The 72,089-nt window shown below is 39.7% G+C and overlaps 1 pseudogene; it reads left to right on the top strand.

The window, feature by feature from the left end:
- Positions 1-36,443: 36,443 nt before the first annotated feature.
- On the top strand, positions 36,444-39,452 carry LOC145099731 (uncharacterized; annotated as a pseudogene).
- The last annotated feature ends 32,637 nt before the right edge of the window (positions 39,453-72,089 follow it).

Genomic DNA, 72,089 nt, shown 5'->3' with positions numbered 1-72,089 from the left:
TGGCCGCGCTACTAAGGTGGATGCTCCAGTGGTGATGAGCTGCACATTTCAGTTGACTACCGAGGAGGATCGGGCAGCGCCAGACATTGTGGCTGGTATGTGTTTCATCTTTCATGCTTGATATTGATTAGTATTGCTTATGTGTATATATGTGCTCATGTATAGGGACCTTTTTGGTCAATGGTATGTCGGCTCATGTTCTATTTGACTCGGGTGCTACCCGATCGTTTGTATCTCTTACGCTTAGCAAGATGTTTCGGGATGTGCCGGGGATTTTGGATTCCCCACTTGAGGTTGAGATTGTAGATGACCGCATTATGAGTTCCGCGAGGGTGTATCGGGACAGTGTCCTGGATGTTCTTGGGGAGAGGTTTTGTGTTGATCTAGTCCCGATACCGTTGCGAGTGTTGAAGGTGATCATCGGGATGGACTGGTTGGAGGCCAATGGGCCCATGACAGACTGCAAGCGCCAGTTGGTGAGGGTTCAAACCCCAAGTGGGAGAGAACTGGTTATTCATGGAGAGAGGGCCTTGCAGGGGCCAGCCCTCTATTCAGCTGCGAGGGTTAGGAAACTTCTTCAGTAGGATTGTGCGGGATTTTTAGCAAATATCTTGGATACGTGGGCTGAGACCTCGACGGATTTGGGCATTGTACCTGTTGTACAGGAGTTTCATGATGTCATTAACGAGGATTTACCTGGAGTGCCTACAGAGAGTCAAGTGGAGTTTCGCATTGACTTAGTGTCGGGTTCCGCTCCGATAGCCAAGGCACCATACACAACTTCAGGAGCTGCTAGACCGATGGTTTATCCGTTCGAGCAGTCACCGTGGGGAGCATCGATCCTAGTCGTGAAAAAGAAGGATGGGTCACATAGGATGTGTATTGATTATCGAGAGCTAAACAAAATAACGATGAAAAACCGTTATCCGTTACCGAGGTTCGATGATTTGTTCGATCAGCTGCAGGGTGCGTCTTGGTTTTCCAAGATTGATTTTCGGTCGGGGTACCATCAGATGAGGATTCGGGATGAGGATATACCGAAGACAACTTTCAGGACTCGGTATGAGCACTATGAGTTTGCGGTGATTCCATCTAGGCTTACCAACACCCTAACAACATTCATGGATCTCATGAACATGGTGTTTAGGCCGATGTTGGATCGTCTGTGATCGTGTTTATCGATGATATTTTGGTCTATTCTATGACCAAGGAGCAACATCTGTGGGAGGTATTGGAGACATTGAGGATGGAAAGGCTTTATGCTAAGTTCTCAAAGTGTGATTTATGGTTGAGAGAGGTGAAGTTTTTGAGGGACATCATCAACCAAGAGGGTATTTCTGTTGATCCAGCCAAGATTGAGGCAGTCATGCGGTGGGAAGTGTCGAAGAAGGCATCAGAGATACGTAGCTTCTTGGGCCTAGCAGGGTGCTATCGGAGATTCATCCAGGATTTCTCCAAGATTGCGGTCTATTTGACCCGCTTGACCAAGAAGAATGTGACATTTTGATGGGGCCCGGATCAGCAATTGGCTTTCGAAACCTGAAGACAGAGGTTATGTGATGCTCTGATTTTAGCACTGCCCGATGGGTTGGATGATTTGGTGGTGTACTATGATGCATCTATCATAGGGTTAGGCACTGTACTGATATAGAGAGGGCATGTGATCACGCATGCCAGGAGGCAGTTGAAGCTCTACGAGGGGAATTATCCTACTCACGACCTAGATTTGGGGCAGTGGTGTTTGCCCTCAAGATTTGGAAGAACTATTTGTATGGAGTTCGGTGCACCATCTTCACTGATCACAAAAGTTTGAAGCATTTGATTGATCAGTAGAACCTGAACATGCGGCAGAGGAGGTGGTTGGATGTACTAAAAGATTATGATTGCGAGATCTTGTATTACCCAGGAAAGGCAAATGTGGTGGCCGATGCCTTGATCCACAAGACATCAAGTACTCCGATTAGGGATGTCTGATTGAGGATGATAGTGGTCTCTCCATTGTTAGATATTATTAAGAAGGCTCAAGTGGAGGGTTTGAAAAAGAGAACTGGAAGATAGAGCGGATTCGGGGCTAGTTTTCCTTGTTTGTACGGGATGGTCGGGGAATCTTGACACGGTGTGGCCAAGTGTGGGTGCCAGTGACTGGGGCAGTGAGACAAAATATTTTGGAGGAGGCACTTAATTCCAAGTTCTCTATACATCCGGGAGATACAAAAATGTATAGAGATCTGAGGTTGAGGTACTGGTAGCCCTGCATGAAGCGGGAGATCGCCTGGTTTGTGGAGCGGTGCTTGACCTGCAGGAAGGTCAAGGCCGAACATCAGTGACCTCATGGCAAGGTTCAACAACTACCCATTCCTATGTGGAAGTCGGAAGAGATCACTATGGAATTCATCACGAAGTTACCAAGGACAGCAAGGGGTGTGGATGCCATATAGGTTATTATGGACAGATTGATGAAGAGTGCCCATTTTATTCCGATCTCTGACAGCATCTCTACAGAGAAATTCGCAAATATTTATGTATGAGAGGTGGTGGTTAGGCGTGGGGTACCGGTGTCAGTGATCTCTGACTCGGATGTTTGATTTACCTCCAGATTTTGGTGGATGTTCCATAAGGAATTGGGCACGTAGTTACACTTCAACACTTCTTATCACCCCTAGAGAGACGGCTAGAGTGAGTGTACGATCCAAACGCTCAAGGACATGATGCGGGCATGCATTTAGGATTTCGAATGGAGTTGGGATACATATCTCCCACTAGCAGAGTTTTCATATAACAACACTTACCATGATAGTATCGACCGACCCCCGTTTGAGATGTTGTATGGCCGGAGGTGTAGGCCCCCGGGTTGTTGGGGTGAGTTAGGTCACTAAGTCATGGGGAGCACCGAAGTGGTGCTCAACAATACCAAGTTGATTCAGCAGATTTACGACCGACTACGAGTCGCATAGAGCCGTCAAAAAAGCTATGCTGACTGGCGCCGATCGAATCCCGAGTTTCAGGACGGGAATTTTGTTTTGCTGAAAGTGTCACCATGCAAGGGTGTTATTAGGTTTCGAAAGAGGGGCAAGCGAAAGCCCTGATATATTAGACAATTCAGGATTTCGGCCAGGTGGGCAAGGTGGCTTACCGTTTAGATCTACCAGACGAGCTTGGCCAGATACATAACACCTTCCATGTGTCTCAGCTTCGGAAGTGTGTCACAGACGAGGCCACAATTATTTCATTGGATGACATTCAGGTTGATGAGAGCATGAACTACATTGAGAGACCCATTGTGGTTTTGGATATGAAGACTAAGGTTCTTCGCAACAAGGAGGTGAAGTTGGTGAAGGTGCAATGGCACAACCGAAGAGGCTCCGAATAGACATTGGAGTCGAAGGATGAGTTGCAGGAGCATAACCCCAATCTATTTGCATATATGAACTTCGAGGACGAAGTGTAGTCCAAGTAGGGGAGAGTTGTAACACTCCAAATCAAGTATTACTCTTTATACCATGAAATGGAAAAAGATGGCATAAAAGGTCCCTTAGTACGCGGGGCGTACTCCAGGAGTACGCTTAGCGTACTAAGGATGCATGAACGCAGAGGGTGGCTGAGTACACAGGTCGTACAGATCGGTATGCGGGGCGTATGCGACAGAGGGCCAAAACCTTAATTCTCGGACCGGACACCTATTTAAACACCTTTAGCCTCTTGGACCAAACCCTAATCAGCCTCCATAGCCTCATTCTTCCCTTGTACACCAGGGATACCTTATGAGAGTGTTTTTGAGCTTAAGAAGTGTATTTGTGGCCATTTTAGAGTTCATTCAAGAAGAAGGAATTGCTAAGCAAGATTGGAGTGGCATTAGGCTTCAAGAATCTGCATCTAGTTTACCTTGAAGAGCTTCTGGAGGAATAAAGTCTTAATGTTTCCATTTTATTCATTAGATCTAGTTAGGGTTTCTATATTGTCCCTTTTTGTGATCATGGATCATCTCTAGAGAGTTGGAGCAACTCCAAGCTTAGGAATAGTAGATATAAGTTCCTTTGACTCATTCATGCTATAAAAATGGTGTCTTGATGGGTGTTTTGACGTCATGCATAAATTAAGACTCTTGGAAAGGTTTTAATGGGTTGCTGGGAACATATGGAACATGCAAAAGGCATAAAGTTGCCAATTTTATGCCTTAGGATGTCTTAATGGACTCAGATCTAAGATTGGATGTTAGAACATCGGGTATTAAGAACATAATGGAAGATGTGCTTAATCTGTTTCTATGTTGGGCATAATTCAGTGTACACATCGCATAGAACTCAGGGACTCAGTACGCTGGGCGTACCAGGGTGGTACACAAGGCGTATGCACTCAGATGGGTTTGGGCTCGTTTTGGGCTTGTAAGCCCTTTGAGCCATAATCAGTCATTGGGCCTGGTCATGTTTTGATTTAATGGGCCAATGTATCTGTTTTGGGCCATGGTTGCTATAGTTGGGCTTTATTGGGCCATGAGGCCCATTAATGATTTTGGATATGGACTTTGGGCCAATTAGCAAAGGAAGACTTTTTGTGCCATTAGGAAAGGACTTGGGGCTTGGGTCCTTTGATTGGAATATATTTAACCCTAACTTTGGGTTAATGATATTATTATTCAGCACGGGTGGTTACAGCTTGTTAGAAGAGCGGCTTTCAGATTTAGCAGAAAGAGGTGAGTTTTCTCACCATACCAATGGGTCTAAGGCACTAAGGCCGACCCATTTTATGATATGTGGATTGTTAATTGATTATGCGTTATGTTAGTCTGACATTTGCATGGAAGACCCCTGGGGGTTCCCATGGCAGTAGATTGAGACCATGTGGGGGTTCCCATGGCATTTTGGTGTAAGACCTTAGAGGGTTTCCATGGCATCCTAGTATATTTTCATGTTTAGCTTGTATGATATGTTTTTGATATGGAAGACCATGTGGGTGTTCCCATGGCAGATAGGCAAGACCATGTAGGGGTTCCTATGGCAGGAAAACCATGTGGGGGTTCCCATGACAAGTAGTTAAAACCACGTGGGGGTTCCAGTGGCACTAAGTATAAGACCTTGGAAGGTTTGCATGGAATCCTTATATGTCGTATGCATGGCTTATGTGGTTATGTAGCTTTTATAGCTAATATGGTATATGTGGTTATGTGGACTCTGTGGGGTATGCTCTGGGGAACTGACTAAGCATTAGCTTACAGTTTGTTGAATTGTTTCAGGTACTTCTGAGCCTAAGGGCAAGGTCAATGCTTGATGGCGCGACATGCACTCTCCGACATTTGATTTGATGGGACACTCTAATATTAGAAATAAAATGTTGGTGTTATGGATTTTGAAAACAATTTTCATTGATATTTCATATTTTAGGGGAATGTTTTTGAAACACCCACACTTTCATATTTGACAATTGTTACTCCAAAACATGCTACATGTATATTCACAAATAATATTTTACATTGATAACTTGTTTACAAACGACTGGATACAAACCGACTATTACAAAGTGTTATATATTACACAACTACCTAGGATATTATAATTTATACATACATGAGTACTAAATACAAATGTAATATCTTTTAACTATTCAAAATCTTCTAACAGTATATGACTATATTGGATGATTAACACCTGCAATTGTTAAACACTGAGAGGGGTAAGCGGTGACGCTTAGTGAGTTCCATGATAGATACAATCTAATGTTTTGCCATATATATATATATATATATATATATATATATATATATATATATATATATATATATACTTCAATATGGCAGAAGCAAAGAAGAACAAGGAACAACAAAGGCATATGTGAATCATGTGACAAGCTTTCCATATCAATCAATGATTTGATTCAAAGATATACGATCAATGAGATATAAAATTTTTGATACTTGATATATATCAATAAAGCTTCAGCCCAAATAGCACAGAAGACATACACATTCTAATTAAACATTTTGGTAGATTTCGGGCTTTCGGCCTTATCTAACCTTCTACCAATGCCATAGGGGTAGAAGTCATTCTCTTACGAGTCATGCTCTACACGGCTAGAGGCTACATACCAATACCATCATGAAGCTAAGTCCTTTCACTGATCACATGGTCAAAGGTATAGCTTTTTCTAGCATAATAGCATGAAATAATAACACGAGATAATAACACGGAAAAGCACATAGCACATATAACACATAACATATAATTGTTCCTATATATTGAACTTAATGTGAATTAACTGGAGGTTAAAATAGTAATTTGGGCAGCACTTCGTTATTATAATTAGCTTTCTTCGATGAAAACTGGGAGCTTTCTTGTAAACCGAGCCCTGCGAGGGTTGAGCTTCAAACTGAAATGATAAATTTCTCAGGTTCTTCAGGCAATTCGAGACGTGTTTCAGGTGTTGGGTATGATCCCGAGGCTTTTGGGGATTAAAAGTGGCTGCAAATATGGATTAAGGTGTAAAAAGTGAGAATTTTCCAAACTGACCCACGAAGGTTCGCACCTCCCTTTTATAGGGTGAACTTCGGACCGAGGGGGGCACGTGGCTCGCATGCGAGGGTGCCAGGCATCGGATGCGAGGCGAGGACAAGTGGCTCGGTTCGGAAGCCTCCACCGCGAAGACACGTGTCGGTCTCAGATTGGGCCGCACCATCGGATACGAGAGGTTGCGACACGCGGGTCGGACACAGAGCAAGCTGCGAGAATCCGGGTGACGTGTCCGAAATCTGACCTTATCCATGCGTTTTTTCTCGGTTTTTCGGGATTTTCTTGATTTTTGTGTCCCAAACTTCTAAAATCAATAACTTTCGTATACGAGCTCCGTTTTTGACGTTCTTTAAATGCATGCGTAGGTGAAATTATGCACTACAACTTTCGTTTAGACTCCGTTGGCTAAGTTTGATTTTATTTTTAATATTATTATTTTTAACAGACCGAGACAGGAAAATCCGTTAAAAATTCATAACTTCTTCATCCGACATCCGTTTTCGTCTGTCTTTTCCTATTGTACTAATATTGATGAGACCTTCGATTCTCATTTAGGTTGCATCGGCTAAAAATCACTCAATCTTTATTTCGAGTTTTTTAGTTGTCTACTGCTATTGCGAAACTTAGAAAAATCATAACTTTCTCATACGAAGTCAGATTTGGATGTTCTTTTTATCAAAAATTCTCGGTTTAACGAATACTACGACTTTCATTTAGATCACTAAATTTAAAAAGTAGTTTATCGAAAACTCACTTTTTACGCTAAATAGTGTTTGCAGGTTTTGTCGTGGATCTTCGTTTGGTCATAACTTCTTCGTTATAACTCGGATTTCGATGAGCTTTTCGTCTAAATGTTTCTAACGAGATTCTATAAAACTTTCAATAATAAAAGTATACTTATTTCGAATTTTATATTTTCGTAAACTTTCAATATTTGACATTTGATTGGAATCTCATAAGACTTCCAATATTTTCCGAGTGATTCTAAACATACACTTACTTCATTTTTAGTGAAAACTATTTGTTAGAACTCAATACTCAAATTTCATATAGTATTTCATAATAGTATTTATTACAAAACAAGATAAGTGAACGTGTATGTTACAATTACCTCCTCCTTTTGAGGATTTCGTCCCCGAAATTACATTGATTAAAATAAATGGAGATATTTTGCTCTTATCTCATTCTTATTTTCCCAAGTATAATTTGGGCCTCAATGGTGTTGCCACTTGACAAGCACCAACTCTACTTCTTTATTACATAGCTTAGTCGTTCTTTCGTTTACGATCTCTTCAGGCTCTTCTTCATAAGTTAACTTACTATCCAGTTTCACCTCGGATAACGGAACTGCTTCATCATATATGCTTAAACATTTACGCAGATAGCGCACATGAAACACATCATGAATACTTGCCAAATCTTCCGGCAATTCCAAGCGATATGCTTGTTTACCAATTCTCTGTTTGATTTTGAAAGGACCAACGAATCTTGGGCTTAGTTTTCCTTTCTTCCCAAATCACATAATGCCTTTCCACGAGGATACTTTCAGCATTACAAAATCACCCACCTGGAATTCTATGGGTCATCTCCTCTTTTCAGCATATGACTTCTGTCGATCCCGGGCTGCTTTCATTCTTTATCGTATAATTTGAATCTTGTCGGTGGTGTCTTGAATCATTTCAGGGCCTCCAAGGATCTTTTTTCCTACATCACGCCAACATAATGGCGTACGACATTTGCGACAATATAATGCCTCATATGGTGGCATTTTGATGAAGCGTGGTAACTGTTATTATATGAAAATTAGACAAGAGTTAAGTACTTATCCCAATTACCACCAAACTTCAAGACACATGCATGAAGCATATCTTCTACTGTTTGGATTGTTCTCTGTGTCTGACCGTCTGTCTGGGGATGATAAGTTGTACAGAGAGCAACTCGAGATCCCAATTCATGTTGCATACTCGCCCAAAAATGAGAAGTGAAGCAAGTATCACGATCGGAAATGATCTTTAGTGGCACACCATGTCTTGAAATAATTTCATCCAAGCATACTTGTGCATATTTCTCCATTCGATCCGTTTCATGCATGGAGAGAAAATGTGCACTCTTAGTTAGGCGGTTGACAATTACCCAAATTCTATCTTGTTGTCTAGAAATCTTTGGTAATTTGGTAATAAAATCCATGGACAGCTCTTCCCATTTCCACATAGGAACACTATGACTTTCTAGAGTTTCGTAAGGCTTTTGGTGCTCTGCTTCAACTTGTAAGCATACTAAGCATTCTTGCACATATCTTCCAATGTCTCTCTTTAATCCAGGCCACCAATAATCAGCTCTTACATCATAGTACATATTACTTGTACCATGATGTATTGACAGTTTAGAATTATGAGCTTCATCTAAAATATTCTGTCTTAATCCACCAATCTTTGGAATCCACAACCGATTCTTGAATACCTTTAATCCTCGTGGATTATCACATAAAACATCAGTATAATGTACCATCCCTTCTTTCTTCACATTTTCTGGCTTTAGGGCCTCTAGTTGCCATTTCTCTAATTCATTAAGAATAATGAACTTTACTGTAGTGTGAGTAATAGTATAACACATACTATTAAGATAAACCTTTATGCTAAGTGCATCGGCAACTACATTGGCTTTTCCAGGATGGTACAGGATTTAACAGTCATAATCTTTGATCAGCTCTATGGCTCGTTGTTGTTTCATATTCAAAGTTTGTTGACTGAATATATACTTGAGACTTTTGTGGTCGGTAAACAATTGGCATTTTGTGCCAAAAAGATAATGCCTCCAAAATTTTAGGGCAAATACCACTGCAGCGAGTTCAAGATCATGAGTGGGATAATTCTTTTCATAATATTTCAGTTGTCTTGAGGCATATTCTATCACTTTACCACGTTGCATCAACACACAACCGAGTCCCAATCTTGAGGCATCGCTATATACGGAGAAATCATCATCACCTTCTGGAAGTGATAATATTGGAGCATGAATTAAAAGATCTTTTAGAGTTCATAAAGATTTTTCTTGGGCTTCACCCCATTCTAACATCACTTCCTTCCGTGTAAGACTCATGAGAGGTACTATTATACGAGAAAAGTCTTTAATGAATCTCTGGTAATATCCTGCGAGACCCAAGAAATTGCGGATTTCGGAATCATTATGGGGCACTTCCCAATTTTGAATGGCTTCGATTTTGGTAGTATCTATGGATACACCATCACCAGAAATAACATGGTCGAGAAATTGAACTTGGCGAAGCCAAAATTCACATTTCGAGAATTTAGCATATAGTTTCTCCTTTCGAAGAAGTTCTAATACCGCACGAATATGAATGGCATGATCAGCTTCATACTTGGATTATATTAGAATATCGTCAATGAATATGATGATAGATTTATCGAGCATTGGGCGGGATACCCGATTCATCATATCCATGAATACAACAGGAGCATTTGTCAAATCGAACGACATGACAAGGAATTCATAATGTCCATATCGAGTACAAAAAGTAGTCTTCGGTACATCCTGCTCATGTACTTTCAACTGATGATAGCCAGATCTCAAATCAATAATTGAGAAATAGCTAACACCCTGAATTTGATCAAATAAATCGTGAATGAGAGGTAGTGGGTACTTTTTCTTGATAGTTACCTTATTTAGCTCACGGTAGTCAATACATATTCGCATCGATACGTCCTTCTTCTTGACAAACAATACCGAAGCACCCTAAGGAGAGGTACTCGGTCGAATAAAGCCTTTGTCAAATAATTCCTAAAGTTGGATCATCATTTCTTTCATCTCATCTGGCGCAAGACGATAAGGAGTCTTTGCAATCAGAGCAGCACCAGGTACAAGGTCAATTCGGAATTCTACTTGCCTGTCTGGAGGAAGTTCATGCAAATCATTGGGGAAAACATCAGGATATTCGTTGACAATGGGAACATCATTTACCGTTTTCTACTCCTCTTTTGAGATATCAACTGTGTAGTCCAGATAGATAGAACACCCCTTTGATATGAATTTAGGAGCTTTGAGGAAAGAGATTATTTTTAAGATTTATTATTCACCGTAGACATAAATAGGATTCTCCCCTCCAATGGGAATACATACTATCTTTTCATAGCACAAGAGTTCTATGTGGTTCATTGACAACCAATCCATGCCAAGAATAGTATCAAAGTTGGGCAAGGAGATAGGAATCAGATTAGTAAGAAAATTATAGCCTTCAATTTCTATGACACAATCCCTATAGACCTTTATCAACAAGTAATGATATACTTCCCGTAGTATCTACATGAAATGGTTGCGCGAGGACATAGAAAGCAATTTGAAAGGAATGTACAAATTCATGAGACACAAAAGAATCTGAGGCACCGGAAACAAATAAAATGTGAGTAGGTCTAGAGTTGACAAGAAATGTACCCGACACAACATTATGATCAAGAATTAAACTACCACATAGGTTACAAATAATTCCTATGATCATCTAAACATCATAAGATCAAGAACATGAACATGAACACTTTCATGAATCAAAATTACACTTAAAACTTTGTAATTTTGATAACTAGTTGTGGTAAATGGATTAGCGAAGACATTACACCATCTAAAACAAGTTTTCAAGTACCAAAACAGTTTAGGGTAATGTTTCTAGTCCATTTCCAACAACTAAAGTCGAAAATCTGCACTCTGTGGCTCCTACTCGCCGAGTGCATGAACCTACTCGGCGAGTAGGTTGAAGATACAAGTGAACTCGGTGAGTCTCCCCATGGACTCAGCGAGTTCATCAGGTAGACAGCAAGTTTTTCGACTTTTTTCAACTTTTAAGCACAAATAACAAACAAACAAGCCTAGGCTCTAATACCACTGATAGGTTTTGATCATTCTAACACTTCCTAAGTGTACATGCAACCCTAATAACCTTGGATCTATGTTTGTCTAATTATCTTGCAAAGTTGAATTCCAAGGTTATATTCCTATCTAGCATACATGGGGAACAATTTTTAACTTGAATGAAAGATAGAATAACTTACCTTGTTATTGCTTATGTTCCTTGAAACCTTGTGAGCCTAGCACCCCAAGTGTGATGCCTCAAATGCTTCACACAACACCAAATGCTCTTGGAAAGACTTTTGAGAGACCACACACTTCTTGAAAACGACCTAGCCCTCTTGTTTCATATGTGTTAGCCGATTTTGGTGGAGAATGGGATTCTTATATAGTGTTGACACATCTAGGGTTACACCATGTAAACCCTAATGTGTCATGACTCTTCATTTCCATGACCCATGGGTTTGTACCTCCCATGGAGCATCCATGGAGCATCCTATGGGTGGAACCTAACTTGATAATCCATGGAGCCTCTTAGCCCACTATACAAGATATGAACGATTTACATAATCAACCCATATATTTAATTAATTATCTTTTGATCACTTAATTAATTCTAAATTAATTCTTGATCAAACTAATTATATAATATTATTAATATATTAGAACTTATAATATATTAATAATCTCCAAGTGTTATTTCTCTCATTTAGTCTATCCAATTGCATGGTGCCACGCAACCCAAATGGACCATGCCGGGTCTGGTCAAGTACTAACCAGAAATAGTTATGGACTTAGACACCTTATCCAACATAAACAAATCGGTCTTTTCTGGCCGTGAAATTGGGGATGTCACAGTTGGTATTAGAGCATTAGTTTAAGCGAACTAGGAATTGGTAGGATTTCTAGACATAAACTTAGAATGTTAAACAATGATTGTGAGATGAGTGTCAACCATATTTTTAACACGAGCACTAATTTATTTTAGGAAAGATGCCTAAAAAGCTTTTATGTGCTAAATGCTATATGTTTACCATATATGCTATTATTTATTCGGATCTATGGTCCGTTGCCAACCGGATCTGGAAACCTTATGTGTTTAGGATTCTAAGCATACGGCTACGATATTAGAACTAGCATGTAAACGTTTCAGATGATAAGGATAATTTGAATATCCATCGTGAATGAGGATCTAAATTCACCTTATTCGATGTATAGATCAAAAATGGCAAGAACAAGTGTCACACCCCAAAAACCGAAGGCGAAAACATTTCCAGGGCGGACCCCACATTGAGTATCAAATCCAATGCACATAGTAAGCAAAGTAAACAACCATTACATTACATATGAAAGTTTACATATGTTTGAAGGTAAAGTTGTATAGGTGTGACACATATGTATATATATATATATATATATATATATATATATATATATATATATATATATATATATGAACGAAATTAAGACGTGTCTTCTACGTAGTCCGTCTTCGTCAAAAGGATCGTCGTGTGCTTGTCTAATGCGGACGTGAGAATACAAGCCGTTTAAAAATCAGCATAAAGCTGGTGAGTTCATAAACGGTTTGTTTTATGAAAATGTACGAGTTCCTTTCTGTTTCTGAAAAGTTACATCCAAGAAAATCCCATATTTTCTTAAAATTTGGTTATCGAATCCAAATTGTAATGTAAAAGATGTACACTGAAAAACATGTTTACCCTTATAAATTGTAAAGTTTAGTTATCTGAATTGTTACACGTTTCTGATTATGTTCAAATGTTATTCCCAAGAAAATCCCATATATTCCTATGTGTGTGTGAATTGTTACCAAATCTGAAAGTAATGTACAAGTATCTACTATACTTAAAGTGTGTGTGTGTGAAGTCTCCGGAAAGTCTGATTACCCTTAAATATACATTAGTTTTAACACATATATAAAACTAATAATTAAGTGTAAAGTGTTCATAATCTTGATTGTGAGTTCCATAACCATACTTCAGACTAGATATGACTCAGGTCGGGGCCAGTATCTTTTTATGACTTTCTTCACCCTTGAACCTTTCGGTTCGGCTATAGCTAGCAGCCAGGTGTCGGATAGTCAGTCCCGTATAGATCTATACACTTAAGTCACGCTCTCCCTTTTTCCGGAGATTTTGGTTATAGGGCTTGTCCTCCACTCTCGTGTATAGGGGAAATGTTACAAAGGACGTGTCTCTAATCTTAAGATTAATGAATTTAAAACTTAAATTATTAATATGAAAACCCTATCTTTATTAGTCCTTTACTCTCGTGTCTAGGGGGATTACTATTAAGGACCTGACTAAACTTCTAATGATACCTGTCCTTCACACTCGCTTTGAGGGGTGTTTTATTAACGACAATATAAAAGATTTATGATTTCAACTGTAAAAGTGTGCACAATCAATTGTGAAGTATAAAGTGTAACAATATATAATAAGAACTGAAATCGGTTTGAACAATAACTCTGCAAGTCAAAATACTTTATTAATATGTTTTTAATTCTTATAAGTGTGCGAATTATGAAACCATTTAAATGAAATAATGAATTTAAGTACAAGATATTCCTATACTTTTGCTTGTATTCCTCCCTGAAAATATTGAAAAACCATTGAAAAAGGGTAGGGGTATGACCTCACCAGATGAGAAAACACGACGATTTGAATGGTAAGCGTTGGTTCGGGGCTTGTTAACACGCGAGGTTCCGATGTAATATGAAATAATGTACAAATATATCTAATTAGATTTTAAATCACTAATTAGATATGATATTACACTCCAATGAGCGAAAACACTTCAAATCAAGTGTTTGGAGTGACATGGGTGACATTTACGGACGTGAATGGCTTAGGAATGGAGTTTACCCTTCAAGAGTAAACTCTTAGAAGAGTTTTCGGCCCTAAACACCTCATCCACATGAGTTCACGGCCGTGAACTCATGGATGGGAGGTTTATGGTGCTACATGGCCTTATATCACTTGGGAAAATTAGCTAGGATCAAATTTAGGGCATTGGAATGGATTTAACTCACTTATGGACCATTTATTGGAGTTTACGGCAGTAACAAGGAGTTTACGGCCGTAAACTCCCCCACACACATTCCTTATATGTTTTGGTGATACCAGGACAATCACATTTTACAAGTCTTTGAAGGAATTTAGGGCATCAATGGACCAAGTTTTAGGAGTTTACGGTCCAGGAACCCATCTTTGGAGGGTTTACGGCCGTGAACTCCTTAGTGAGTTGTTTTTGTCATGTTTAAGGCCCCTAAATCGATTGTGGTTGGTTCTAGAGTTTATTCCAAGGCTATTTGTGTGTTTAAGTGGCATTTAAACACTTGAAAATGAGTTTACTCTCCAAGATAATGAGTTTACGGCCCAAGGATGTTCTTGGGCAGTCAACTCATGTTTACTCCTCAAAAATTAAGTTTAAGGCATTCTAATGTCACACCCCCAAACCAGAATGGCGGAAACATTCGGGGGTGGATGACTTCACGTAATATCACAACAATTGAATATTGTAAAGAAAGTAACACAACCATCATATATATAATGAAAACGTATATTGTTGCGTTTATACATATTAGCAAAAGAATATTACAATATGATGATAAATGTTCAATAATAAAACATCCTTAGTGTTCTTCCTCCAAAAGCTGGTAGTTACCTATATTACTGATTCTCTGAGAAATACAAGTGGTTTTGAAAAAGTGTCAACAATTAAGTTGGAGAGTTCATAAGCTTTTTGCATTGAAAAGTATATCCTTTTTGGTAGTAAATCGATGAACGAGGTTTTCAGAAAATCCAATATTTTCTATAAATGGTTTGAAAAATTTCCAGAGTTGGTGTATGTTCCATACTTGAATAATAATGATAACTTTGTGCCCAAAGGATGTAGAAAACTGAATGCATATATGAATCTCGTAAATCAAACTTGTTTTTATACTTTTATGTGAGTTTTATAACCATACTATCGACATTGACGGCCTGTAACAACATTCTTCAGGTGTTGTAGTGTTATGACATTTGTCACCCCAGACCTACCGGTCTAACTATAGCTAATAGTTTAGGTGCGGGGTTGTCAATCCCGTATAGATCTATACACAAGTATCACGCTCTCCCTCCAAGAGATTATGGTATATAATACAGGACTTGAAATGCATACATACGAGTACGGTGAAGTTTGTATGTCTCACATTACTTGGTATAAACAGATTTACGATAATAAAGACTTTACTTCTTTTGAAAGTATTTCATTTGTCAAGTTGTATATGTAAAATGTATGAATAACTTGATAACTATACTCATTATAGTTTTTCAAAAAGTATGTTTCCATTTAGTAAGAACAACTTGGTGATATAATAGCCCTTTAAACATAAGATATTTTGTATCAAAACCCTACAAGAACGATATTATAATTATGTTTATAAAACGATACTTTGACTTATCGACTTCAAATTCCTCTCCGACTTTGACTTCGAACTCTTCTTCGATAACCCCTTCGGGTTCCTCCTCGGCCTCTTCTTCGATTTCCTCTAGGTCTTCCTCCGGGTCCTCTTCTATCCAACCGCCGTTGCCTTGGTTTGGGTAGTAGGGATCTCCTGGTAAATGGAATCCGGCCATTTGTCTATACTAGGATAGAGGTATGAGAATTTTATAAGAAAAGAAATTTCTATTTAACGACTTACTATATTTTTACGGAGCACAACTATTTTAATGTACAACTATTTCTTTTAACAATACTCCTATAGTATTTCAAATTGGCGAATCTAAAATAATTTGTATTCGGTAAGTTTTTGGCTTGTTGTCCACTATGACCATTCCTCGACGTACGTTGGTCAAATCCAGGATAAATATAGTTGATCAGGCTATATTTATTCTCGACCTGATTACATACCCCAAGGCTTAATCGTAGTGTCGTAACTTGCCTTAATACTTCTTAGAAAACTTGTTATGATACGAGATTAATGCATGCTAGTAAAAATGTATATCTTTAAAAGGAAGTATATTGTTCATGAAAACGTTTTGTCAGAGGGTTTTTGGTCCCCTTTGCATTTATAGTTTGTATATCTTATGTGGTTCGATATACTTAGTTCACTATAAACAATGCTCTGATACCAATCTATCACACCCCGAAACCAGAATGGCGGAAACATTCGGGGGTGGATGACTTCACGTAGTATCACAACAATTGAATATTGTAAAGAAAGTAACACAACCATCATATATATAATGAAAACGTATATTGTTGCGTTTATACATATTAGCAAAAGAATATTACAATATGATGATAAATTTTCAATAATAAAACATCCTTAGTGTTCTTCCTCCAAAAGCTGGTAGTTACCTGTATTACTAATTCCCTGAGAAATACAAGTGGTTTTGAAAAAGTGTCAACAATTAAGTTGGTGAGTTCATAAGCGTTTTGCATTGAAAAGTATATCCTTTTTGGTAGTAAATCGATGAACGAGGTTTTTAGAAAATCCAATATTTTCTATAAATGCTTTGAAAAGTTTCCAGAGTTGGTGTATGTTACATACTTGAATAATAATGATAACTTTGTGCCAAAAGGATGTAGAAAACTAAATGCATATATGAATCTCGTAAATCAAACTTGTTTTTATACTTTTATGTGAGTTTTATAACCATACTATCGACATTGACGGCATGTAACAACACTCTTCAGGTGTTGTAGTGTTATGGCATTTGTCACCCCAGACCTGCCGGTCTAACTATAGCTAATAGTTTAGGTGCGGGGTTGTCAATCCCGTATAGATCTATACACAAGTATCACACTCTCCCTCCAAGAGATTATGGTATATAATACAGGACTTGAAATGCATACATACTAGTACGTTGAAGTTTGAATGTCTCACATTACTTGGTATAAACAGATTTACGATAATAAAGACTTTACTTCTTTTGAAAGTATTTCATTTGTCAAGTTGTATATGTAAAATGTATGAATAACTTGATAACTATACTCATTATAGTTTTTCAAAAAGTATGTTTCCATTTAGTAAGAACAACTTAGTGATATAATAGCCATTTAAACATAAGATATTTTGTATCAAAACCCTACAAGAACGATATTATAATTATGTTTATAAAACGATACTTTGACTTGTAATGTACTTGTATTCCCCCCCCCCCCCCTAAAACGTGAAAAGAATTGAAAAGTAGGGGTATGAACTCACTCGTTAAGTTTGAAGAGAGGGACTAGAGTTGAGTAGAGTTTCGACCGTGGAAAGTTGCGTCTTCAGGCTCTCGGGAATTTCTGCAGCGTAGATCTTTCGTCGGGGGCTCGAGTGCGGAAATCGAGGTCGTCGAGACAGCTTCTGATGCTTGGGAGTGTGGGGGAATGACTGAGGAATTGAGGAAAGTGTGCAAAAAAACTCGAAGCTTATGCCATCTATTTATAGTGCTGGAGGGGTGAGTACGCGGGGCGTAATTCTGGAGTACGCGGGGCGTACTCACGTACGCAGCGCGTACCTCGTTACGTTGGGCATAAGAATGCGTCATGGCTTATGACTCCTGGCTAGCTAAGCGTAGAGGGGGCAGCCGATGGGACTCGACTCTGGGTCTAGTACGCGGGGCGTACTCCCAGAGAACGCGGGGCGTAATCCGGTCTGTCCTCTTCTAAATTCCGTAACTTTCGCGTACGAGCTCCGTTTTTTCGTGTTCTTTATATCCACGCGAAGGTGAGATTATGCTCTACAACTTTCATTTAGACTCCATCGGCTAGTTTTTGACTTTATTTTTAATGATATAATTTTAATAGGTCGGGCCTCCTAAAGTTCGTTAAGAATTTATAGTTTCTTTATTCGGTGTCGGTTTTCGTTTGTCTTTTTATCAATTTGCTCCTATTGTGGAGATCTTCAACTCTCATTTAGGTAGCGTTAGGTAATTAACACTCGATCTTCAATTCGAGTTTTTAGTCCTCTACTAATGTTACGAAACTTTGAAAATTTGTAACTTCTTCATACGAAGTCCAATTTGGGCGATCTTTTTATGCACGCTCACCTCTCAACGAGACCTACGACTTTTGTTTAGTTACTTAAGGCTAAAATGCATTTTATTGAGATTTTACTTTTTACGGCAAGTAATGTTTTAACGGCGTGTCGTAAATATACGAGTGGTTATCATTTCTTCAATATAACCCGGTTTTGAGCATTCTTTATGTTTTTGGAAACCTTGTCATGATATCTAATATTTGATGCATCCCAACTTAGATATTTGATCACTTTATTTTCGAGGTTAATTTCGTTGTATTTGACTTTTGAGCGTTACAATGCTTTTGGAAAATTTAGGGTTGTCACATCATCCCCCTGTTAAGGGAATTTCGTCCCGAAATTTAATCTAAGATAGAGTTTACAGTTTTAGGAAAAAGATGCGGGTACTTTTGTTTCATCTGATCCTCGCGTTCCAGATGTATTCAGGTCCTCGCTTGGCATTCCAGCAGACCTTTACAATAGGTATGCGGCTTTGTTTAGTCCTTTTGATTTCCCGATCCATGATCTCTACTGCTTCCTCCACAAATTGGAGGTTTTCATTTATTGCAATTTCGTCTAGAGGGACGACAAGGGTCTCGTCGGATAAGCACTTCTTTAGGTTCGATACGTGAAAGGTAGGGTGTACGTTGTGGAGTTCCTGAGGTAGTCTAAGTTTGTAAGCCACTGGACCGATCCTGGCAAGGATCTCGAATGGTCGGATGTATCTAGGGTTCAGTTTCCCATGTTTTCCGAAACGTATTAATCCTTTCCAAGGCGAGACCTTTAGTAGGACTCGATCTCCGACCTGGAATTCCAAGGGTTTCCGTCTTTTATCTGCGTAACTCTTTTGTCTGTCCCTTGATGCTTTTATGTCACACCCCCAAACCTGAACGGCGGAAACGTTCGGGGGCGGATGACTTCATGTGGTAGCGTAACAAATGAATACATAGTAAAGAAAGCAATACAACCATCATATATATATAATTGAAAGTTTACATTTGTCAAAAGTTACATGTTCAAAACTCAATTACAATATGATGTCAAAATACTAGATTAAACTGGCGCCGCAGCATCTCTTCATCAAAAGCGAAATGAATACCTGAAATTACTGATTTCCTGGGACATACAAGTAATTTTGAAAGAGTAGATCAGCATTTAAGCTGGTGAATTTCATAAGTATTTAAGTGACAATGTTTGACTGAAATGAAATGTTTTATCTTTGTTTGTTTGTGTTTAGAAAATCCTATATTTTCTACTAGTATAAAAGTAGCCTTCACTCAAGACCAATGTTTGTTTCCAAAATGTATGTAAATGTAAAATAACCAATGAGTTTGAAAACCTTGTAAATCAATGCATTTTTAATGCCCCTTGTGAGTTTTATAACCATATTATTGACTCTGAATGTCTATACACAACGTTCTTCAGGCGTTGGAATGTTATGACGTTTGTCACCCCAAACGGTGGACTGCAGCTAACAGTCAGGGCGCGGGTTGTCAAGCCCGTATAGATCTATACACAAACACCATGCTCCCCCTCCAAGGGATTCTGGTATATAATACAGGACTTGAAATGTGTACTCGAACGTACATGAAGTTAGTGTCTCACAAATCCGTGGTATAAAAACAGATCTACTTGTTAAAATGTTACGTTTGTTCTTGTATACGAAAGTAAACTTCTTGAAATATGTGTTTCTAGTACATAAGAGTTAGAAATCTGTTCGTAAAACTATACCTATTATAGTTTCCAAAAAGCGTGTCTTGTTTGTTTAGAAATATTGAGAAAAGGAATCACTTGTTTATGAAAGTATAGATTTTTGGTGTAGAGTCTAGGATAGACAAGAAGAATCTAAGAACAGTTTAGTTTATGCATGCATTACAACAACATTATATTTTAAAAGGTAAAATGCTATTGTGACATATGTTATATATATATAAAAGTTCCTTTAAATGTTTATAAATCGCATGTGATTTGAATATATAACAGTATATAAAAGAGTTTCTTCATGTAACACACGATAATACTCGTGTGTTTTACTTGTAATCCCCCCCCCCCCTTGAAAGCATATACAAGTATTTAGAATAATTAAAAAGGTTGATTAAGGGGTATGAAACTCACTTGAAAGTTTTGGAGATAGCGAGTTGGAAAACCGGGCAGAGTTTCGCCTCGGGAAACGGATTTTCCTCGGGATTCTCGGGAATCTCGGGAGTAAAATCGACCTTCGGGACTTGAGCCAAAAAGACCAGAGCTTCGGGTTTGAACGGACACGGAAAACGAGGCAAAGTTGAGAGAGAGAGGAGAGAAATGAACCCTTTCTTTGGAAACCCTCGCATCCTATTTATAGTAAGGCTGGTCTGCCTCGGTACGCGGGGCGTACGCTCGTACGCAGCGTGTACGCGTACGTCATGCATGACCGAAGCCTCGACTGCCTCGGTTCGGATGGGACGGGTTGCTGGGTACGCGGGTCGGATGGGACGGCGGGTCGGATGGGACGTCGGGTCGGACGGGTCGGGGCTTCGGACGGGTCGGACGGGTCGGTTTCCTTCGGATAGCGCGACGTGGACGATCAGAGGCCAATCCTCTCGGTTACGCGGGGCGTACAGGGGTACGCAGCGCGTACCTCGGATGAGGACGCTAACTCCCCTTCGGATAATATCCGAATTTTGATTAAAATAAATAATTAATTTATTTAATAACTTCAAAAATTCATATCTTCTTCATACGAACTCCGTTTTCGATGGTCTTTATATCCTCGCGTAGGTGAGACTACGCTCTACAACTTTCGTTTAGACTCCGTCGGCAAATTCCAAAATTATATTTTTATTATTTATTAAAAATCCATCGTGTTTAAGGAATTTCTTTGAAAATTCATAACTTCTTTATCTGATGTTGGTTTTTGCCAGACTTTTTACCGCTGGAATACCATTGTCGAGACCTTCGATTCTCGTTTAGGTCATTCCGGCCAAAAGTCGCTCGATCTCCGATTCGAGTTTTTTTAGCTATCTGTTGCTAAGCCGAACTTGGAAAAATCATAACTTCGCTATATGAAGTCGGATTTGGGCGTTCTTTTCACGTACGATCATGGTTCAAAGACATTTAATCATAGAAGGAAATTAAGTAGAACTTATTTGTACATTTTATTATGAAAGTAACTTTTATTATTCGGAAGTGGTTACAATACTTGACCCATTTTGGTCGTTACAAAGAGTTGAAATATCAGGTTGTCACATTTTAGACGTTCCCGAATCTGAACAATCTTCTCCGTAGTTTCCCTTATGATTTCTGGTCCAGTGAGAGTGTTGTCTGTTGTTTGTCCTTTTGCTAGCTGTGTGTCCCCCACTTCGGCCCAGCATAGAGGTGACCTGCACTTGCGGCCATAGAGGGCTTCGAATGGGGCAGCTTTGATACTGGTGTGGTAGCTATTGTTGTACGAGAACTCGACCAAGGGTAGATGTGTGTCCCATGCTTTGCCAAAATCGATCACGCAAGCTCTCAGCATGTCTTCTAGGGTTTGTATGGTTCTCTCGCTCTGGCCGTCGGTTTGTGGGTGATAAGCGGTACTCATGTCTAGTCTCGTCCCCAAAGCTTTTTGTAGCGACTGCCAGAACCTTGAGGTGAATCTACTATCTCGGTCCGAGATAATGGATATGGGTACACCATGCAGTCATACAATTTCTCTGAGGTATGTCCTTGTTAACTTCTCCAATTTATCCGTCTCTTTGATCGGTAGGAAATGTGTTGACTTAGTTAACATGTCGACAATTACCCAAATGGTGTCGAGTCCGCTTGCTGTTTTGGGTAATTTTGTTATGAAATCCATGGTTATCCGCTCCCACTTCCATTCGGGTATTTCTGATTGTTGTAATAAACCCGAAGGCTTCTGGTATTCCACCTTGACTTTGGCACATGTCAGGCATTTGCTCACGTAGGTAGCAATTTCGGCTTTCATGTTTTGCCACCAGTACAACTTCTTGAGGTCGAGATACATTTTATCGGAGCCGGGATGTATGGAGTATCGTGTTTTATGGGCTTCGTCCATAACGATTTCTCTGAATCCACCAAACTTCGGTATCCAAATTCGATCTATGAAATAACGAACTCCGTTGCTCTTGGTCTCAAGGTTCTTATCCATTCCCCTTAGGGCTTCTCCTGTCACATTTTCGGATTTCAAGGCTTCTATTTGGGCTTCCTTGATTTGCGTGAACATGTGTGAATGGATCATCATAGTTAGGGACTTCACTCGGCGAACTGAGTACTCCTTCCGACTGAGTGCATCAGCCACTACATTAGCCTTTCCGGGGTGATATCGAATTTCGCATTCGTAATCACTTAGTAGTTCTACCCATCGTCTCTATCTCATGTTGAGTTCCTTCTGGTTGAGGATATGTTGGAGGATTTTACCATCGGTGAAGATTGTACATTTTGTGCCGTAGAGGTAGTGCCTCCATATCTTCAGAGTGAAGACGATTGCTCCTAGCTCAAGATCGTGCGTTGTGTAGTTTACTTCGTGCGTCTTTAGTTGTTTTGAGGCGTAGGCGATGACCTTCCCTCTTTGCATTAAGACACACCCAAGTCCTTAGTTTGATGCATCACAATAGACCACGAAGTCCTCCGTTCCCTCTGAATGAATAGTTAACAGATTTTTCTTTCATCACTAGAATCGAAAAGGATTGCAAGCATAAGAGTTGCCGAGGAATATACCAGTGGCGACGGTGGGATCGGTGGCTGTCTCCTCTCTTCCTATCGCTAGAACTGTCCCGGTGTTTCCAGATGTTACTGCCTTGGGGCAGTTTCGCTTGTAATGTCTGACTTCTCCACAACCATAGCAGACCTGACCAATGCCCGCTCCGGAAGCTTGACTGGTTGATTGAGTTGGTGTTTTACAGTTTTTCGCAGTGCGACCCTTTTTGCCACAACTGTTGCAAAACGCCTCTATACATGGACTGGAAGTGAGGTGATGATAGTTGCACTTGTCACAACTAGGGAGGGTTCCAGCATACCTACTGGTAGGTTTTCGAGCTGAGGATCCAACAACAGAAACAGCTGCATGGGAAGTAGCAGCGTGAACTGCCACCGTTTGCTGCCTCTTCGAAGACTCCTGCGATGTTTGACTTTTCTTCTTCTTCCTAATTTTTCTGTTCTCGCCACTCCTTTTTGCCGGCTCAGGAGTGGTAGCTTCTTCCTCAAGGTCATCACTATAGTTGATTAAGGTTCGTGCTAAGCATTTGGCGCTATCGTATGTATCCGTTCTCGCAGCTAAAACGTTTCCTTTTGTTGGCTGGGTCAGCCCCCAGATGAATCTCTCTATCTTCTTACTCTCCGGGGTAGCCATTCCCGGGCAGAGTAGTGCCATGTCATCGAACCTGGAAGTGTAAGAGGCGATATCGGAACCCTTCATTTTCAGGTTCCAGAGTTCATGTTCTAACTTCTGCATTTCGCCCCAAGGGCAGTACTCAGCCAGCAGAAGTTTCTTCATGGCTTCCCAAACCATGGCGTTGGCTACAGGTAAGGTTAGGGATTTGACTTAGCCGTTCCAACAAGTCAGGGCTTTGTCAATGAAGGTACAAGCGGCAAACTTCACCTTATCAGATTCTTAACATGCACATATTTCAAAGATGGATTCGATCTTCTCGAACCATCGGGTGAGGGAAATGACACTTCCAGTGCCATAAAGCTGGTGAGTTCATAAGCGGTTTGTTTTCTAAAAATGTACGAGTTCCTTTCTGTTTCTAAAAAGTTACATCCAAGAAAGTCCCATATTTTCTTAAAATTTGGTTATCGAATCCAAATTGTAATGTAAAAGATGTACACTGAAAAACATGTTTACCCTTATAAATTGTAAAGTTTAGTTATCTGAATTGTTACACGTTTCTGATTATCTTCAAATGTTATCCCCAGGAAAATCCCATATTTTCCTGTGTGTGTGTGAATTGTTACCAAATCTGAAAGTAATGTACAAGTATCTACTATACTTAAAGTGTGTGTGTGAAGTCTCCTGAAAGGCTAATTACCCTTAAATGTACATTAGTTTTAACACATATATAAAACTAATAATTAAGTGTAAAGTGTTCGTAATGTTGATTGCGAGTTCCATAACCATACTTCAGACTAGATATGACTCAGGTCGGGGACAGTATCTTTTTATGACTTTCGTCACCCTTGAACCTTTCGGTTCGGCTGTAGCTAGCAGCCTGGTGCGGGATAGTCAGTCCCGTATAGATCTATACACTCAAGTCACGCTCTCCCTTTTCCTGGAGATTCTGGTCATAGGGCTAGTCCTCCACTCTCGTGTCTAGGGGAAGTGCTACAAAGGACGTGTCTCCAATCTTAAGATTAATGAATTTAAAACCGAAATTATTAATATGAAAACCGTGTCTTCATTAGTCCTTTACTCTCGTGTCTAGGGGGAGTACTATTAAGGATCTGACTAAACTTCTAATGATAACTGTCCTTCACACTCGCTTCCAGGGGTGTTTTATTAAGGACAATATAAAAGATTTATGATTTCAGCTGTAAAAGTTTGAACACTCAATTGTGAAGTATAAAGTGTAATACTATATAATAACAATTGAAATCGGTTTGAACAATAACTCTGCAAGTCAAAACAGTTTGTTAATATGTTTTCAATTCTTAAAAGTGTGCGAATTATGAAACCATTTAAATGAAATAATGAATTTATGTACAAGATATTTCTATACTTTTGCTTGTATTCCCCCCTGAAAACATTGAAAAACCATTGAAAAAGGATAGGGGTATGAACTCACCAGATGAGAAAACACGACGATTTGAATGGTAAGAGTTGGTTCGGGGCTTGTTAACACGCGAGGTTCCTATGTAATATGAAATAATATACAAATATATCTAATTAGATTTTAAATCACTAATTAGATATGCTATTACACTCCAATGAGCGAAAACACTTCAAATCAAGTGTTTGGAGTGACCTAGGTGACATTTACGGGCGTGAATGGCTTAGGTATGGAGTTTACCCTTCAAGAGTAAACTCTTAGAAGATTTTTCGGCCCTAAACACCACATCCACATGAGTTCACGGCCGTGAACTCATGGATGGGAGGTTTATGGTGCTACATGGCCTTATATCACTTGGGAAAATTAGCTAGGATCAAATATAGGGCATTGGAATGGATTTAACTCACTTATGGACCATTTATTGGTGTTCACGACAGTAAACTAGGAGTTTACGGCCGTAAAATCCCCCACACACATTCCTTATATATTTTGGTGATACTAGGAGAATCACATTTTACAAGTCTCGGATGGAATTTAGGGCATCAATGGACCAAGTTTTAGGAGTTTACGGCCCAGGAACCCATCTTTGGAGGGTCTACGGTAGTGAGCTCCTTAGGGAGTTGTTTTTGTCATGTTTAAGGCCCCTAAATCGATTGTGGTTGGTTTAGAATTTATTCCAAGGCTATTGGTGTGTTTAAGTGGCATTTAAACACTTGAAAATGAGTTTACTCTCCAAGATAATGAGTTTATAGCCCAAGGATGTTCTTGGGCAGTCAACTCATGTTTACTCCTCAAAAATTAAGTTGAAGGCATTCTAAGTCCGAATTGTTAAGCCATAAAGTCATATCTAAGTCCCAAAGGTGCTTTGGAGGGGTTTTAAGGCTTGAAAACCCAATTTATTTGAGTTTACGGCCCAAGTATGCTCCAGGGTTGTAAAATCATGAAGATGGTCCTAAATCAATGTTTAAACTCGGATTTGAAGGCTAAAGAGGTTGAACAACAAGTTAGGATGATTACCTTGATGTTTTGGGGCTTGAAAATGGATGATTTTGGACCTTGAATTGGATTGAGGAGAGAGGTTAGAGAGAGAGTAGTGAGAGAGAGTCAAAAGTTTCAAATGGAAGCTTAAACTTCTTTAAATAGTGTCTGAGATTTGGACACGGTGGAATTCTACCCGATACCGACGTTAAACGGGGCTTTTGGTCGCACTCGATCAAGTTGTTGTAACCCGGCAGCAACGATTCTAAAAATTTTCATGTCAATAATTTGGGCAAATTTCATGAGTTCCTATGGGGTTTGGACACTCATGAGATAAAAAAAAATAAACATATAAATTTAGATAATTTAGCCCAAAAACTAAATCGGAACGAATCACTAAAGACGGGTTTTACGGACAGAATAAGTTTCGGCGATGGACAACTTCGGGTTGTTACATTATCCCCCCGTTAGAGGGAATTTCGTCCGGAAATTCAAAGATTAAGATACGGATCATGAAATGAAAAGAGATGTGGATGAACCTACTGCTTCGGATCTTCACGCTCCCAAGTGGAATCGGGTCTCCGCTTGACACTCCAGCGAACCCTCACTATCGGGATGCGGCTTTGTTTCGTACGTTTAACCTTTCGATCTATGATTTCGTTTGGTTCTTCCATTGGGTTCAGACTTCCTTTGATTTCAATCTCATCAAAAGGATTACTAGGGTTTCGTCGGGTCGGCACTCCTTATGAACAAAGACGTGGAATACCGGATGGATGCTGCTAAGTTCTGAAGATAGCTCGGAGAGGGCTATGGGATCGATTTCTAACGAGGATCTCGAAGGGTCTAATGTACCACGAGTTAAGTTTTCCGCATTTCCCAAGGCATACTATGTCTTTCCAGAGTAAGACTTCCAACAAGAGGGTACATCTTTCTGTGTAGGAATGGGTAGGGTTTTTGGCGATTCAGGAAATATTCTGGATGAGCCTGCAATTGTAGCCAGCGAGACCCAAGAATTGACGGGTTTTCTATGGGTACCTTGGGTACCCACTAATTCTCTATTGCTTTGATCCAATGAGGATTCCACACATATGTCTTCATTGTCTACTACATGACCAAGGAAAATAGTTTGATCGATGGGCATCACTACGAACTTATAGTGACCATATTGAGTCCTGCATACTGTCTAAGAAACATCACTCTCATGTATTTGTAGCTGATGGTACCTTGACCTAAATTTTATCTTTTAGAAGTGGTTGGTTCCCTGAAGTGGATCGAAAAGGTCATCTTTTTTGAGGAAAGAGGATATCGGTTTCGATGGTCAACTCATCAAGTTGACTGGATAACTCTTGCATTTCTGCTGAAGCTAAGCGATATAGGGATTTGGCTACTGGGATAGTTCCAGGAATTAGGTCGATGTGAAACTCAACCCAATGTTCAGAAAAAGTTACTGGAAGTTATACAGGAAATACATCAGGAAAGTCATAGACTTTAGGGACGTTCTCGAGGTCTCTAACTCTTTTTCTCGCGGATCACGTGGGCTAGGAATGCATGGTACTCCTTTCAGGGAAAACTCTTGAGTTTTGATGTACGAACGATACGAATGTTGGAACCGAATTTTTTGCCGTAGATCATGGAAGTCTGACCAGAGAAGAGATTGAGACGGATGGCTTTTTGAATACAACGGTATCAGCACGATTGGAACTCAACCAATCCATGCCACAGATAGCATCAAAACTGTTTATGGAAACTGACATGAAATCAATGGATGAAGAATGGTCGTTCAGAGTAAAAGTACAACCTATGGATGTATCCATAAAGTTCTCTTTCTCATCGTTAGTCGTCTCGACGGTGAATGTTTCATTTACTAGTGAAGGACCAAGATTAAGAAAATGTCTGAATGAATAGTTAACAGATTTTTCTTTCATCACTAGAATCGAAAAGGATTGCAGGCATAAGAGTTGTCGAGGAATATACCAGTGGCGACGGTGGGATTGGTGGCTGTCTCCTCTCTTCCTATCGCTAGAACTCTCCCGGTGTTTCCAGATGTTACTGCCTTCGGGCAGTTTCGCTTGTAATGTCCGACTTCTCCACAACCATAGCAAACCTGACCAATGCCCGCTCCGGAAGCTTGACTGGTTGATTGAGTTGGTGTTTTACAGTTTTTCGCAGTGTGACCCTTTTTGCCACAACTGTTGCAAAACACCTCTATACATGGACTGGAAGTGAGGTGATGATAGTTGCACTTGTTACAACTAGGGAGGGTTCCAGCATACCTACTGGTAGGTTTTCGAGCTGATGATCCAACAGCAGAAACAGCTGCAGGGGAAGTAGCAGCGTGAACTGCCACCATTTTCTACCTCTTCGAAGACTCCTGCGATGTTTGACTTTTCTTCTTCTTCCTAATTTTTCTTTTCTCGCCACTCCTTTCTGTCGGCTCAGGAGTGGTAGTTGCTTCCTCAAGGTCATCACTATGGTCGATTAAGGTTCGTGCTAAGCATTTGGCACTATCGTACGTATCCGGTCTCGCAGCTAAAACGTTTCCTTTTGTTGGCTGGGTCAGCCCCCAGATGAATCTCTCTATCTTCTTACTCTCCGGGGTAACCATTCCCGGGCAGAGTAGTGGCATGTCATCGAACCTGGAAGTGTAAGCGGCGATATCGGATCCCTTCATTTTCAGGTTCCAGAGTTCGTGTTCTAACTTCTGCATTTCACCCCGAGGGCAGTACTCAGCCAGTAGAAGTTTCTTCATGGCTTCTCAACCCATTTCGTTGGCTACAGGTAAGGTTAGGGATTTGACTTAGCCGTTCCAACAAGTCAGGGCTTTGTCAATGAAGGTGCAGGCGGCGAACTTCACCTTATCAGATTCTTAACAGGCACATATTTCAAAGATGGATTCGATCTTCTCGAACCATCGGGTGAGGGAAATGACACTTCCAGTGCCATAAAGCTGGTGAGTTCATAAGCGGTTTGTTTTCTAAAAATGTACGAGTTCCTTTCTGTTTCTAAAAAGTTACATCCAAGAAAGTCCCATATTTTCTTAAAATTTGGTTATTGAATCCAAATTGTAATGTAAAAAATGTACACTGAAAAACATGTTTACCCTTATAAATTGTAAAGTTTAGTTATCTGAATTGTTACACGTTTCTGATTATGTTCAAATGTTATCCCCAAGAAACTCCCATATTTTCCTGTGTGTGTGTGTGAATTGTTATCAAATCTGAAAGTAATGTACAAGTATCTACTATACTTAAAGTGTGTGTGTGAAGTCTCCTGAAAGTCTGATTACCCTTAAATGTACACTAGTTTTAACACATATATAAAACAATTAATTAAGTGTAAAGTGTTCATAATCTTGATTGCGAGTTCCATAACCATACTTCAGACTAGATATGACTCAGGTCGGGGCCAGTATCTTTTTATGACTTTCGTCACCCTTGAACCTTTCGGTTCGGCTGTAGCTAGCAGCCAGGTGCGGGATAGTCAGTCCCGTATAGATCTATACACTCAAGTCACGCTCTCCCTTTTTCCGGAGATTCTGGTTATAGGGCTATTCCTCCACTCTCGTGTCTAGGGGAAGTGTTACAAAGGACGTGTCTCGAATCTTAAGATTAATGAATTTAAAACTGAAATTATTAATATGAAAACCTTGTCTTTATTATTCCTTTACTCTCGTGTCTAGGGGGAGTACTATTAAGGACCTGACTAAATTTCTAATGATACATGTCCTTCACACTCGCTTCCAGGGGTGTTTTATTAAGGACAATATAAAAGATTTATGATTTCAACTGTAAAAGTGTGAACAATCAATTGTGAAGTATAAAGTGAAATACTATATAATAAGAATTGAAATCGGTTTGAACAATAACTCTGCAAGTCAAAACAGTTTGTTAATATGTTTTCAATTCTTAAAAGTGTGCGAATTATGAAACCATTTAAATGAAATAATGAATTTAATTACAAGATATTCCTATACTTTTGCTTGTATTCCCCCCTAAAAACATTGAAAAACCATTGAAAAAGGGTAGGGGTATGAACTCACCAGATGAGAAAACGCGACGATTTGAATGGTAAGCATTAGTTCGGGGCTTGTTAACACGCGAGGTTCCTATGTAATATGAAATAATATAAAAATATATCTAATTAGATTTTAAATCACTAATTAGGTATGATATTACACACCAATGAGCGAAAACACTTTAAATCAAGTGTTTGGAGTGACCTGGGTGACATTTACGGACGTGAATGGCTTAGGAATGGAGTTTACTCTTCAAGAGTAAACTCTTAGAAGAGTTTTCGGCCCTAAACACCACATCCACATGAGTTCATGGCCGTGAACTCATGGATGGGAGGTTTATGGTGCTACATCGCCTTATATCACTTGGGAAAATTAGCTAGGATCAAATTTAGGGCATTAGAATGGATTTAACTCACTTATGGACCATTTATTGGTGTTTACGGTAGTAAACTAGGAGTTTACAGCCATAAAATCCCCCACACAGATTCCTTATATATTTTGGTGATACGAGGAGAATCACATTTTACAAGCCTTGGATGGAATTTAGGGCATCAATGGACCAAGTTTTAGGAGTTTACGGCCCAGGAACCCATCTTTGGAGGGTTTACGGCCGTGAACTCCTTAGGGAGTTGTTTTTTCATGTTTAAAGCCCCTAAATCGATTATGGTTGGTTCTAGAATTTATTCCAAGGCTATTGGTGTGTTTAAGTGGCATTTAAACACTTGAAAATGAGTTTACTCTCCAAGATAATGAGTTTATGGACCAAGCATGTTCTTGGGCAGTAAACTCATGTTTACTCCTCAAAAGTTAAGTTTAAGGCATTCTAAGTCCGAATTGGTAAGCCATAAAGTCATATCTAAGTCCCAAAGGTGCTTTGGAGGGGTTTTAAGGCTTGAAAACTCAATTTTTTTGAGTTTACGGCCCAAGCATGCTCCAGGGCCGTAAACTCTTGAAGATGGTCCTAAATCAATGTTTAAACTCGGATTTGAAGGCTAAAGAGGTTGAACAACAAGTTTGGATGATTACCTTGATGTTTTGGGGCTTCAAAATGGATGATTTTGGACCTTGAATTGGATTAAGGAGAGAGGTTAGAGAGAGAGTAGTGAGAGAGAGTCAAAAGTTTCAAATGGAAGCTTAAACTTCTTTAAATAGTGTCTAAGATTTGGACACAGTGGAATTCTACCCGATACCAACGTTAAACGGGGCTTTTGGTCGCACCCGATCAAGTTGTCGTAACCCGACGGGAACGATTCTAAAAATTTTCAAATCAATAATTTGGGCCAATTTCATGAGTTCCTAAGGGGTTTGGACACTCATGAGATAAAAACAAATACACATATAAATTTAGATAATTTAGCCCAAAAACGAAATCGGAACGAATCACTAAAGACGGGTTTTACGGACGTAATGAGTTTCAGCGATGGACAACTTCGGGTTGTTACAACAATAAGCGGAGATGGAAACGCAAACGAAAACAGGAATCAACCACTTGTGGTTAAGCATGTAGCTGTTGTAGCAGCAGTACCTGTGCCAATGACAATGGTTGGGGTACAAGCGATGATTCAAAGGATGTTGGATCGTCAGGTGGAGGAAACTAAACATCTGGTTCAGCAGAATCGTGAAGAACTTTCGATGCCGATTGAACAACCCGAATTAAATAAAGGGCAGTCGGAAGGAGGAAACTTTAGTGGGATTGTTGGTCAAGCCAACCCACCGATTGTTAGGCAAAACAATCCGGGTGGAGGAAATGACCGGCGCGGGTGCAAGTACAAGGATTTCTTGGCATCCAAACCACCCTGTCTATCTGGAAGCCCGACACCAGTACAAGTTATGGACAGGATCTTCGAGATAGAGACAATGTTTGAGATTTGCGAGTGTAGAAAGAGACAGAAAACCGCTCTCGCGATTCCTCTATTAAAGTCGGAAGTGTTGAACTGTTGGAAGCTACTAGCGGGTTCAATGCCCAAGGGAGAAGTTAGCAAGATATATTGAGAAGATTTTGTGGTGCAACTAAAGATGCAATACTGCTCTGAGGAGGATCACCTGGAAATCAATAATGAGTTCAAGAATCAGAAGAAGGGAAGATTGAGCGTCACCGAGTACGCTACTAGTTTTACGGAGAAGATGAAGCTTGTTCCTGTTGGGTATTATGTGTTGCGTCTTGGGCTATTCTTTTGTATATCCGGTATTGGGCCTATCTGACCGTGATTATAAATTAGGGTTACATATTGTATATAGTGCATGCATGTATGCCTTAGTACGCTAGTCATTGATTATCTTTTGCATTGTAACCCTAAGCACCTCTACAGTCGAAGTTCTTCATCGAGCTCTTCTGGGGTGTTAAAGTTTAATCGTTCGACATCGTTCAAACCATTCTTGTGTTCTTTGTTGTTTCATTTATCGTTTTTCTGCTTGAATCTATCGATAATTAAGGAATATTATTCCAACAATTGGTATCAGAGCAGGAGACTGTGTTACTCATATGCATTCCTTATGTGTGAAGAATTCTTTAAGGTTTCCGCTTTTATCGACTATATAAAGGTCCTCTTCTTTTAGTTGATGACCTTGTCTAGTGTTTGATAAAAACCCTAATCTTTAGATTACAAGTCTGATTCTGGCAGATCTGATAAACAAGCTCATCATGTCACATGACCACTCTCAAGCCAATCATGTTAACATCTCAAACAACATTGGATCCACTACAAGGGTTCCTATTCTCTACACTCAGGACTACGAAGTATGGGCACATCACTTTGAAGTTTACGTGATTGGATCTGAAGATAATGCCTATCTCATCTGGGAAGCTATTACGATTCGTCCATTCATCCATTCTAGAACAAACAGGACAGTGAAGACTCAAAAGGAATATAATCAGCTTTTATTGGAAGTAGAAAAGATACCACAAGACGAAAAAGATAAGCTGATATGTAATCTCAAAGCTTTAAGGATGATCCGGTTTGCCCTACAAGCAAACACCTTCCGTCTGTTCTGTTCATGCCCTACTTCAAAAGAGATATGGGACAGATTGAAACAATTGTATTCAATCGATGAAGATCTAGAGCACTCAATACAAACCTTGTTGCTCTCTAAGTTTGGTGCCTTTGCTCAAAAACCTGAGGAGACTCTTCTTCAAACGTTTGATCGTTACAATCATCTGCTCAGCAAGATGATGAAGCATGGTATTGAAAGAAAGGAGATTGAACAGAAAGTCACGTTTATGAATGGCCTGAGACCTGAGTGGATGGCAGTGGTTTCAACTGTAAAGGCTCATGAACAGCTCAAGTCTTAATCGCTGGCAAAACTGATGGGCATCCAAAAATCCCATGAAAGCACAGTAACAAAAGAAGCAAAGGTTGTGTCTGGGATCGGCTCTTTAGCCCTCATCTCGAAAGGGAATAATGTGATAGAATAAGATGATGACTCAGATTTGTCTGAGTGTGACCTTACAAGTGAAGAATATGCGATGATGGTCTCCAATCCTAAGAAGTTTTCTAGAAGGAAATTCCTTGCCAATAAGAACCGAAACTGACAAAGGAGTTACAGCTTAGAGAAGGTGAAAGAAGAACTGAAGAATGTCTCTCAAAAGGAAGATGATAAGAAAGAAAGCAAGCTAGCAGGAGATTTTGGATACGATTGCAATTATTGTCACAGAAAGAACCACTTTTCCAAGGACTGTATGCTGAGAAAGATGGTTGGGAAAAAGGATGGTGAAGATGATGAAGCCTATTACCCGTGAAAGTTGGATAAAATAAAGAAAAAGAAAGCAACAAATAGTTCAATAAATGCTTTAATTTTGCGGGAGAATCTGGACGATGATGAGTTCGGTGGTGTTGAAGTCTGGTCAACCGACTCTGAAGATGAAGAAGTAAGAAAGCCCTCGCATGGTAGAGCATATGTGGCTAGAAAGGGAGTCAGCAGTTCAGCGGGGAAGTGCCTGATGGTATCTGCAGTAACACCAACCGAAGGTGAGGATAAGGAGCCGAATATAAAAAGAGACAAGTGTTTTGCAGCCAAGCCCGTGAGGAAACGATCAACGACAGCGATCGATTGATCAAAAAGGTACAATCCATCCTAGAATCATTGAAAGTTCCTGTCACTAATTATGAAGAAGAACTAAAAGAACTAAAATTTAAATTTTCCAACATAAGTGGTAGTCTCATGCAAACCCGAATAGCGGATTCTAACCTAACTGATGAACTCAGCAGGGAGTCTTCCAAGAGTGAGGAAAAGAGAGCATGGATACAACTGAAGGAGCAAGAGTTAGCTAAGGCTAGTGATGAGATTATTTATTTGCAAAGAGATAATTTAAAGTTTTTGAAACAATGAAATGTTTTTTGTTTTATTGTAAAACGCTTATATACTAACATAACTCAACTACATCTAGATTGTGATATTGGGAAAAAGATTCATAAGATGATTTTACCATTCCTTGAATTTAAGGAGGATGAAGTTATTGCTGAATGTGAATCAATAATGTCCTCTAACAAAATTTCAGTCACTTACAAATATGGACTGGACAAAATTGAGACCTTTATCGACTCCAAAGAACACAATAATATGCTTAAAAATCTATTGGATGAAAATGATAGGTTGAAAATTAAGTCCGAAACCATACGAACATTTGACTCGTCAAATGCCAAACTTTGTTCAGATCATAAAATAACTGTCGAAAACATATCGGAATTTACTGAGGATAGTGAGTTGAGTGAAATATCAGTGGAAGATGTAGTTGATTGTTATGAGTTCTTATAGAGCGAAACCAAGAAAGAAGAACCCCTTATCTCTAAAAACTCTGTTGAGTATGCTCATTTGTCGAATGACAAGTCCAAGAAACTCGAAGAGAAAGCAGTGGTTTACCAGAAAGTTCAAACCGTACCAAATCAGGTTTATGCAGTCACTGGAAAACAAACAGCAGAACTAAAAATCCTGGTTGACAAAGACAATGCTGAAGGGTGTGATAACTATTTATGGTCCCCTCCTATTGATAATGCAGACGAGACCGTCGGTCTGTCAGAGCAAACCTCATGGAGGGTAAAGGGTAGATATGTAGCCGGACCAATCAAAAAACCCTCAAGCTTTGACAAACCAAGCATAAGTGGAACCAAAGAGATACCGGAAGAACCGGGAAAGAAACCCGAAGAATAAAAGAAAACTTCGAATTTATCTCCTAATTCAACCAAAATTCAAAAGGAGAAGCAGAAGTCAAGCTTCACCATTAATAAATTTCAACGGCAATTGGCTGAACAGAAACGGAAAAGAAACCAGAGATACATGAAAAATCGGAGTGAGCGAAAAAGGTTTTGGCAGTCTCAGAACCCTAACCACATCCCTACTCAGAAAGAAACAAATGTCGAAGGAAGTGACATGTTCATAAACAGACAGCAGTCTAGTTTCGGTCCAAACTCTTACTATTCACGAAACAATAAGCCCAACTTTGGTACCCATTCAAATCAGAACCGAACTTCATGTTTCAGTTCCTCTACCAAAAATGAGAATCGAAAGTCAGGTTTCGGTTATACTCCAAGTCGTCAACAGGCTCATTCAACGAAAGACGTTAAAGGAAAGGGAAAGCTTGACACGAACACTAACATAAATAATACGAAAAATTCTGACAAACTCACAACTCAAAAGGACATTTCAAAACGATCTAACATTACATCATCTGAAACTCTAATATTTAAACAAGACAAAAATAAAATGAAAGTGTACACCATCAAAAGAAAAGATGACACAACTTTAATAAAAAGAACTTATTTAGTTGATCTTTCTGTTGTTTTTCCCTTCTCTGTAAAAGACTTACATGGGCCGAAGAAACTTTGGGTTCCTACATCTATTTGAATTTACAGGTTATCAGTGACGAGCAGTTCGATGATGAATGGTATATAGACAGTGGCTGCCCGCGTCACATGACATGGAGAAAGGAAGAATTGAGGGAGTTTTGGTCCCTTAAGGATGGTGGATGTGTGAAGTATGGAGCCAACTCTTTGGTACAATCAAAGGTTATGGGATGATAACCAATGGAGATTTCACAATTCGAAAAGTGGCACATGTTGAAGGATTACAGCACAACCTCATAAGTGTATCTCAATTGGTTGTGGGAATAGGACTGAAAGTCTCCTTTGATGATGAAGGTTCAGAAATTATTGAAAAACAATCAAAAAGAGTCTTGTTAAAAGCTGAACAAAAGAGTGAAATGTACCCCCTTAATCTCAGTCCAATTAAAAGGAAACCAGCTATATGCATATTGTCCAAAGCTATTTCTGATGAAAGCTGGTTATGGCACCGACGGTTATCACACCTAAACTTCAAAGACATTAATAAGTTAGTGCTTGGAGATCATGTTCAAGGCCTCCCTCTGCTCAAATTTGATAAGGAACACCTATGTGCAGCTTGTGAGAAGGGCAAACAAAGCCGAAAGAGCCATCCTACACGTATCAACACCAAGATCATTGAAGCTCTTTAACTTCTGCATATTGATTTATGTGGGCCTTCGGCTATCGAAAGCATTGGTGGTAGTAAGTTCATACTTGTCATTGTTGATGATTTTTCTCGTTTCACCTGGGTTTACTTTCTTAAACAGAAATCAGAAGAAACTCCCAAGTTAAAGATGTTTATCAAGCAAGTGGAACAGCAACTACGAAAAGTGGTAAGGAACATCAGAAGCGACAATGGTCTTTAATTCAAGAATAAAGAGTTTGAAGACTTTCTGGCCGACAAGGGAGTATCTCATAACTTCTCTGCTCCCTATACTCCACAACAGAATGGAATCGTTGAAAGACGGAACCGTTCCCTATGTGAAGCAACCATAACCATGCTGAGCTTCGCTTCTCTCCCATTATACTTTTGGGCTGATGCTGTTGCTACTGCTTGTTTTACTCAAAACAGATCCTTACTTAATAAGCAATTCTCAATCACTCCGTATGAGATTCTAAACAACCCAAAGCCCAACGTCCGGTTTTTTCACGTGTTCGGTTCCAGGTGCTTCATTTTCAACTCTAAAGAGAACCGCAACAAGTTCGATGTTAAAGCAGATGAGGGAATCTTTCTGGGCTATTCACTCACTTCAAAGGCTTATAGGGTTTTGAATGAACACTATCAACATATTGAAGAAACCTATTACGTAACCTTTGATGACTTCTACATAAAGAAAGCTCAAACAAAAGAAAGTGCCATGGGTGAAATTTTTCCTGAATCAGGACAAGTCTCGGTTCCCATTTCAAATTTGTTCGAAGAATATATGTGGTTATTTGATGAACCAGAAAAAGCTATACATTCAGAGGTGAATGCAGCAAACAACAAAATCGACCATCTGAAAAAGATTATTGAAGATGTTGCGAAAGACATGACAAAGGATCCTTCAAACCAAGCTAATGATCAACCCTCAAATGAACCTCCAAATAACAATGCATTATTCGAGGGGGAGAGCTCATTTGTATCTCATCCAACCGAGCAAGAGAATCCAACTCCAACCGAGCAAGAGAATCCAACTCCAACCGAGGGGAGGATCCTAAACCTGACAAGGAACACACTACGCCATTTGAGGGGGAGAATGAAAATTCAAATGACGAAGATGATCGATCAGAATTTGAAGAAGAGGTAAATGCGGAGTTGGATCCTATCTATGACTTGAATTACCCTCCTCTAACAAAGTGTACTAAAGATCATCCCAAAACACAAATAATAGGAGAATCATCTGAGCGCGTTCTCACATGTTCTCAACAGAAAGCGAAACAAACTGCGTTATTCTCTCACTTTGAATTTTGCATGTTTAATTTAGTTGTCTCTAAAATCGAACCAAAGACGGTCAATACTGCACTTGATCGTGCTAATTGGGTACATGCAATGCAAGATGAACTCCATGAGTTTGAACACAATCGAGTTTGGAGACTAATACCCACTCCAAAAGATGCGTCTGTGGTAGGATTGAAGTGGGTCTTTAGGAACAAGATGGATAAATAAGGCAATGTTATTAGGAATAAGGCTCGTCTGGTGGTAAAAGGATATTGCCAAGAAGAAGGAATAGACTATGAGCAGACCTTCACTCCTGTAGCTAGATTAGAGTCGGTTCGAATCTTTCTAGCATATGTTGATTATAAAAACTTCGAAATTTTTCAAATGGATGTGAAATGTGCATTCCTCAATGGAGAACTAGAAGAAACAGTGTATGTTGAGCAACCACCCGGGTTCGTGAATAAGAAATACCCTGATCATTGCTACGTATTGGATAAATCTGTGTATGGACTGAAGCAAGCACCAAGGGCCTGGTATGAAACACTAACTCTCTTTTTAAAAATGTCTAACTTTAAGCAAGGTTCGGTTGACCCAACCTTCTTTCGCAAGAAAGAAGGCGAATATCTTATGATTGTTCAGATTTATGTCGATGATATCATCTTCGGCTCCGCGAATCCATGCTTAACAGCTAAATTCCGGAAGCTGATGGAGACTAAATTTAAAATTAGCATAATGGGTCCTATTAACTTTTTTCTTGGATTAAATATAAGACAGGGACCGGAAGGCATTTTTATTAACCAAGAGGCTTACATGAAGAATCTATTAGAAAAATTTGGAGTGAAGGGTGACTCGAAGGTGAAGGTTCCTATGGAGTTTGGCACTAAGTTAACATCATCTCTGGAAAAGCCTGTAGTCGACATAACTCTCTATCGACAGATGATTGGATCGCTCATGTATCTAACTGCTAGTAGACCAGGTATTATGTTCTCTGTCTGTTATTGTGCCAGGTTTCAAGCAAATCCAAGAGAACCTCACATGGTGGCAGTGAAGAATATTTTTTGCTATTTGAAGCGAACCTCGTCGCTCGGTCTCTGGTATCCAGCAAAATCAGGTTTCTTTGTTCAAGCCTTTTCTGACGCTGATCTGGGTGGATGCGGTCTGGACCGAAACATCACAACTGATGGATGCGAATTTCTTAATGGAAAACTTGTTAGCTGGCAGTCCAGAAAGCAAACTTGTGTGTTTCTTTCAACAACCGAGGCAGAGGATATTGTTGTTGCCTCATGCACCTTACAAGTGATCTGGATACAAAGCCAATTAAGAGACTATGGACTAAGTATGAACAAGATACCTCTTTATTGTGAATCTAAAAGTGCAATAAGAATATATGTCATAATCTAGTGCAACACTCAAAGACCAAGCACATTGCACTACGATATCATTCCATTAAGGACCATTTTGAAGAGGGAAACGTAGAAGTTCATTTTGTTCGATCCTCAGATCAACTTGCTGACATATTCACTAAAGCCTTACTTGAAGCAAGCTTCAAAATTTTTTTACAAGGTTTGGGAATGATGGAAGCAGAATCTGTACCGAATCCTCAAACCTCTTGCTAAATATTAACATAAGCAAAATGGAGCGAACACTCGGTCTATTTCACTTCCGGATTTTTCGGGAACCGAATTGAACCGAACGCTCGGTCTATTTCTGATCTAAAATTTTCTGGAACCGCAATGAACCGATCGCTCGGTCTATTTAGGCTACGAAATTCTAAGGAACAGAAATGAACCGACCGCTCGGCTTATTTCGCTTCATTTCTTTAATGTTTGTTTTCGGCTGTATACTTTGTAATCTTTTTCTTATTTATTTTCTATGTTTTATTTTTATGACTTTCTTATTTGTTTTTTTTTGTTTCAATTTTTTTTTGGAAAAATCAAAAATCCAAAAATATTTTTTTATCATTTTTTTTAAAAGAGTTTTTTTCTTTTGTTTATTTTGTTTGTATGTATGGTTTGCTTCTTTCTGTCCATTCTCTCGGTGTCGTACATTTCATAGCTACAAAATTTGGGGTGAGGCAGGTATGATTTTCTTATCTTGAACTAGTTAAGCGTCCCTAGAAACATGCTGCTGCATGTAGACTAAAGCCTCAATGACTATGAGTGAATCCTTAATGAACTGATTCTACCTATCGGTTCTTCCCAATCTGGCTGCTAAATTCACTTCAGTCCTGAGCTACCTTTCTCCTCTCAAATAAGTAAGGAAAGTTCTGCTTTGTCACTCTTATATAGCAGAGGTACTTTCGGTTCTTTCAACCCCCTTCCTCTAAAAAATTATCCATCACATATCATTTCATAAAAGTAACCCTTGAGACTCTCAGACATAACCACTGAGGTTTATGGTTACACAAACTATGTGTTTATGATCTTGGATGCGTACACCACGTGCTAAGTGAAACCCAAAATCCAACACCTATATAGAATTGACGGTGATTTTTAATATTCAAGCTTTAACTTGTTACCTAAAGAAGTCTCATTTTATTTTCTCACGTGATCTTTATGAAATTGTCTAACACCAAGACATTTCTTCCTAAAAGATCCAGCTTAGTTTTTGTTTTTGAGATTTGTATTCTAAATTCTGCTACTTCCCACCTATCCGACCTACTTGTTCAACAGACCACATCGGTCTCACAAGTACTTCTTCCAACGTTCAGTCTTATGTTAAGTATTGAGGTTCGGTTGAAGCTTAGCTACACTCTAAAGCCTATGATTAAAAAGAAGCCTTTCAATGTTTCTTAACAAACATTTGATCGTATTCTCACGAGAAACCACACAAGCACTTCAAGTCTCTCTTGACATTCAAGGAAGAGATTCGTGCCCAGGATCCTCAGCCTTATGTCATATTTGACATCACTCACGTCCCATACACCTGTTTGCTTTATTTCTTATCTGTTGGCACACTTATGCATGAAACTCTTTCTGATTTTCCAAAACTCTGGTTCATGACAATTGTGAGTGTTTTTCACTTTTGGCTTCGAAAATTAAACTGACACATGGAAGTAATAAGGTATTTTGTATCCTGAATGAGTACTGGATCGAAGAAGTTGTGTAACACCCCGAGATTCAGGTGCATATCTTTCATCCTTGTTCTTTATTGAATTGTCATGTTTAGTCCTTGAGTGGAGGATGTGTAGCAAGTGAGTACACTGGCATACCAGAGGGGTACGCTGCGTGTACTCACGTGCTTAATTTGGAAGCGGAGTCGACAAGGTACGCTGGGCGTACCTAGAGTTACGTCGGGCGTACCCGGCCCAGGTGCAAAAACCCTAATCCTCCTTGTGCACTATTTAAAGGGTGTTATGGCTCATTCCTTAGCCTCCATATCAGTGAGTGAAACCCTAAAAGAGAGCCCCATCGTTCTTAGTGTGTGAGAGTGTTGATTTGAGCTTGTTGGTGCTTTAGTGGCTTGGTGAAGAAGAAGGAAAGGAGATCTTGGAGGCTAAAGCTTGAGGTGCCATTTTGGATCTGAGATCTACAGAGGAAAGAGCTACTCCTGGAGGTATAAAGTTCAAAACTTTCCTATTCTTTTGGTTGTTGCTGTATGTGTCCTTTTTAGGGCTAAAAACCCCAAAGGTGGAGACTTTATGAGTGTAAAGTACTCCATGGTCCGAGATCTGTCCCTTTTCAGTGTTATTAGTGATGTAGAGCCATAAAGTTCCCATCTTGGATGTTACCTTGGAGTCATGCATGTGTTAAGCCTTCTAGAGTTGAAGGTTGGATCATTTTGGGAGTTAGAGACTTGTTCAGCCATGCAAAGCCTTAAAGTCATCAACTTTATGGATTAAGGGGCTTAAAAGGGGTCAGATCTAAAATATGGACGTAGGTCTTCACTGTTTAAGACCTCAAGAGCAAAAGGGCTGAAGCAGGGGAGTACGCCGAGCGTAATCCCTAGTACGCGCCGCGTACTGGGTGGCACTCCCCGATTCTGTGGTGCAACCGAGTACACCCAGCGTACACATATGGTATGCGCTATGAGAGGTATGGTCTAATATGGTACCCAGAGAGTTTACTTTTGGTTGACTTTTAGGGTATGGGCTAATGTGGGGCCTTTGAGCTATGAGAGGGGTAAAATTGTCTTTTACCCTTCTGAGAGTGTCATAAGAGAACATAGTCTAGCCTTTGAGAGTTATACTAAATAGATTATTATTTTTATATGATTAGATGGAGGCTAGGCCAGCATTTACCGAGTCAGAGATTTACCGGCATACCCGAGGTGAGTCTTCTCACTATACCTTACCTAGTGTGGTAATAGAGTTAAGAGACAGAGTATTATAGAGTTATATGCCAGTGTGATTGCATGTTATTATGTGTTGTAATTTATTGTGATATGTGATATGTATGATTCAGAGTTACAGAGTTGGGACTTTCGGGTCCCTAGAGTTCGGGCCAGAGGGCCCACAGAGAGTTCGGGCTGGAGGGCCCCACTGAGACACATTGACCAGAGGGTTAACAGAGTTACAGCCTCGAGTGGCTATTATGTGATTATTGTGGTATTTTGGGGAACTCACTAAGCTTATGCTTATAGTGTTCAGTGTTATGTGTTTCAGGTACCAGTGATGACCACGGGAAGGCGCCGGCTTGATTCGTATACACATATGGGATTGGATGTATTTTGATCTTGGGAGATATTTGTGAAACTAAAATATGATGTTATGACATTTTATGAATGAATAGTTTTAACTAAAATGTGTTTTTCAAATGTGAAAAATTGTTTTAATTTTACGGTGTTACAAGTTGGTATCAAAGCCTAGGTTTGAGGGATTCGGGTGCACCTTCGGGCGTATCTGAACTCAGACCGAGGATTTGAGAAAATTTTTATAAAACAAGTTTTCAAAAGAATAACTTGCGAGACAAACAGAGCAGAGTCGTGTGTACGAACAGCCAGCGCCCGAACGGTGATTTCCCAAAATACCATTATTATAAGTGTTATGGGATATGATGTCATATGTTATATGATGAGCTATGATATGCATGCTAGAGTAGACTAGGTGTTCTTATTAGGACTAGAGTGGCATGATATGTGATGCCTGAGTCTAGGAGTCTTGCTGCTATGAATATTTCATAGTGGTTAGGTAGCAGCGAGGAGACTGTGAGAGATCTGTTTGCGAGTATCATATGATTAGAGAGAGTAGAGTGCTTGGAACTTGGGACTCTAAGAGGAGGACTTGAATTGGATGCTGATGCGGTGTGGACGGTAGTATTGGGCCCGTACTACTGAAGACACCGGGTCAGTGCACAGTCCAAGTAAGAATCTTTGGAGTACCAAGGAACAAGTAGGATGGAGTACTCGAGTGTGAGTACACTCGAGCGAGTCCTTGATATTATTCTTATGTTGTATTTCAGAGAGAGAGATCATGGTTGGGACTCGCCAAACATCAGGGACCAGTGACACGAGGGATGAGGAGATCCGTAGGATCATCCAGGAGGAGGTGGTTGTGGCCATCAGGGTAGAGATACCAGAGATATTTGGGTCTATCAAGACCACGTTGATAGAGACATGTAATGAGAAGCATGTTGCTCATTCTGAGGCTTCTGTTGCTGCAGCCACTGCAGCTATAGCTGCAACGAGGCTGCGGGGTGGTGATGCGTTGCTGTTCCGAGAGTTCAGCAACACAAAACCACCGGAGTTTGACGGGACCCAGGACCCGATTGCGGCGATGAGATGGATTTCAAACATAGAGGGGTGTTTCTTTACTTGCTCATCTCCTGAGCATTTGAGAGTCCGGTTCGCGCTGAACCAGCTTCGCTTGGGGGCGAAGGACTAGTGGAAATTTGTGACGGCGCACTATACGCCTGCTGAGCTTCCAGCAGTGACCTAGGAGAGGTTCACTGCTATGTTCCGAGATGAGTATGTTCCCCAGGTGGAGAGGGAGCGTTTGGCCCTAGAGTTTCTGACCCTTAAGCAGGGTACTGAGTCTGTTACTGTGATCACGAGGATGTTTCATGAGCGGGCGATGTTCTGCCCAGACCACGTGTCCTCTGAGCAGGCACGTATGAGTCGCTATTTGAGCATTCTGAGGAGGGACATACGTGAGTTCGCGGAGAACTCGACGTACCGGACATTTTCCAAGCTTCATACAAATGCCCAGAAGAGGGAGATAGAGCTGGAGACTCAAGCTAGGGAGGAGGCTGAGTCTCAGGGGAGGGATCGGTGACCGGCGCAGTCTCAGCCGGTTGCCAAGTGGGCCAAGCCCGCCGATTCAAGATCAGGGAACCAGAGGGGCCGCACTTTTGGCTAGCACGGAACCAACCACGACGGAGTATGCAGAGCAGGGTCTTGCTACAAATGTGGCAAGGAGGGGCATATGGCCAAGGACTGCCCCCAATGGGTTTGCAGTATGTTTTCACTACAACCAGACCGGACACCGGAAGGCAGAGTGTCCGCAGTTGTGGGGATCAACACAGGGAGCACCTCAGGGATCTGCCCCTGCCGCCATCAGAGCTACCGAGAGTCGGCCAGTGAAGGCCGAAGCGCCGAGGGCACGAGGGAGAACCTTTTAGTTGACCATGGAGGAGGTCCGCGCAGCGCCTGATGTCGTGGCTGGTATGTATTCTTTCGTGTATTTATTTTGATGCTGAGATATTGTTCTTATATTATGTTATGCGTAGATACTTTTCTTGTGAATTTTGTACCTGCCTTGGTGTTATTTGACTCGGGTGCGAGTCGGTCTTTTGTGTCTTTGGCTTTTAGTCAGCATATCATTGTTAGTCGTGAGGCGTTGAGTTGGCCGCTGAGAGTTTCCATAGCCGACGAGAGGGTGATTTATGCCACAGAGGTGATCTGAGGATGTGTATTCGAGGTTTTCGGTGTTGAGTTCCCGATTGATATGATTCCTATTGCGATGGGTGATGTCTGTGCCATTGTGGGCATGGATTGGTTGAGTAGATTCGGTGCGGTTATCGACTGCGAGCGACAGCTGGTGACCATATGAGACCCTAGTGGGGGAGTTCTTACGGTGTACTGTGAGGGTACACTTTTGGGTCAGCGTTTTGTTCAGCCTCTAGAGTGAGGCAGTGTCTACAGAAGGGCTGTAAGGGCTTTGTGGCGTATGTGATGGATACGCGGGTTGATTCAGAGAGACCAAGGTCAGTTGAGGAGGTTCCAATAGTGCATGAGTTCCCGGACATATTTCCAGAGGAGTTGCCGGGTGTGCCTCCCGTGAGGCAAGTGGAGTTCAATATCGATTTTGTTCCGGGGGCCGCGCCTATTGCCAAGGTGCCCTATCGTCTTGCACCTCCAGAGATGCAAGAGTTATCCTCGCAACTTTAGGAGCTGTTGGGAAAGGGATTTATTCGGCCTAGCAGCTCGCCGTGGGGAGCGCCTATCCTTTTTGTCAAGAAGAATGATGGTTCACACCGGATGTACATTGATTACCAGGAGTTGAACAAGCTGACGGTCAAGAACCGTTACCCGTTGCCGAGGATCGATGATTTGTTCAATCAGTTGCAGGGAGCATCTTGGTTCTCCAAGATCGATTTGAGGTCGGGGTATCATCAGGTGAGGGTGCGAGATGAGGACATTCAGAAGACAACATTCAGGACGCGCTATGGGCATTATGAGTTTGTGGTGATGCCTTTCGGACTCACCAATGCCCCGACAGTGTTCATGGACCTCATGAACAGAGTATGCAGGCCGATGTTGGATCGGTCGGTGATCGTGTTCATCGACGATATTTTGGTGTATTCGAGATCCAGAGAGCAGCATGAGGAGCATTTGCGGGAGATCCTCGGAGTACTGGGATCGGAGAGGCTTTACGCCAAATTCTCCAAGTGTGATTTCTTGTTGCGAGAGGTCCAGTTCCAAGGGCACCTCGTAAACCAGAAGGGGATATTGGTCGACCCGGCCAAAGTGGAGGCAGTGATGAGTTGGGAGGTGCCGAGGTCACCGTCCGAGATCAGGAGTTTCTTGGGGTTGGCAGGCTATTATCGGATATTTATCTGGGATTTGTCCAAGATCGCTGTGCCACTCACCATGTTAACCCGGAAGGGTGTCGCTTTTTCATGGGGACCAGAGCAGCAGACCTCCTTTGAGATGCTTCGCCAGAGGCTATGTGAAGCCCCAGTGTTAGCCCTCCCGGAGGGGATGGAGGACTTTGTGGTGTATTGTGATGCATCGATCTTGGCGTTGGGAGTGGTGCTGATGCAGAGAGGGCATGTGATAGCATATGCATCGAGGCAGCTGAAGCCTCATGAGTCGAGGTATCCCACCCATGATCTTGAGTTGCGGGCTGTGGTGTTCGCCCTCAAGATTTGGCGTCACTATCTGTACGGGGTTCGGTGTACGATATACACGGACCACAAGAGCCTGAAGTATTTGATGGATCAGCCCAACCTAAACATGTGTCAGAGGAGGTGGTTGGACGTGGTCAAGGATTATGATTGTGAGATCATGTACCACCCGGGCAAGGCTAATGTTGTAGCCGATGCACTGAGCCACAGGGCGGAGAGCACCTAGTTGCGAGATGTATGTTTGAGATTGACCGTGATAGCTTCGGGGTTGGATGCCATTCATGGGGCACAAGCAGAGGCTGTGCAGCCGAAGATGTAGAAGAAAGAGCGAGTTTTTGGGTTGGTATCGGAATTCGTTACCGATGGTCGGGGGCTTATGTCATTTTAGGGGCATATCTGGGTACCGTTTGTGGGAGGTACGTGTACCATTTTGAGGTAAGTGGCTCATTGGTCGAAATTCTCGATCCATCCTGGGGCCACTAAGATGTATTTAGACCTGAAGAGAGAGTATTGGTGGCACTGTATGAAGAGGGATGTCGCGTGGTTTGTTGAGAGGAGATTAACATGCCGTAGGGTTAAGGCCGAGCACCAGAGACCGCATGGTAAGTTGCGGCCATTGGAGGTTCCCGAATGGAAGTGGGAGCAGATTACCATGGATTTTATCACCAAATTGCCAAGGACTGCTAGGGGAGTCGATGCAATTTGGGTGATTGTGGACAGGTTGAGAAAGAGCGCCCACTTCATTACTATCAGTGAGAGCTCTTCTGTAGAGAAGTTGGCAGAGATGTACGTGAGGAAAGTGGTATCACGACATGGAGTGCCGATCTCGATTGTCTCAGACCGAGATGTGCGTTTCACTTCCAGATTCTGGAAGAAATTTCATGAGAAGTTGTGTACTAGGCTGCATTTTAGTACCGCATATCACCCCCAGACTGACGGACAGAGTGAGCGGACAATTCAGAGGCTCGAGGATATGCTCCGGGCGTGTGTGTTGGATTTCGGGGGGAGTTGGGACACGTATTTGCCCTTGGCAAAGTTTTCCTACAACAACAGCCATCATTCGAGCATTGGTATGCCACCCTTTGAGCTGTTGTATGGGAGGAGGTGTCTGACTCCCATTTGCTGGGGAGAGGTCGGGCAACGTGTTATGGGTAGTACAGAGATTGTGCTGCAGACGACTGAGTAGATACAGCAGGTCATGGACAGGTTATTGACCGCTCAGAGTTGTCAGAAGAGTTATGCGGACAGGCGCCGGTCCGAGCTCGAGTTCCAGGTCGGCGACTTTTACTCCTGAAGGTCTCTCCTTGGAAAGGAGTGATCTGATTCAGGAAGAGGGGCAAGTTGGGGCCTAATTATATCGGTCCATTCCGGGTGATTGCAAGGGTAGGCAGGGTAGCCTACCGGTTGGAGCTACCTACAGAGTTAGCTCGGATCCATGACACTTTCCATGTGTCGCAATTGCGAAAGTGTATAGCCGATGAGCCGACAATGGTACCATTGGAGGATATTCAGGTGGATGCGAGCCTGAATTATGCTGAGAGACCGGTGGCAATCAGAGATCGGAAGATCAAGGTTTTGAGGAACAAGGAGGTTCCTTTGGTTTTGGTTCAGTGGCAACATCGGAAGGGATCCGATATGACTTGGGAGTCAGAGTCGCAGATGCGAGGGCAGCATCCAGAGTTGTTCGTGGAATGAGACTTCGAGGCCGAAGTCTAGCTCTAGTGGGGGAGAATTTTAACACCCCGAGATTCAGGTGCATATCTTTCATCCTTGTTCTTTATTAAATTGTCATGTTTAGTCCTTGAATGGAGGATGTGTAGCAAGTGAGTACGTTGGGCGTACCAGAGGGGTACGCTGCGCGTACTCACGCGCTTAATTTGGACGCGGAGTCGCCAAGGTACGTTGGGCGTACCTAGAGTTACGTCGGGCGTACCCGGCCCAGGTGTAAAAACCCTAATCCTCCTTGTGCACTATTTAAAGGTTGTTATGGCTCATTCCTTAGCCTCCAAATCAGTGAGTGAAACCCTAAAAGAGATCCCCATCGTTCTTAGTGTGTGAGAGTGTTGATTTGAGCTTGTTGGTGCTTTAGTGGCTTGGTGAAGAAGAAGGAAAGGAGATCTTGGAGGCTAAAGCTTGAGGTGCCATTTTGGATCTGAGATCTACAGAGGAAAGAGCTACTCTTGGAGGTATAAAGTTCAAAACTTTCCTCTTCTTTTGGTTGTTGTATGTGACCTTTTTAGGGCTAAAAACCCAAAAGGTGGAGACTTTGTGAGTGTAAAGTACTCCATGGTCCGAGATCTATCCCTTTTCAGTGTTATTAGTGATGTAGAGCCATAAAGTTCGCATCTTGGATGTTACCTTGGAGTCATGCATGCGTTTTTAGCCTTCTAGAGTTGAAGGTTGGATCATTTTGGGAGTTAGTGACTTGTTCAGCCATGCAAAGGCTTAAAGTCATCAACTTTATGGATTAAGGGGCTTAGAAGGGGTCAGATCTAAAATATGGACGTAGGTCTTAACTGTTTAAGACCTCAAGAGCAAAACAACTGAAGGAGGGGAGTACGCCGGGCGTAATCCCTAGTACGCGCCGCGTACTGGGTGGCGCTCCCCGATTCTGTGGTGCAGTCGGGTACGCCCAGCGTACACATATGGTACGCGCAGCGTAACCCGGGGAGTTGACTTTTGGTTGACTTTTAGGGTATGGTCTAATGTGGGGCCTTTGAGCTATGAGAGGGGTAAAATTGTCTCTTACCCTTCTGAGAGTGTCATAAGAGAACATAGTCTAGCCTTTGAGAGTTATACTAATTAGAGTATTATTTTTATATGATTAGACGGAGGCTAGGCCAACATTTATCGAGTCAGAGATTTACCGGGATACCCGAGGTGAGTCTTCTCACTATACCTTACCTAGTGTGGTAATAGAGTTAAGAGACAGAGTATTATAGAGTTATATGCCAGTGTTAGTGCATGTTATTATGTGTTGTGATTTATTGTGATATGTGATATGTATGATTCAGAGTTACAGAGTTGGGACTTTTGGGTCCCTAGAGTTAGGGCCAGAGGGCCCACAGAGAGTTGGGGTTGGAGGGCCCCACTGAGACACATTGACCAGAGGGTCAACAGAATTACAGCCTCGAGTGGCTATTATGTGATTATTGTGGTATTTTGGTGAACTCACTAAGCTTATGCTTACAGTGTTCAGTGTTATGTGTTTCAGATACCAGTGATGACCACGGGAAGGCACCAGCTTGATTCGTACACACATATGGGATTGGATGTATTTTGATCTTGGGAGATATTTGTGAAACTAAAATAAGATGTTTTGACATTTTATGAATGAATGGTTTTAATTAAAATGTGTTTTTCAAATGTGAAAAATTATTTTAATTTTACGGTGTTACAAGTTGAATGGATACGACGTTACAATTTGTCTTTGGATAAGTTCAAAAAAGGGCGTGTGATGTTGAAATGGCTCCTACACCTTCATCATATGTCGTGTATCTGGGGAAAACCAAGCTGTCAAATCCCGCTTTTACAGGCGCCTTTTCAGAGATCGTTTCATCATTGTGGTAGATTCTTTCTCTCTCATGGCAATCGTATATAAATGAGTTTTCGTATTCCTATAACTTTTACCACACTCCACTTCTCTCAAACACACCGACGTTTTGTTTTAACAGTTGTTCAACTTCTTCACAAAGCTCGACAATGGCAGATTCTTCATCCATTCATGATCAAATTGCATCGTCATCCCTTCTGTCGATCAAGCCCAACCAGAATATGATCATTCAGATGACTCCATTCTTTTATGATCATTACATGCTTCAACTAGTAGAATGTCTCAAGTATTCCCATCTTGTAATCGCTCTAACTAAAGTGGAATCCGTTCCCATGTCACTCATGTCTCAAGTATACTCCACAACACATTACGACAGAATCAAAGAGCGCATGTACTTTCAGATTCATTCTCACAAAGCTTCGATTTCCAAAGGACGTTTTTTCTCTCTTCTAGGGCTTGCAGTAGACGCCTCAGTCATCTCCCCAGACTTCATCACCACTACTCAATTGTTCTCGATGTTCTATGAAATGGGATACATTGAGGTCCTTACCACCTTCACTAAGTTCAAGAAATGTTGCTTACCTCCACAATGGAATGGGTTGCTCACCCTTCTTCACAAGGGGTTGGTTGAGCGAATTGGTGGCTCTGATGTATCAATCAAATGCTTCATGACGATCCTGTATAGTATCTTCAATGGAATCAACCTGGACTATGGGTCATTGATCTGGTCCCAACTGGTATAGAGTCAGTCCTCCTCGACCAAGCATTCTGAAATTTCCTGTGGTTGTTTTTTGGACCATCGTTGCTCAAAGGGCAATAACCTCCGTCAATGTTCCGGTCTTGACGGAGTCTCTGGTTTCCTCTATTTACTCCTTTCATACCAAAAAGTTCATTGTGACTGATCCAACCAAGTTTTTGCACAAAGGCTTTATTCCGGAAACTATGTACCGGTCTGTCTCTCAGGAAAGTAAACTCATATCTGAGTACAAATTGCTTCCTCAAAAGAGTCCACGACAATTAACTCCTGAGATGCAAGTTGCGTTAGACGAGGTGGAGAAACCTGCTAAACGAGGGAAGAAAGCTATTGATAAGACAGAAGCAACCGAAGAGCCCTCTTCCAAACCCACTAAGTCAATGAAAAGGAAATCTGACAAGGGTGATTCCTCTACTAAATAGAAAGTCAAGAAAATGGCTCGCAGAAAACTCACTCCTTCACCTTCACATTCAGAACCGAAGGATGAGCAGTCTGCAGGTGATGATGAGGAAGAGTAACATGAAGGTTCACTTTGGGGTAATACACCTCCTCGGTCTCCATCTCCGGTGGATACAAATGATGATTCTGTTCCAACACCCCCTCCATCTCCCCAACGACAAATGTTCAGATTACCATTACTCCTCCACCCCCATCTTCATCACCACCTATTTCTATTATTGCTCCATCATCGCCTGTCATTTCTACTCCCATCACCACTTCCCCATTACCACCTCCTATTTTCTCCAAAGCAAGCTTCACCACTACACCTATCATCACTTCTACCATATATTCTTCTGTCAATGTCAACACATCTGATGTGGGGGCAAAGACTGAAGAACCTCCTAAAGTCACAACAGAGCTAATTTCCCCAAACTCCTTCTACCGATTCTAATCCAGTTCTTGGAGGACCTGAATTTGAATTTTATTCTAGTTACTACAGCCCCTACCAAATCCCAAGTGAGGAAGATGAATCTGCTCCAACAACCAAGCAGCAAATCGACAGTATTCACGAAAAGCTTGATTCACTGCTCGATTTGACAACAAAGTATAATGATGTTATGCTCAAAGCCTTCATGGATACAACCCTGAACCAATATACAGAATCCATCGACAAATTTTCTGCTGCTGTCGATGATTCTACTTCTCTGTGCAAATGAGCCTCCTCTGATGTTAAAGATCTCATCCTTGACTCCAAGGTTTTTCTTGACTCTTTCAAGCGTCATGCTGATTCAAATGATGCCAAGATCACCGAGTCCATCAATTCGCTTTCTCAATCCCTTCAAGCCGAGCAGACCAAGTTTGAAACTGTCCATTCTGACATCTCTGCTGACAACAAGACCTTCTTGTCTTCTATTGACTCTCGGTTCGAAAAGCTCACTGCTAATCTTCTCATGGAAAGGCAACTCAAAGATGACATTGCTTAACAGACGGCGATAAATGCAGTGAAACAAGAAGCACTTCCCAAGGCCGAACACGAAATATCCCTGTTGAAAACCGAACGAGCTGTTTTTCGCAGCTGTGCTGGGGATATTCTGCCTCGGTTACATAATGTGCTCTAGGCTCATGATCCCATTCTCACGCTAACCATTCACAATCATTTGACCTCCAAACTCCTTCCCTCGCTTGAACTCTTACGAGAAATGAAGGGTGTTTTAGAGAGAATTGTTACTCCGTAACTAGGGGGAGAAGAGAAGCCACAACCTATTCCAATTAAACCGAAGGTGAAAACCGAACCGAAGGATAATTTATCTTTGGGTTCTGGTGTCAAAGAAAAGAAAAAGCATGTTATTGGAGAAGATGATGAAGATGACGAAGATCAAGAAACTATTTCTGAGATCCTGAACCGAAAGAAAAGGGATGAGGAGATAGATGAAACTCTTCGAAATGCTAAGGAGGCTGAGGAAAAAGAAAAGAAGAAGAAAGAAGAGGATGATGCATTAAGTTGCAAGAAGATGTTGTTCCCTTCTTGGACAAGAGAAACTCTCATCAAGGAGGCAATAGAGTTTCCAAGCACCTACTGGCTAGAGCCTGTAACCACCTTTGATTGTGAGAATACAAGGGATTCGCAGTTCGACATACCTATTACTCGAAAGGCATTCGTTTTTCATCGTTTTGAGCCGATAGTTGAAGTTCCTTCACCCCATCCTCAGGTCCACCATGAACTTATTGATTTTTATCTTCAGTTCAGTCAGCCTCAGTACCTGACCTGGAGTGCTCAGAAAAATACTACGGTCAAGGTGCTGAAACCATCGTCTGCAGGGAAGTTTGTTAATGTCTCTTTCAGGATAAACCGAGGTTCAAGTAACTCAGTTTCTATTATCTCCATGACAAATCTTCCTAACTTGAATCCTCATGATTCGATTCTGCTCTTCAATATTTTGCTCACTAATGCAACAGAGTATGAACCAATCTTAGGACATCTGAAAAAGATGTTGGCCTCTTATATCCACGAAGTTGCGAAGATGGATGAAGAGGTGGCGAATGTCATGAGGAAGAAACCAATGGTGAAGCCTACTATAAAGCCATGAGATGTCAACAAAATGACTCTCGGTCAAATTCATTCTGCTCACCTCACAGTGATGTTTACAAGAGCGAAAGGTGAAAGATTCTTGTTTGCTCTAGTGGACAAACATTGTTCTCTACTGACTGCCTAGAACACATCATCAATATCATTCATCGGTGCAAGGCAAATTCCGACTCTGATAAGAAGAATTTCACAGACATGCTCGGGTGGTACATCACTTTTCGACAAACTCTTTTGGCCATCATACCGAGCGTGTTCAAGACTATCAAGAAGTCTGTTGCAGATCAACTGAAGTGAGCTCTCGGCTCCATTGACGCAAAGGGGGAGATTGTTGGGTATTATGTGTTGCGTCATGGGGTATTCTTTTGTATATCCGGTATTGGGCCTGTCCAATCGTGATTATAGATTAGGGTTACATATTGTATATAGTGCATGCATGTATGCCTTAGTACGCTAGTCATTGATTATCTTTTGCATTGTAACCCTAAGCACCTCTACAGTTGAAGTTCTTCACCGAGCTCTTCTGGGGTGTTAAAGTTTAATCATTTGACATTGTTCAAACCATTATTGTGTTCTTTATTGTTTCATTTATTGTTTTTCTACTTGAATCTATCGATCATTAAGGAATATTATTCCAACAGTTCCCTACCTACTTCCAACGGAACTTTCCAAGGTCAACAAGTTTGCCAATTGATTGCCAGCGGACTTTGGTCCAATGGTCAAGCAAGCAACAACTTTGAAAGTCGCCATCTGGGTAGCCAAGAATATTGAGACCCAAATAAGGGAAAAGGGTCTAGAGAAAGTTGAAGTTGGCGAGAAGAGGAAGCTTGAAGGATCCTGAAGACCTGATAGTAATGGAAAATTTCCAAAGTCTAACTTAGATGACTAGAGGTATGGAGCCAAGTGGTGCGAAAAGTGCAGGAAGAAGCACTTTGGAACATGCAACGAATAAGTAACATGTTACAAATGTGGAAGGATCGGCCACTATTCCACGAATTATACACATAATGATAAGGTATGCTACGGATGCGGAGGCAAGGGGCAATTGTCTAGAGACTGCCCAAAGAAAAGTGGGACAGCAAGGCTAGAGGCACCACAAAATCCAAGGGCATTCCACATGATCCTCGACGAAGCATACAATAACACGAAGAATCAGTAATAAGGATTTCATAACCAAAGATCAAATTATGAAGTAACAATGTGAATAGTAACTTATGGTGTAGCGTATTAGAGGCATAGTATAGGGTGAACTTGAAATTTTGTGTAATAGTTTCAAGAATTATTATAAACCCTGGTTTTGTTATCTGATGCATTGAATGATACCTATCAGAAGATATCGAAGGTGCTGTCTTGCCTTTAGTTTATGCCTGATAAAATAAAAGTATGTTTAAAGGAGTACGGTACGTCTGAAGTATACCTTTTGTAACACCCCAAGTTCAGATGCAAGAGTTCAGGGCCTTAAAGTGTAAATTGAGGAAGCTACTCGAAGAGTAGGTGCGATTACTCGTCAAGTCAGAGCGGGTTCTGGCCGCGAGTTAAATGACCAACTCACAGAATCGGCGGCTGGACTCAACGAGTTGGTGCTGGGAAGAGAAAAACCCTAATCTTAGGGTTTACACCCTATTTAAAGGTCCTTAAGTCCTCACCTCAGCCCCCTTGTTACCCCCTTGAGAGTCAGAAACCCTAAAATCGTGTGTGATCCTTTGGAGTGAGCTTGCAAGCTTTGGAAGGAGATTCTAGCAAGGGAGGGGTGCAGATCAAGTGTATAGCATCAAGGGACTTGTATAGATCCAGAATCTACTTTAGCTTGGGCACCTTTTTGAGATAACAAGTTGTTACCTAGATCCCTTCCTTTCTAGATCAACTTATGTATGGATTTGGGGCCATTTTAGTATGATTAAGATCCATTTCAGGTTATGGGTCTAGATCTGGGGTTTCAACTTCAGATCTAGACTGGCCTTGGTCCAGGAAATCATAAAGCATCAGCCCTTGGGTTGGTTGTGAAGCATTCTTGCATTAAACCCTAGTTCTAGCTTGTTTTGGGCCAATAGCACCTTGTACTCACGTAAAGTTGGCAGCTTTACGTGAGAGTCATGACCTAGGAGGATGGATCTATAGTTTGGAGCCTCTACATTGCTCAAAAAGTGACTATAAGGGTGAAGGACTGAAGAGACTCGGCGATTCTCATGGGTTGACTCGGCGCGTCATATGATGATGGGCATGGACTCGACGAGTTTGATGAACAACTCGGCGAGTCTGTTGAAGATTGTCGTGGACTCGCAAGTCTGTTCTTGGACTCGGCGAGTCATAGCGAAGAACCCCCCCAATCTCTTCTGGTTAAGACTTAGATCAGTGAGTTGAGTGGTGACTCAATGAGTTGGTCAGGATAGGACTCGGAGATTGATGGACTCGATGACTCATGGGGTGACTCGGCGAGTCGATTCGTGATATGAGAGTTTTCTAAAGCTAAGAGCTCGGCGAGTCAATGGGTTGACTCGGCGAGTAGGGTCAATCAGTAAGGTTGACTTTGGGCCAGGACTTCGAATTTGACCCATTTGACCTTCAAGGGTATTATGGTAATGTGGATATTTATGTCAATGGATCATTCATGGCTATAGGTGTTGGAGTCTGGGGCAGTGCTTCGGGATTGTGCTTTCGTGGTTCGGTTCGGTAGTTGCAAGGTGAGTTATCGTTACTATACTCAAGGTTCTAAGGCTCCAAGGTCGTCCCTTTGATTTGTATTTGAGATAGTTACACTGTGATCTGATTGCTCTGTATCCTAGTAGAAAGGATGGTTGTTATGCTGGTACGATTGGTTAGATCAGTATTTGGTAAAGTGGAAGTGGTTATGCTTCCTGACCTATAGTTAGGTCTGACTGTCTGTATGCCGGTAGGAGATTAATTATTATATGTGCACATGATTGTTTTCTAGTTGTGGGGTATTCCATCCTTAGGATGATAGGACCCTAGTATGTCGGTTTAGGCTGTTATATGGTTATCTAATATTGGTGCACATGTCTGATTGATAGTATGTGGGCAACTCAACCCGATGGTTGTGGGCCAGGAGTATTCCATCCCGGTAGGATGATTGGACTCATAGTAGGTGGGCATTCCAACCCGATGGTTGAGGGCCTGGGGTATTCCATCCTGATGGATGATTGGACCCATAGTAGTTAGAATAGATGTAGGAGTGTGGGCATTCCAACCCGACGGTTGTGGGCCAGGAGTATTGCTTCCCGGTAGGATGAGTGGACTCATAGTATGTTGACATTCAAACGTGATGGTTGAGGACTTGGGGTATTCCATCCAGAAGGATGATTGGACCCATTGTAGCTATTGTAGGTATAGGGACGTGGGCATCCCAACTTGATGGTTGTGGGCCGGGAGTATTCCATCAGGTAGGATGATTGGACTCGTAGTATGTTGGCACTCAAACACGATGGTTGAGGGCTAGGGGCATTCAAACCCGATGGTTGAGGACCAGGGGTATTCCAACCTGATGGTTGACTGGACCCATAGTTTGTTGTTTTGTTACTATATATGTATGGTTGTATGTGTATGGGTATTTTGGGGGTAACTCACTCAACTTTCGGGCTTACAGTTTCAGTGTATTGTTTCAGGTACATCAGGAGATCGTGGCAACGAGAAGGCATGATCGTACCGCTCCTCATATTTCATAATTTTGTGATTTGGTTCTGGGGATACTCTAATGTTTAAACAGTTTTGAAAACAAGTTGTAATAACTTAATGGTTTTTTAATGGATTAAAATGTTTTAAATTGGCGCAAATTTTATGGGTGTTACACCTTCGATTGGCTGGATGATGGAACGATTGGTGTAATTCTTGAAGTTGTCCCTGTTGGATTAATGTCTAAGTCCATAACTATATTGGGTATGTACTTGACCCGACCCGGCATGGTCCATTTGGGTTGCACTTCACTGACACAATTTATATGGATAGTCTTCTGAGAATAGTATATTTATGATTTATATTAATATATTATAAGTTCTAATATATTAATACGGAATCATATTATTTAATTCGTATTGATCAAGACTTAATTTAGAACTAATTAAGTGATCAAAATGAACTAATTAAATATGGAATCTTATATATATGGAATGGGCCAAGTTCATTTAGGTTGGGATAAGCTTTAATGGATAGTCCATGGAGTGTTTAACCCATGGATCATATGAAATGAAAGGTCATGGGTTTAACCCTAGTCTCCACACTATATAAAGATGTACTTGGTTGGTGAAATTGGAACTAGTGTAGGTATACAAAGAGGGCTAGCCAATTTCACTAGAGAGAACCAAAGTATCCTTATTCTCAAGGTCTTCCAAGGTGTTTTGGTGATTTATTTATGATTCCACTTGAGTCTTCCACACTATTGGGGCTAAGCTCTTAAAGCTTTTAGACATCAAACTACACCAAAAGGCATGTCATCTAACTAATCTTTGTATTATAGTTTCCTCATAGTATGCTAGTTAGGATTAAAACCTTGGAAAGATCTTGTTTGCATGTGTAATAGATAAAACATAGATCCAAGGTTTATAGGGTTGCATGTACACCATAGGAGTGTTAGAATGCTCAAAACCCGACAGTGGTATCAGAGCCTAGGGTTGTTTTCTTGTTATACTTGCTTAAACTACTTAAAAATCAAATTTTGGTGTTGTCTGCACAGCAGACTCACCGAGTCCACTGATGGAATCGCCGAGTCCAAGGCAAAAAGCATCCAACTCGTCGAGTTTTTTTCATGCACTCGACGAGTTGGACCCCCAGACATCATATATTTGACTGTTTTGGCTAGAAATGGACTATGAACATTACCCTAAGCTGTTTTTGAACTTATAAACTTGTTTTTGATGTGGTAATGTTCATACTAATCCAATTTCAAAGATAATTGTCAATAGATTCATGTTTTGTATTAGTTTAAGTGCTATGTTAATTACATGAAAAAGTTTGATTCCAATTATCTTCTTCATATGAGTAGCTTAGATTAATAAAAAAGGTTGATTGATTATGTGTCTTTGATCCATTTTAATCTAAGAATTGATTCTAAAATGTGTTTGTGTAACTTGTCCTCAAGTTACATGAACAATCACAATAAAGTTTCTTAAAACGCATAAAAGTGGGCAATGGTTACAAAATGAAGAGTCTTGACCTCATTAAATGGTTTTATGACTCCATAACATGTCCTCAAGTTATGGAGGTTCAAGAGTCACTTCATTAAATCATTAAAATGTGTAACCTTAATTAGTTCTATACGTTACATTTTTTAATAGTTTAAAGTCTTCAATAACTTGTCCTCAAGTTATGGAATTAATTAGTTTTGAATATTTTCTAAACTTGCCCTCAAGTTTTGGAATTTGAGAAGTTTTCTCTTATGAATACTTTAATTCCAAGTTTAGCCATGAGGATTTTAAAAGTTAAAATTCAACCCTTATACTTTATAATATTATAAGTTAATAATATATATATATATATATATATATATATATATGTGTGTGTGTGTGTGTGTGTGTGTATAAGAGCAAGTCAGTCTTACCGTTAGAAGGCCTCATTCACGAAGCCGGTCTATAAGGGGGTTATAAGGTTACTGCCTATAAAATGACAGTTTAATGGGTGTCCACTCTCACCCACCGCTTCCTTGACTATAAATTCTCCCTTCGTTAAAAGTATTAACGATAAATACTAAGTAACTAAACCTTTTATAAATACACAATCTTAGTTACCTAGGAAAATGTGAATAAGGTGCTAATCCATGCAATTACACTTAGCACTTTGTTTAAGTCGGTTAGTGGAGCATGTGTGGTTAACTGGCACACTAAATCATATTTAACAAGGTAGGAAAAGGGCAACTTAATGTTTATCATAGTATCGATGAAGCGTGTGTGGTTAACCGGCACATCAATTGAGGGGTAAACACTTAAGGGTACCAAGTAATTTGCATGGTTACTTCACAACTTGTTTTTTGATCCTCAACATCCCATTCACAAAACCTGAAGGGCACACTCGAGATTGAAACATGCCATTGAAAAGTTCAATGAATCTCAAAAGAACTAGGAGTTTCAAAACCAATTAAAACCTAATAATACATTTCGTTTATCTTGGTGGAAATTGGTGAATCGTCATTCACTTACCTTCAAATATTTTATAGCTTGGATTATGGCATCCCTCTTCCAAGTTATAAAATAGTTTGTTGGGTCCTATCCTTAATATTTCATATTTGGGTTTTATATTAAAGACTTAAATCAACGTTACTTGAATTTCTCCCATTGTATTTGTCTAGTTCAGACATCTATGATCTTCCCAAATCTCTTGGAACTTCACTTCCTCCACCACCTCCAATTATTCTCCCTAACCCACAAGCTCAAGGTCACTCAAGCCCTATTAGCAAGGCAAGGTCTTGGTGTGATCACATCTTCGAGATGAAGTCACATATTGACAAGCCGGAAGAGTTGGGTGTCAAAGTCTTGAGAAAGTTGGTGGTTTAATCACTTTCTAAGTTCTTTTTGGACTACTATGAAACAGACTATGACCAGACTCTTAATGATCTTATCTATTCACTTGGTGCTGTTGAATTAACAATGATTTTGTAATGCTAGTAAACCAAAATTTGATTAGAAGATCGACTCCCCAAAACTTTATGGACATTGACAATGGTGACACTAGAAATCTAGAAAAAAAAAAAAGCATTCTCTTCCCAATGGAAAGGGATCGGCCCGAGTCAACTCGGTTGACCAAATGGTAAAGAGAAAGGCTAAGTCTGTGATATCCCCATGTACCATTACCAAAGCGTCCATATGTTATATTGCCAAAAGAATAGGGCATTGGTTGCGAAGCTGCCAAATTTACCTGAAAGATCATAAGGTTGGTAAAGTCAATATAAGTTTGACTCTACTTCAGGTAAAGTCCACTATCTAACTGCATTAAGTTTCTTTTCTGAGACTCTTATTAAATTATGTGACGGGGTCACATGTTAATGTTTTAAGAATCAAAGGAAAAGTGATGGAAACTTAAAGAAAGATTATGTTGAATCTGACCGCGAAGATGGATTTCTATCGCTTGGTTGAAGATAAGATTCTTGAGGTACTTCTTAGGAGTTATGATAGATTACTATGAAACATGTAATAGCATAGTTTTCATTTCAAGTTACATTGTAAGGAAAAAGTTTTTTCTGCATTTTAAAATAAATAAAAGTTTGTTTTATTTTATTTTTATCTCCTTACAATGGCATTTATGAAAACGTGATGTTTGTATGTTTCTAGCAATATTGGAAATATGAATTTGATTCTTTCTTTTGTGGTAGTGTCTAAATTTACCAAATAAGGAAAGTTTCTCATCACCCAATTTTTCAGTTGGATAGAAATTTGGAATCATACAAGTTGTACAGTATGATGAATGAGAACTTTCAGCTTTGGAAAATTAAGACTAGTTCCAGGTTCACATGTATATGTGACTCAAGAGAAGGACTAAAGGATCAAGTACACTTTCTTGTGCACTTGTCAAAGTCCACCACAAAAGATGGATAAGACTATTCGTCATGATTTACTAAGGTTTAGTAAATATGATTATTCTTACAAGCTTAAGTATAATTCTGAGACATTGGAAAAAATTTCAATGTATGACAGAACGAATAAGAAGAATCAAATTAGGCAGAAGGATAAAAGTTTCTCAAATCTGAAAAGATGGGAGAGTACTTTAGTATCATGTTATATGATCATCTTAATGATTAAGAGACCATATCACAATTCATCCTCTAAGTGCATTATGATAGCTAAGAAGAGGAGCTATGAATTGTTGAAGTGGTCATATCAAGAAGATGAGTCATACTTCGTTTCAAAAAAAAGTCTTAGAGTCATACTCCAAGACTGTAAGTTGAGTGACATATCTTAAAGAAAGGTTTAAAACACTTGTCAAATTTAAGAGTAAAATTTTTCTACTGTTGTACATTTGAAATTGGTAAGTTGTGATGTTTTGGATAAAACAAAGACCAACTAAGGCTAATTGTGTTAAGTGTCTGTCTTGATTAGAATCCACACTATCTCTTGAATATTTGGCAAGAAACACTTATAGGTCAAGGAGAAAGTGGGAGTCTAAAAGATCCTAAAAGGGTTTCAAGAAGTAATCAAGAATAAAAACCTGTATTTCATCACTAGCACACAACTAGAGGTTTATAACCTATCGTGTTGAAATTTATGTGCCCATTCCAGTTAAGTTGGCATAGCCACTTGGATAGCCACTTGGAAGCAATGGCAGGCCCTTGAGCTGCCAAGTGGCAAGAGGTTAAAATTGCACAAGTTCAATCCATATGAGTTAGGATTTTTCAGTAACCTAGTCTTGTGATTATGGTTCGAAAAATTCACATGGATAAGAACACATACACCATAAAATCTAAGTGTCATAAGGTTTCTCTCCGATTCATGAAAATGATGGTGAGGAAATTCTTTCACTAAGTAGATTGCAAGTGTCATATTTTCAGTTCTCAAAGTCATTAGTGGAGCGTGCGTGGTTAACCGGCACACTAACTGGACTTATGAGAAATGGAAAAAGGTCTAAAAAATTGAGACTATGATTACGACATCCCTTTTCATAGTTCTAAAATTGTTTAGACACACCTGTGATCTATCTAAGATAAGGTGTATGATTTTGATAAAGTCTTATCAAAGCAATGTAGTATCAGAAATCTGAACTTTGGTAAGAATGTCAATAAAGCATTGACTTCTAGAGGTCCAGCTGTTTTCTGGATACATGTCAAAGCTAGTGGGAGAAAAAGTGTTATGCTAATAATCATCATGTTAGTGGGAGCATGATAAATATGATAAGAATTGCAAGTTAGAAATGTTAATTATAGAAAACAAAAGTTTCAAATCCTGAGGTTGCACGGGTTGAAAAAGTTGTTTTGGTATAATTAAGGGAGAGGAAATTATACTTCATTTCAATTCTAAAAAGCTTAGATTGAGTTTATAATCATTCTAAAGAGCTTATATTGAGGTTTTAATCACCTTTAGTCAAGAATATATATATATATATATATATATATATATATATATATATATATATATATATATATATATATATATATATATATGCATTTCATGTTGGATTGGTTCAACTTAAGAAAATTCTATATATTGCGTTCTCAAAATTCGATTATGATTATGACATCCCTTTTCATAGTCAAATTTTGAGAATATGGCAAACAAAATTATTATGTCAAAAGACTGGTCTAGAACCATGTCTTTATGTGAAACATCATGAATCGTGTCCCATTTACTTTGGGTACAAGATCGATTACATGTGCTATAATATTTATCCTTTCTAAATTTTCCAAATGCCTTGGGGCATTAAGGAGGAAAATGTCTAGATTTGGATATGACTAAAGTGATTAACCAATTTTCGAGGACAATCTACGGCTTACCAAAGATTGGTTGCTCAAGGACAGTTGGGAGTATACTGTTAATATTGGAAGGACAATATTGACATAGTCTGAAAAGAGGCAACTCTTGTTCAGAAGTGATAGTCAAAATGGGAATATACAGTTGTCTTCATAGGTGGAAACAATCTGTGTAAGGTTAAAGAAACTTAATGCAAGAAGCATGTTCAAAGCAATGCACTTTGAATCTGAGACATCGTTTCCATGGAATTTCTCAGTTGGAATACTCTTTAATGATTGTTGCCAATCCTTTGTGGCTTTTTTCATAATCATTACAAGAGGAACAGTGCATATAAGTTTAAAATCTAAACAGATTTCGATAAATGATAGGAATTTGGAATTCTTACATTTAAGACAAGGAATTGGGAGTGTGAAAAGAGGATCATTGAAATTATGTTCAATTGATCTAGTTCACAAAGAAAAGGATCATAGACAAACATATAGTTCATACTTGGTGTATGGTAAAGCTATTGTTTAGAAAACATAGTGTACATGCTTGGAGCATGGGACACCTAGTGTTTTAATACAAGTATAAAGCTGATAAAACCGAAACAATAAATAATGAGTAATCAGTATGGTGATAAATAGAAAGTGTTTTCTTTATATTCATAGGTTTTCATACCATATTAGAATCATTTATTCTTGTGTTTCACTTTGCATGTTTTGACTTCTAGAATAACTAAGTGGATCTTCCTAAATGATTAAGTTATTCAAACCATCCACAGTCGGTCATATGTTGAAAGTAGATATGAATCAAGACTGTCATGGGTTGGCTTGTAGAGGTCCAAGTTGGTGGATAAAGTTGTCCTACAACACTCATGAGTGCTCATAAGTTCTGAGTATTGGATTCAACCCACGCTCATTTGAATCACTTCATGGATTTTATCACGAGTGATCATGAGACGATAATATCTTATATTCTTCAAACCTAGAGATATGAGTTGTTACTATGAGTTGATAGTACATTGATTGCACGAAAACTCATTGGTAACTCGATGTTATAAAACGTGCCTTTGTGTCTAATTCAAAAAGTAGTAGAACAAGCCATATGAGTGGAAGTTTATCCATTTTTTTACCTTCGAGATAAAAGCAATATATGTGGGCCCCTCGATGATTTAATGATGACACATGTGAGTGCTTGGCCAAGCCATGACTTATTTGATTTGTTCAATCAGTCAGTCGTCATAAATCGGAAATCAGGAAACAACAAATGGACAAAGAGAATGATTGATAATCCATGTCTCGGTCAATATGATATCTAGAATGGAGTAATATATGATCCCTTATCTAATGGACAAGTCATTGACAAAAGACAGAGTTCGTTGACAATATCAAAGTTCGACAGTGGATTTAAGAGCTACGATTTCAGTTGGTTTTTGAAGTCATACTCAATAATAGTTTTAGACTTATCCAAGTGGGAGATTTTTGGATTAATGTCTAAGTCCATAACCATATTTGGTATGTACTTGACCCGACCCAGCATGGTCCATTTGGGTTGCACTTCATCGACACAATTTATATGGATAGTCTTTTGAGAATAGTATATTTATGATTTATATTAATATATTATAAGTTCTAATATATTAATACAGAATCATACTATTTAATTAGTATTGATCAAGTCTTAATTTAGAATTAATTAAGTGATCAAAATGAACTAATTAAATATGCAATCTTATATATATGGAATGGGCCAAGTTCATTTAGGTTGGGCTAAGCTTTCATGGATAGTCCATGGAGTGTTTAACCCATGGATCATATGAAATGAAAGGTCATGGGTTTAACCCTAGTCTCCACACTATATAAAGATGTCATTGGTTGGTGAAATTGGCACTATTGTGGGTACACAAAGAGGGCTAGCCGATTTCACTAGAGAGAACCAAAGTATCCTTATTCCTAAAGTCTTCCAAGGTGTTTTGGTGATTTTTTATTCCACTTGAGGCTTCCACACTATTGGGGCTAAGCTCTTAAATCTTGAACACATCAAGCTACACCACATTAGTGCCAAGTTCATAGCATCGCGCTCATTGTTAAGGAAGCTTGTAGCTAGAAATGCTACATGCAAAAATGTGACTATATCACATTAGAAGATGAAGGAAGGTATATTCCATTTTGGAATTTGACTCTAAGAGACTTGAGTCTAAGCGTTGCATCATACAATGAGAGATTATTAGAACATAACCCATCGGTCTGTTACAAAAGATAAAGGAAAGTACTTATCCTAAGAAGAAGAAGGAGTACTCAATATGGATATATTTTGTAACTCATAGGTTACGATTGAAAGTGCAACATAGTACGAAGAGCACGTGCAACATTGAGCATCGCCTGCAGTCAAGAAGTCCATGAGTTAGATATCCATTCAAAGAAACATAGAAGTTACGATTATTACATAAGATGAAAAGATGACGTATGGACTCATTATACCAGCTCTATTTTCATTGATGATTCCGGGACGTAATCATCCTAAGGGGGAGATAATTGTAATGCCCGTAGATCTGGGCTAGTCAATTTAGAGACAATAAGCATCAAAAGTGACATTTGGATAAAAGATTATTTATAATGAATAATCTTAACTAGGTTGTAGTGGTCGTGGCAAGGTTTCCGAATATATAAATAATGTTGAAATCCGAGTTATAACAAAGAAGTTATGACATGTCGAATTTTCGCGATAGAACTGGTACGACATTGCATAACGTAAATAGTGAATTTATGATAGAGCGATATTTAGCCTTATTGGTCTAAACGAAAGTCTTAGAATACTTTAAACCGAGAGTGTGCATAAAAAGAACGTCTAAATCTGACTTCATATGAGGAAGTTATGATTTTTCGAAGTTTCGACTTAGCGGTATGCAACGCAAAGTTCGAATATGAGATCGAGTGGTTTCTAGCCAAAACAATCTAAACGAGAATAGAAGATCTCGTTGATAGTAGCCCAGCGGTAAAAAGACAGAAGAAAACGGACATCAGATGAAGGAGTTGTGAACTCCTAACGGAATTTTCCTGTCCCAGACTACTAAAAATAATATAATAAAATTTAAAGTCAAAATTAGCCGAGAGAGTCTAAATGAGAGTTGTAGAGCATAATCTCACCTACGCGTGCATATAAAGAATGTCGAAAATGGAGCTCGTATGGAAAAGATATGAATTTCTGAAGTTCGGGGCACGAACTTCAACCCCTGTGTCAGAGCTCACGATGTGAGCACAGTGTTCACGACATGAGCAGGTGATGGACGTCTTTCAGGGCAAGTGGCCTAACGATGAACGCAGTGACATATCGAGCTCACAATGTGAGCACTTGTGGCTCATGACGTGAGCATGGAATTTCAGCCCTATAAATAGAAGTTGAAGGGCAGCCGACTATGGTTGCTAATCCCCCCCCCCCCCCCCCCCGAAGCCCCTGTATCATCCCGATACCCTCTCTAGCCCTCTTGAAGTACCCCCGAAGCCCCTGTATCATCCCGACACCCGAAGTAGGTCCCAAAGTCCTGAAGATCCCGAGGAGAAAATATTTTCAAGCCAAAACTCTGCCTACGAGAAGCCTGGTGTCTGAAGATATCCCGATTTCAAAGAAGGACTTCTGCTTAACAAGCCGTAGTGCTGTCCAACAATCGTCTTAACAAGTGAGTGTGTAGTTACTTTCTTCTAACACATAGATATGAAGTATTTTCTATGAAATACGTGTTATGTGTTTATACGTTGTTTGTTTACTTGAGACGAATGTTGAATGAATGTTTTATGCGGGATCTTAAATGGTTTAAACTATATATGTAATTTATATCTACAAATATGTTAGGTAGAACATTTGGATTAGTGTCTAAGTCCATAACTATAATTGGTATGTACTTGACCCGACTCGACATCGTCCATTTGGGTTGCATGGCATCGGAACATTTGGATAGACCGTTTGTGAGGAGAGGACATTTGTGACATATTAATATATTATAAGTTCTGATATATTATTATGAAATCATGTTATTTAATTAGTATTGATTAAGAATTAATTTGGACTTAATTTAGTGATCAAAAGAGACTAATTAAATATATGGGGATTGATTGTGTAAATCATTCATTCTTATATATGTGGGCTTATGATCCATGATTCCTTATGTTGGGTTTAATGCATGTGGTGACCCATGGATACTCCATGGAGGTTAAAACCCATAGAGCATAAGGAATGGGTAAAGTCATGGGTTACATGGTGTAACCCTAATGTGCACACTATACAAGGACCCCTTTAGCTCAAGAAATTGGCACTAGTGATACATATATGAGGGCTAGCCGATTTGAGCATGAGTGTCTTCTTCTCATGGTTATTCCATGTGTTGGTGATGTTGTGTGAACCATTTGAGGTGTCACACTTGGGGCAATAGGCTCTCGAGCTTCATGGAGTCAAGCTACATCAAGAGGTATGTATTCTAACTTGTTATATTACCCAAGTATCAAAGGATTGTATGCTAGATAAATTAATACCTTGGAATATTCATATTTGCATGTATAATAGAGAAAACATAGATCTAAGGTTTAGGGTTGCACGTACACTTAGGAGTGTTAGAATGCACATAACCCAACAGTGGTATCAAATTCTAGGCTTGTTTTCTTGTTATACTTGCAAAATTGGCTGAAAATCGAAGTTTGTATGTTGTTCCGACAGCAGACTCGCCGAGTCCATGAAGGGACTCGCCGAGTCCATGAAGGGACTCGTTGAGTCGAAGGCAAAACTCATCCAACTCGTCGAGTTCGTTCGTGCACTCGACGAGTTGGGCTCCCAGACAACATATCTTCGACTGTTTTAGCTGGAATTGGACTAGGAACATTACCCTAAGTTGTTTTTCAACTTATAAACCTGTTTTTGGTGTGGTAATGTTCATGCTAATCCAATTTCAAAGATAATTGTCAATAGATTCATGTTTTGTATTAGTTTTATGGTTAGGCTAATTACTTGAAAAAGTTTGATTGAATTATCTTTTTCTTATGAGTTGCTTAGATTAATAGAAAAGTTACGTGAAATTGTTGTTTTCAATCCAAATAATCTAAGAGTTGGTTCTAAAATGTGTTTTTGTAACTTGTCCTCAAGCTATATGAAAAGTCACATTTAAGAATCATAAAACACATAAATATTTCCATAGGTTATGAATAAAGAAAAGTCATATTCTTTTAATAGTTTAAAGTCGTCCATAACTCATCCTCAAGTTATGGACCTTGAAGAGTTTTTGAATTAAAACTACTTTAAACAAATAAGTTATGGAATTGAATAGTTTTGAATAGTTTCAAAACTTGCCCTCAAGTTTTGGAATTTGAAAAGTTTTCCCTTATGAATACTTTAATTCCAAGTTAACCCCTAGAATTTTAAGAGTTGAAATTTAACCCTTATACTTTATAATATTATTAGTTAATTATATCTATATATATATATATATATATATATATATATATATATATATATATGTATGTATGTATGTATAAGAGTAAGTCAGTCTTACCGTTACTAGGCCTCATTCACGAAGCCGGTCTATAAGGGGTTATAAGGTTTCTGCCTATAAAATGGCAGCTTAATGGGTGTCCACTCTCACCCATCGCTTCCCTGACTGGTGGTGGGTCGTTAGCCGAACGGATAGGACAAGGACTAGAGTTCTCCCTTAATTAAAAGTATTAATGATAAATACTAAGCAACTAAACTTTTATAATTCCCAATCTTAGTTACTTTAGGAAAATGTGAATAAGGTGCTAATCCATGAAATTACACTTTGCACTTTGCCTAAGTCGGCTACTGGAGCGCGTGTGGTTAACCGGCACACCGATTAAGGGGTAAATATTAAGGGTACCAAGTAATTTGAATGGCTACATCACACCTTGTTTTGTGATCCTCGACATCCCATTCACAAAACCTCAAGGGCACACTCGAGATTGAAACATGCCACTGAACAGTTCAATGAATCTCAAAAGATCTAGGAGTTTCAAATCCAAGTAAAACCTAATTAATTTAATTCGTTTTTCATGGTGGAAATTGGTGAATCGTCATTCACCTACCTTCAAATATTCTATAGCTTGGATTACGACATCCCTCTTCCAAGTTATAAAATATTGTGTTGGGTCCTAGCCTTAATATTTCATATTGGGTGTTATATTAAGGTCTTTAAATCAACTATCTTGAAATTCTCCCAAAAGATGTCTGGTTCAGACATCTATGATCTTCCCAAATCTCTTGGAACTTCACTTCCTCCACCTCCTCCAATTATTCTCCTTAACCCACAAGTTCAAGGTCACTCAAGACCTAATGGCAAGCAAGGTCTATGTGTGCTCACATCTTGGAGATGAAGTCACATGTTGACAAGCCGGGAGAGTTGGATGTCAAAGTCTTAAGAAAGTTGGATGTTCAATCACTTTCTAAGTCACATAGTGAGTTCCTTTGGGACTACTATGAAACAAACTATGACATGACGCTTAATGATCTTATCTATTTGCTTTGTGCTGCTGAATCAGAAATGATTTGTTGACTAGTAAAGCAAATTTGAATAGGAGATCAACTTGCCAATGGACATTAACAATGATAACATTGGATATCTAGGAAAAGCTTTATCTTCCCAAGTAAAGGGATTGACCATTATCAACTCTGTTGACCAAATGGTAAAGAGAAAGGCAAGTCTAAGATAGTCCAGTGTACCATTGCCAAAGAGTCCATATGTGTCTATTTCCAAAGGAAGGGCATTGATTGCGAAGCTTCCTATTTACCTGTAGGATCATAAGGTTGATCAAGTCAAGAAGTTTGACTCTACTTCAGGTAAATTCGACGATCTGACTCTGTTAAGTATCTATTCTGAGATTCCTATTACATGATGTGACTGGGTCACATGTTGATGTTTGAAGAATCAAAGAAAAGTGAAGAAACTTAAAGGAAGTATATGTTGATTCTGATCGCGAAGATGGATTTCGATCGCATGGTTCGATGATCAGAATTTTGAGTTGTTGCTTAGGAGTTATGATATATTGCTTAGGAATAGATAACAACAAGTTTTTCATATGCTTTTGCACTGTAAGGATAAGTGTTTCCGCATAGTTTTAAAATAAAAGGAAAAAGTTATGATTATATTTATTCTAAGTATCCATACAATGGCATTTGTGAAAAAAATTGTTGCTTATATGATTCTATTGATAGCAATAATGGAAATATGAATTTGATTCTTTCATTTGTGGTAAAGTCTAATTTACCAAATACGGAAAGATTCTCATCACCCAAGTTGTAATTGGACTGAAACTTGGAATCATACAAGTTGTATAGTATGATGAATAAGAATTTTCATCTTTGTAAAAATTAAGACTAATTCCTTGTTCACATGTATATGTGAGTCAAGTGAAGGACTAAGGGATCGAGTACACATTCTTGTTCACTGGTCAAGTCCACCACAAAAGATCGATAAGACTGTTCTTCATGATTTACTAAAGTTTAGTAAATATGGTTATACTTACAAGTTTAAGTATAATTCTGAAACATTGGAAAAGTTTCGATGTATGGCAGAACGAATGAGAAGAATCGAATTAGGAAGAAAGATAAATGTTTCTCAAATCTGAAAAGATGGGAGAGTACTTTAGTATCATTTTTTGTGATCATCTCAATGATTAAGAAACCATATCGCAATTGGTTCTCTAAGGACATCTTAGTGAATTCCTATGGCTAAGAAGAGGAATCAAGAATTGCTGAAATGGTTAAATCAAGAAGGTGAGTCATACTTCGTTCCAAAACAGTTCTTAGAGTCATACTCCAAGATTGTAACTTGAGTGACATATCTTAAGGGAAGGTTTATTAACACTTGACAAATGTAAGAGTAAAAGTGTCCTACTCTTGTACATTTGAAATTGGTAAGCGATGATGTTTTGGATAAAACAAAGACCAGATAAGGCTAATTGTGTGAAGTGTTTATCTTGATAAAGGATATGCACTATCTCTTGAATATTTGGCAAGATAGTCTTATATGTCAAGAAGACAGTGGGAGTCTTAAAGATCCTAAAAGAATTTCAAGATCTAATCAAGAATAAAACCTGTAGTTTATCACTAGAACACAACGTGAGGTTTATAACCTATCGTGTTGACATATTCCTACTTCTGTTCCCATTTCAGTGAAAGTTGGCTTTGCATATGAGTTTTGAGAGTTCTTAATTGGTTGCATAACAACTTGGAAGCAATGGCAGACCCTTGAGCTACCAAGTGGCAAGAAGTTAAGACTGCATCAGTTCAATCCATAAAAGTTTGGATTTTTCACTAACCTTGTCTTGTGATTATGGTTTTTACAAATTCACATGGATAGGAACACATACACCATTAAATCTAAGTGTCATAAGATTTCTCTCCGATTCATGAAAATGGTGGTGAGGGAAAACTTTAACTAAGTAGATTTTAAGTAGATAACAGGTGTGATGTTTTAATTCTCAAAGTCGTTAGTGGAGCCTGTGTGGTTAATCGGCACACTAACATGGACTTGTGAGAAATGGAAAACGTCTAAAAAATTGTTTAGACACACATGTGTGCTATCTAAGGAAAGGTGTATGATTTTGATTGTGTTTTATCAAAGCATCTCGTATCAGAAGTCTGAACTTTGGTAAGAAAGTCAATAAAGTATTGATTTCTAGAAGTCCAGCTGCTTTCTGAGTATATGTCAAAGCTAGTGGGAGCATAAGTGTTCTGTTTATAATCTTCATGTTAGTGGGAGCATGATAATAATGATAAGTGTTACAAGTTAGCAATGTTAATTATAGAAAACCAAAGTTTCAATTGGGAAAAAAGTTGTTTTGCTATAATTAAGGGAGAGGAAATTATACATCATCTCAAATCTATAAGCTAAGATCGTGAGATTTTAATCAAATTTAGTCAAGTATATATATATATATATATATATATATATATATATATATATATATATATATATATATATATATATATATATATATATATGAATGTTATGTTGGAATGGCTCAACATAAGGAAATTCTATATATGGGTACATTATTTGCGTTCTAAAATTCGATTATGATTACGGCATACCTTTTCATAATCTTAATTGTGAGAACTTGGCAAATAGAAATATTGTAGCAAAAGGACTGGTCTAGTATCATGTCTTTATGTGAGACATCATGAATCATGTCCCATATGCTTCGGATATAGGATCGATTGCATGTGCTATAATATTCATCCTTTCTAAAAAATTTCCAAATGCCTGGGGCATTACGAAGGGAAAAGGTCTAGAGTTGGATATGACTAAAATGATTAAGCAATTGTCGAGGACAATCTAAGGCTTACCAAAGATTGGTTGCTCAAGGACAGTTACAATTATAATGCTAATTTTGGATGGACCATATTGACATATTCTGAAAATAGGTAACTCTTTTTCAGGAGTGATAGTAAAAATGGGAGTATGGAGTTGTTTCCATAGGTGGAAGTTATTGAATAAATCTGTGTAAGATTAGGAAACTTAATTCAAGAAGAATGTTCAAAGGCAATGAACTTGATTATGAGACATCAGTTCCATGGAGTTGGTCTCCATTGGAATACTCTGTAATGTTTGTTGACAAGTCTTTTTTTGACTTTGTGCATAATCATTACAAGAGGACCAATGCATATAAGTTTACAATCTAACAGATTTAGGTAAATGGTAGGAATTTGGAATTCTTGCATTTGCAGTAAGGATTTTGGATTGTGAAATGAGAAT

The sequence above is a fragment of the Lactuca serriola genome, chromosome 4 (assembly GCF_051521515.1).
Source record: "Lactuca serriola cultivar US96UC23 chromosome 4, Lser_US96UC23_V15, whole genome shotgun sequence".
Classification (NCBI taxonomy): Eukaryota; Viridiplantae; Streptophyta; class Magnoliopsida; order Asterales; family Asteraceae; genus Lactuca; species Lactuca serriola.
The sequence above is the reverse complement of the archived record's forward strand: the minus strand, read 5'-3'. Positions and strand labels throughout refer to the sequence as shown.